This window comes from Ovis aries, chromosome 11, assembly GCF_016772045.2.
Source record: "Ovis aries strain OAR_USU_Benz2616 breed Rambouillet chromosome 11, ARS-UI_Ramb_v3.0, whole genome shotgun sequence".
NCBI lineage: Eukaryota > Metazoa > Chordata > Mammalia > Artiodactyla > Bovidae > Ovis > Ovis aries.
This window is the reverse complement of record NC_056064.1, coordinates 56,130,191-56,181,165: the sequence shown is the minus strand read 5'-3', so window position 1 is coordinate 56,181,165 and position 50,975 is coordinate 56,130,191. Positions and strand designations below refer to the sequence as shown.

Here is a 50,975-nt window from a genome sequence, read left to right as displayed (position 1 = left end):
CACAGCCCATGGCTTCCCTCCCGGTGTGTCTCCCGGATCCCCAACACGGACGGGGAGCCGCTGACCCCGACCCTCCACATTCCTCACTTTTCACTCTTCTTTTAAGAGTGGACTGCATCGTGAGCCTCAGGACAGAGAACCGAGTGTGAGCGAGGGCAGTTCAGTGGTGAAAGATGCTAAGGGGGAAGCTGGGACCCGGGGAATCTCTCTCCAGCCCTTTACCCTCCACCCAAGGGCGTGGAGGGGGCGGCTGTATAATACGGGGGCGGTCTGCCCGAATACACCGGAGCTGACCTCTCTTTGAGTTCGCTGTGACAAGCAGAGAGGCAGAGAGAGGGGTGGTCCTTCCCAGGAGGTGGGCAGGCAGGTATGGCCTCACTCAGAGTGACTCCTCGTGATGTGATGGTGTAGGGTCGGTTTCCCCCGGGATTGACAGGGAGGTCGGTCCAGGTGCAGGGTCATCTCACCCACCTTGTGCATTTCTCCCCCTTGTCCTGCACAAGCCAGGTCTACTGATTTCCTCCTACACACTCTCTTCCCAGATCTGTCCCTCTTCTAGACTGCCTTATCAAGATCAGAGGCCACAGTATTCCTGGAACACAGATCCTGTAGTCTTGGATTCCTCTAACTCTCCCTCTTGCTCCCTCCCCTCCCCCTGGCATTACAATAGCCCTCTCTCCCAACAACACTGTGATCACAGCCGTCTCCATCCCAGTCCTCCTGTGCCCTTTCTGTTTGCATGCTCCACCTCGATAAAAGAATTTAAGCACCAATTTAGAAAGAACAGAATAGTGCCTTGGGCAGCAATGTGAATGGGCCTAGAGGATGTCACACTGAGTGAAGTCAGCCAGGCAGGGAAAGGCAAATATCATGATATCATACATGGAGTCCAGTTTTTTTTTAATGATATAAATAAACTATTTACGAAACAGAATCAGACTCACAGATTTCAGAAACAAACTTGCGGTTTACCAAAGGAGAAATGTGGGTGGTGACAGGGATATGTTGGAGTTTGGTCTTAACAAACACATAATACTCTACATAAAATAGATAGCCAACAGGGATTTACTGTGTAAAACAGGGAACTCTGCTCAGTTCTCTATAATAACCTGTATGGGAAAAGGATCTGAGAAACAGTGAATGCATGTGTGTGTGTAACTGAATCACTTTGCTGTACGCCTGAAACTAACGCCACGTTGTAAATCAAATAAACTCTAATAAACCTTTTTTGAAAGAATTTTAAAACCAAAACATGGAGATTAAAAACTCAGTAATGAACACACATGCAAACTCAAAATGTGAAATTATGCTTCGGAAAGTTTGCTTGATTTTTTGGGGGGGATTGATCATTTACTGGGCTTTTCCATGCAGTAAAGAGTATATCGATAGCCTCACCTCTTCCCAACTACCTTCCCCACGAATCAAAAGGCAAACAAACCGCATGAGTGTATGTTCAGCTGCTCAATCGTATCTGACTCTGCAACCCCCTGAACTGCAGCCCACCAGGCTCCCCTTTCCATGGGATTCCCCAGGCAAGAATACTGGAGTGGGTTGCCATTTTCTTCTCCAGGGGATCTTCCTGACCCAGGGATCGAGCCCGCCTCTCCTGCATTGGCAGGCAGATTCTTTACTACTGCGGTACCTGGGAAGCCTAAACAAACTGACCAGAAGCATACCATACGTGATGGTGTCAAGACCCGAACCCAGGTGTCACTGGCACATCGGCCCAAGTATCTCCTCACCATATGGGGACTCGGAAGGGGAAAGAGCCAGGGGCCAGCAAGAGGGAGAAGCACAGTCATCAGAGCCAGGAAGCAGAATTGGGGGGGGGCGTGGTTTGTTGGTCACCATGGTAACCTCAATTGAGAAACCTGATCTGGACTGTTTCCTACACCTTCTCCCCTCACTAAGATCTCTCCCTTCTCACTAACTTCCCCAGGGTATCTTCCTTTCCAGAAAAACATTTCTTGAGCTAAAAGCAGTTTCTGCCGGCTTCTGGCTGTGCTGATTGGTGGAAGAGTCAACATGGGCAATGACAACAGTAATTCAGGAAATGCACTGGTTTTCTGTAGGGGTTCCTGTTGTGATGGTTAATGTTATGCACCAACCCGCCTGGCTGCAGAGTGCCCAGGTTAAACAATTCTGGAGGTGTGTGCCAGGACGTTTCCCGGTGAGATCAGCATGGGAAGGGGTGGACTCAGTGAAGTAGGTTGCCCCTGCCCAAAGTAGGTAGTTGTTGTTGTTCAGTCCCTAAGTTGTGTCCAGCTCTTTGCAACACCATGGACTGCAGCACGCCGGGCTCCTCTGTTTTTCGCTGTCTCCCAGAGTTTGCTCAGATTCGTGTCCACTGAGTTGGTAAGGCCATCCAACCATCTCATCCTCTGCCGCCTCCTTCTTCTTTTGCCTCCAATCTTTCCCAGCAACAGGAACTTTTCCAATGAGTAGGCTCTTCGCTTCAGATGACCAAAGTATTGGAGCTTCAGCGTCAGCCTCAGTTCTTCCAATGAATATTTAGGGTTGACTTCCTTTAGGATTGACTGGTTGGATCTCATTTGATCACCCAGTGTAGGCAGGCTTCCTTTAGTCGGTCTAATGAAGCTGAGGGAACAGGTGGAGGACCAGGTGGAGGAACAAGGTATTCAGCCCTTCCTGCCTGGTTGCTTCCTATTCTTGGCACTTCAGCTTCTCAAACTTTGGAACTTGGCGTGAATTATACAGACAGCAGATGGTGGTGTTCCCAGGTGAGCCAATTCCTTACAATACATCTCTTCACATGCAAACATCTCCTATTGTTCTGTTTCTCTAGAGTGTTGACCAACACAGGTGTGTGTCTGGCCCTGTGGGAATTTCCTTCTTCAACTCTCAAGTCTGCACATGAAGATCTAACTCAGGAAGATTTCCTTCGAGGACTTGACACAGGGATCCCACACCGCTGTGAGGGAAATAAAGCTGATACTCCTGATCCACTCCCCTTCAAAGAGCAATTACTTGGCTTTAAGCTCAGGCGGTAAAGAATCTGCCTGCAATGTGGGAGACCTGGGTTCGATCCCTGGGTTGGGAAGATCCCCTGGAGGAGGGTATGGCAACCCTCCTACAGAGTGACATCCCCACCCCCTCCACAGACACTCCCCGGAGCTGATGAACTGTTTGTGTTTCAGTGGGCTCCTATGGAGTCATGTAGACCAATAAGCCTAAAATGTCAAGTGGAGCATTAAACAGCATAGGAACCAACCACAGAGTCAATTTGATAGGGACAGAGTAAAGTAGGTGATTAAATAGTTACCCCACTAGGGATTGTAAATAGAAAATAAATGGGTGGTGGGTGTGTGAAAGTGAAAGTCGCTCAGTCCTGTCCGACTCTTTGTGACCCCACGGACTATACAGTCCATGGAATTCTCCAGGTCAGAATACTGCAGTGAGTAGCCTTTCCCTTCTCCAGGGGATATTCCCAACCCCAGGGTTCGAACCTAGGTCTCCCACATTGCAGGGCGGATTCTTTACCAGCTGAGCTACCAGTCTTGTAATTTGATGATTACTCATGAAAACAGGTTTGCTCAACCACAAAACCAAGCAAGCTTGCTTAGCAACAAAACCATGCAACAGAAGCTCCCAAAAATAAAACGATGGTGGCATGAGCCCCACATCCTGTCCAGTGAGCTCAGTAATTAACGATCTCTGCACACAGAAAAAAACAATAATTTGCGCACCTAGTTTGACCACGTAGGGACAAGAAAACGCCACTACTCAACCTGGAGGAGGAGCTGATGGTGGAAGCACTACGTCTACGTGAGGAAAACAAAGTTCTCCTCCCCCTCCCTTTCCTTTGATGATAAAACTGTAGCCCAGTAAGTTCTTGGGCGTGATATCTCTCAGCCACCCTTTTGCAAACCTCACAAGCATCCTATTCTACTGAATGATTTCTTATCTACCACTTTGCCCTCACTGAATTCTTTGCACTGAGACATAAAGGACTGTGGTACCAGAGCTCTTTGGAGCCCCCTGGACGACACCCAACAGTCTCAAATCGGGTCTCCCTTTCACCAGGGAAAACTATAATTAATAAAAAGTTGTGTGCTTAGTCGCTCAGTTATGTCCGACTCTTTGAGAGCCCATGGACTGCAGCCCGCCAGGCTCCTCTGTCCATGGCGATTCTCCAGGCAAGAATACTGGAGCGGGTTGCTATGCCCTCCTCCATGGGATCTTCCCAACCCAGGGATCAAACCCAGATCTCCCACATTGCAGGCAGATTCTTTACAGACTGAGCTTAAAGCCAAGTAATTCCCTTTCTTTGAAGGGGAGTGGGTCAGGAGTATGAGCCTTATTACCCTCTGGGTTTCAGGGTCTCTCTAAGTTCCACAGAAACCTGGAAAATAATGTAGATACTTTATAAAATCAGTTGAGTTCAGTCGCTCAGTCGTGTCTGACTCTTTGCAACCCCATGAATCACAGCATGCCAGGCCTCCCTGTCCATCACCAACTCCCGGGGTTCACTCAAACTCATGTCCCTCAAGTCGGTGATGCCATCCAGCCATCTCATCCTCTGTCATCCCCCTCTCCTCCTGCCCCCAATCCCTCCCAACATCAGGGTCTTTTCCAATGAGTCAAGTCTTCGCATGAGGTGGCCAAAGTATTGGAGGTCCAGCTTCAGCGTCAATCCTTCCAGTGAACACCCAGGACTGATCTCCTTTAGGATGGACTGGTTGAATCTCCTTGCGGTCCAAGGGACTCTCAAGAGTCTTCTCCAAACCACAGTTCAAAAACATCAGTTCTTCAGTGCTCAGCTTTCTTCACAGTCCAACTCTCACATCCATACATGACCACTGGAAAAACCATAGCTTTGACTAGGCAGACCTTTGTTGGGCAAAGTAATGTCTGCTTTTTAATATGCTATCTAGGTTGGTCATAACTTTCCTTCCAAGGAGTAAGCGTCTTTTAATTTCATGGCTACAATCGCCATCTACAGTGATTTTGGAGCCCAAAAGAATAAAGTCTGACACTGTTTCCACTGTTTCCCTATCTACTTCACAGGAAGTGATGGGACCAGATGCCATGATCTTCGTTTTCTGAATGTTGAGCTTTAAGCCAACTTTTTCACTCACTTCTTTCACTTTCATCAAGAAGCTTTTTAGTTCCTCTTCACTTTCTGCCATAAGGGTGGTGTCATCTGCATATCTGAGATTATTGCTATTTCTCCCGGCAGTCTTGATTCCAGCTCGTGCTTCCTCCAGCCCAGCGTTTCTCATGATGTACTCTGCATAGAAGTTAAATAAGCAGGGTGACAATATACAGCCTTGACGTCCTCCTTTTCCTATTTGGAACCAGTCTGTTGTTCCATGTCCAGTTCTAACTGTTGCTTCCTGACCTGCATATAGCTTTCTCAAGAGGCAGGTCAGGTGGTCTGTATTCCCATCTCTCTCAGAATTTTCCACAGTTCATTGTGATCCACACAGTCAAAGGCTTTTATTCGAAGCCTTTTATTTTTTGAAGCCCTTAGTGTCTCAAAAAAAAGGGGCGATGCCAAAAGAAGATTATAAAAATTGCAGTCTATTTTACATGCACCAAGTTCACAAATTGACTTTCTGTTACACAAACAGCCATAAAGTAGAATTAATTGGGCTATAAAATGCCTACTGGATGAAAACTTAATTTGCTGATGCAAGTTCGTGTGCTCGATGCACAGTGAGGCCAAACAAACTGGAACGTCGGAGTCCAGAGGAAAGGAAGTCTCATTTGCAAGAAGAGGAGGCCTAGAAAGCCCCGAGCTCCCAGAAAGACTTCAGCAAAGCATTTTTAAAAGCCAGGTTGGGGGGTGGGGTGGTTGCCGGGTCCCCCACGATCCTCTGGTCGGCTGGTGAGGGAGCAGGGGGTGTCACAGGGTTCCGTCCACCAATCCTGAGGCTCCAGGAGGCCTGGGGCCCGGTGCTCATGGTCCTCAAGTAGTCAACATCTTCCCTTTGGGGGGAGGTTTCCACCTCTGCAAAACAGCACAGGAAATGTGCATCAAATGCTATTACCTAGGTACTTCAGAGAGGAGCTAAAGCAGGGGATAAGGGGGAAGGCCTGACCACCCCCCCCCACACCCCCACCCCGGGAAGGCCCCATAGGGTCCTGCTCACTTACACATCTACTGGTGGTTTGATGGGAATAACAGCTTCCCTCACTCTCGGGCAATACAAGGAAACTGACAGTCATCACCACTTCGAGTTCCAAGCGAGCAGACACGTCGAGGAGGGGACGCTGGGTGTCTCCACTCCTCCCAGAGAGAAAGAAATCCAGAAGAGCAGTTAGGGAGCTGCTGCTCAGGGGAGCTGAAGTCCCGGACTGGAATCGGACGTGTCCTTATCTTTCTTACCTGGGTCTAGCCCCTCCCTGGGGAACGGGTCTTTAGGACCTTGATCAACTGCAGTCCAAACTACCCACTGGGCCCCAGACCCCTGGTTGCACCTTGAGCCCTGGCCCTGGAACCCCTGGATGTCTGGGTCCGTGTTTGGTCTGTCCCAGGGTGGGAGGGTGACCCTTACTCAGACAGCTCAGGCTGATGACAGGGAAGGGGCTGTAGGACTCAGCCTGGAGAGGAATGGCTGTCAGGATGCAACGGGTCTTGTTCCGATACTCACGGTGACCAGGATCAGATTCAGCAGCTGAGAGGCAGTCCCCTTAGAGTAGAATTGTTCATCTGTCCTTGAAGGAGTGAAGCTCTGCAAGAGGCCACTAGCACCATCTGGTGGTGGACCGGAGAACTGCCACAAGTGTGCCCTGGGGTGTGCCGACTTGCCTCAGTCATCCGACTATTTGAGACCCCATGGACTATAGCCCACCAGGCTCCTCTGTCCATGGGATTCTCCAGACAACAATACTGGACTGGATTGCCGTGCCCTCCTCCAGGAGATCCTCCCGACCCAGGGATCGAACCTGTATCTCGTATGTCTCCTGCATTGCCGGCGGGTTCTTTACCACTAGCAGCACCTGGGAAGCCCGAGTGGTTACCTTCTTTTTTGCCCTTGAGGTCAGGAAATAGAGGTGCCACATCCACCCAGCAAGGCTTCCGACTGACCTGGGGCTCGGACACGGGGGATGGGTCCCGATGAGGTACACTGCTCCTCTACCCGAGCTCCCACCTCCCAGAGAACAAGAGGCTCTATTGTTTGGAGACTGTTTTTGATGCTGGCTGAGTTAGAGATCACCCGGCTGGAGAGAGAGGGTTGTCACAGCCCCTGCTCCTTCTTGACCAGGCCTTTGCCTTTGTCCAGCCCGTCCCCCTGCCCCCGCCACCCCCTCGCAGCCAGCCGGAAGTCCTTATCCCAGAGGTTGTCTCTGCCCTCCTGTCACCCCACCCTCTGAATTCTGGTCTGTTTTTTTCACTATAAGGCTTATTTTTTTCTATGTGAACCACTGGACCGCCAGAGAAGTCCCCACAATGCTTATTATAAACCAGTGTTATATCTTTATTTTTTAAAAACTCCCTTTAGAATATAAACCCATGTTTTAATGATTGGTCTCTCCCCGACACCTAGAAACATGCCCGTCTCTTTGTATTTGGTGAGTGAATGAAGAAATGAAGAGTCGAGAATCCAGGCCTGGGGGAAAGGAACGCAGGTGGGCGAGATGGCAGAAAATCAGGCCCTGGCGTCCCCTGACGAGCGGTGTGGTGCCTGGGACTCCCTCTTGGGGAATGAGGGGTTCTGGGTGCCCTTGTGAAACGCTCTTCCCGGTTCTCCCCAGCCAAGCACCAGGCAGGTAAACATCATAGAGACACTTGTACATGTGATATATTTCATTAAACTTTTTACAGTTTTCTTTTTTCAATCGAGTCTCTTTTTATAACGTGAAAAGCGACATGAAGTTCTAGGTCAGACGTTTTCTCTAGTCTGAGCGGCTGTGTCTCTGGACAGGATATTGATGGCGGTGGGGCGGGGCTGCAGGTTGTCTTGGTCAGACTGGTTCTGTCTCCCCACAAACTGCCCGCTGAGGCCTGTTGACCCAGAGGACAGCACCGAGCATGCCCAGGAGCAGAGGCACCTTCAGGAAGACCAGGAGCAGGAAGTGGGTGCTGCCCAGCAGGGGCCTGTGGGAGGATGCGGTGACCGGTGGTGAGTTTCTGCTTCCACAGGAGGCCCAGGCCCCTCCCCCATCTTCCTCTGTGCTCAGGTCCCATGGCCTCAAAACTCAAAATCAAGGTCAAGTCGGGTTGGTATTGAGGCTGCACTGGGTCTTAGTAGCGGTATGAGGGATCTTTAGTTGTGGCAAGTAGAATCGCTAGTTCCCTGACCAGGGACTGGATCTGGGCCAACTGCATTGGGAGCGTGGAGTCTTAGCCACTGGACCACCTAGGAATCCCTACTCACCCTTGATGTGGTCTGCGTGGGAGAGGATCTGTTCTGTTTAAATGGCTCCACAGTCTCAGCCACAACGATCTCAACTCCTCGCTCAGCTCATGGCCCATTCTCTCACCTCCGGGTCCCGGGACCTGCCCTCACTCCAGCTCCTCACAAATGCCACGTCCTCTCCCCATCCTGAGCCTCTGCCTAATCGCCCCGCCTCCCCGACCCTGCGCCTGGCTCCCAGCCTAAGGCGGCCCTCCAGGGTCACCTCCAAGATTGCACTGGGCTCCCGTGGCCAACCCTGTTGGTACCCCGCCCTCCTTGCCCACATGACCTCCTGGCCGCTTGGACAGTACTCAGCCCACCAGTGGTCTCCCACATGCTTGGCTTGAGGGCGATCTCTGGTGTTTGGGGTGTGCGTGGCTTCCTGCACCAGGCAGGCCAGACGTGCTATAGAATCCTCTGCCTGGACACTCCTCCAGGCTCCGTCTTGGTGGGCTCTCCCGCTTCTTCAGGTTTCTGCTCAAAGGTCACTTTTTCTGAGAGGCCGTCCCTCACCACTCTGTATGAAAACCGCCAGCCTCTCCTTCTTCTCCCACCATGAGGACCAGTGTGTGTGGACCACCACCCTGGCTTCCTCGCCACGCTGTGGGGCCATCCCGGGGGATGCCCCACAGAGTCTCTCTGAGGGGGAGTGAGCCCCGTTGCTATGGTGACACCTCTCTCACTGGTGTCTGCTTCACTGGCGTTCCCAGCTTCACCGTTCCCTCACCATTATTCCTGGGATCAACTCACCAAAATGTGTCTTAGGATCGAGTTTGAACAAACCTAAACTAAGACAATCTCCTGGTTATTTGTTTTCACTGAGCATCTTGGTAGCCTTCATCATGCCCCGCCTTCTTCCCACACCTCTCTCACCCTACTCTTACACTCCTGCTTCACTTTCCTCACAGTGATTGCTGTTTACTGATATTTCCTCTATTATTTATCTATCATCTATCCAAGTATCTACCTCTATTGTCTATCATATATCTATCCATCCTGTCACATATGTCCGTCTCTACCAACTATCCTCTGTATGTATCAATCATCCATCCATATCTATCTATATTCATCTATGTGTGTATCATCCATCCATCCATTCATCTACCCATCTATTTGTCCACCCGTCCATCCATTCATCCATACATCTGTCCGTCCATCTGTCCATCCATCCACCCATCCATCCATCCATCCATCCATCCATCTGTCCACCCATCTATCCATCTGTCCACCCATCCATCCATCCGTCCATCTGTCCATCTGTCCATCCATCCATCCGTCCATCCATCTGTCCACCCATCCATCCATCTGTCCACCCATCCATCCATCTGTCCACCCATCCATCCATCCATCCACTCATCCATCCATCCGTCCATCTGTCCATCCATCCATCTGTCCATCCGTCCATCCATCCATCCGTCCATCTGTCCATCCATCCATCCGTCCATCCATCCATCCATCCGTCCATCCATCCAACCATCTGTCCACCCATCCATCCATCCAACCACCCATCTATCAATCCATCCATCCAGCTGTTCGTCTGTCCATCCATCAATCTGTCCATCAGTCTGTCCATCCCTCCATCCATCCATCCATCTGTCCACCCATCCATCCATCTGTCCGCCCATCCATCCATCCAACCAGCCATCCATCAATCCATCCATCCACCTGTTTGTCTGTCCATTCATCCATCCATCCATCCGTCCATTCATCCGTCCGTCCATCCATCTATCCATCCATCTGTCCATCCGTCCATCCATCCATCCGTCCAACCATCCATCTAGCCACATCTAGCTATCCTTCCTTTCACACATCTCTATCAACTGTCCTCTACCTACTCCTATGTGTGTGTGTATCTTTGTGTCTATCGATCATCCATGTCTACCTACCTATCTATCTATCATCTATCTATCTTCTTATCCATCTTGCCATTGTCTAAAATCTACCCATTTGAAAGAAACTTCCAGGAAAGCACAGCCTTGCCCATTAGGTCACAGCCATATTCCTAGCCTTTGGATCAGTTCCTGGCACACAGCAAGTAAATTAAAAGTTTGTTGGGTGGTGACTCATTAAGGAGACCCGCATCCAGGAAGCCCCACCCTAGGGGAGAAGCAGTGAAGGTGACAGAAGTCACCAGGGGGCGCGCACCTTACCCCTGCTGCTGGCTGGGCCATCCGGAGGTCCACGCAGAGCTGTTGCTACTGGAGGCTGCGATGGAGGCTAGAGTGAAGAACTGTGGCGGGTGAAGAACTGTGTCCTGCCCATGACTCTTCCCAGCCAGTTGCCTGTCCCCTGCATGGTTCCCAGTCCACAGAGGAGAGGGAACTCACAGAAGGGACTGGACAGGTGCTCTGGGACCATCACCTCCTCATGCTCAGACCCAGGCCTGACCAGCATATAGGAGTATCTGCAACCCAACTCCACCCTCACCTACTCTGCACCCAGGTGGACACAACCAGGACTGGCGTCACTGCCTCTAGCATGAAGCATTTTCCTTCTCCTCACCTCGTTGAAAACAGGAGTGCATGAAGGTCAGCACAAGCGTTGGACCTCAGGTCCCACCCCCTAGCCAGCGCATCCACATTCCACCCCTCCCTCACCCTGTCCACCCTGACGGAAGACAGTAGAGTGGAAGCTACTGAAGCCTGAGCACCCTAGAGCCTGTGCTCAGCAAGCAGAGAAGCCACTGCGAGGAGAAGCCTGTGCGCCAGAGCTGGAGGGTTGCCTGGGGAAAGCCCGTGAGCAGCAATGAAGATGCAGCACACCCATAAATAAGTAAATATTTTAAAAATGTTCTGTTAGTGGTCCCCCAGCCCACTTCCACCTTGTCCGGTCCAGGGGTCTGTGGGCTCCCTCCTGCCCACCACTCTGAACCTGGTTCAGAGTCCAGAAGGGAAAGGAGCAGAAGCAGAGGGAAGCTGAGGAGACAGAGAGGATGCCAGACAGACAGAGACACAGCACTTGCACAGCACAGACAGTCTGCACGGCATATTGAGTGCAGCACTTTCACAGCATCATCTTTTAGGATTTGAAATAGCTCCACTGGAATTCCATCACCTCCACTAGCTTCGTTTGTAGTGATGCTTCCTAAGGCCCAGACAGGGGCCAGAGGCTTGGGGGCTCCCTCTAGGGCTTTCCCTTGCCTACAAACCAATCCCCTTGGCCCCCAGCCCAGTTGCTGGTGCCTCTGGGAAACGGGTTTTCCCTGGGTCAGCACAGTGGTCAGAGGCCGAGGAAAGGCCCAGGGGAGGAGCTGGGGCTGGGGCTTGCCCTTCGGGATCACACAGTCAGAGGGGTGAGCCTAGCAGGCTTGGCCATCTCTGAGCCTGGACCACTCAGGGCTCCTGGATGAGGATCTGGGTTGTTGAGAGGCCCCAGTTCTGACAGCAGAAGCCAGGGGAGAGTGAGAAGAGAGTCTTCTGGAGTGGATCCCCCCCCAACCCCACACACACACCCTGTGCCCCATGCACAAGGGAGATGGCAAGAACCCCTTAGTCCTGATGGATCCAGGATAACAGCGGGCCCTTCCCCCTCTACAGCCTCAGAATCCCCGAGGCCCACAGACATTGTCAGGGCCCAGGCCATGGCAGGAACCCGGGTGTCGCCCCCTCACTCTCACAGCTGCTTACACACTCACACTCTCACACACCAGACACACACTCACATGCACACAATGCACTTGGCCCTGAAGTTCTGACACACAAACACCAGCCCCAGTTCCTCTCCCCGAGGCTGAAAATTCCTGGGATGCCCCGCAGAGCTGAGCTCAGATACCTTCACCACCAGTACCAGAGAAAAAGAGGGTCTTACCTGGGGAGACAATCACTTGAACCTGGAAAAAAGGATCAGGCAGGAAGCTGAGGAGTCCTTCTTCCTTTAGAATCGTTGCAACCCCACACCTGTATTTCCCTGCATCGTCTGCAGTGAGGTTTTCCAAGGTCACTGTGAAGGCGAGATCCTCCGGATGGTCTGTGATGGACACCCGGCCGCTCTTCACCTCCACCTCGGGCCCGCTGGTCTGCACAGTCCGCTGCCAAAGCGGGAAGCACGGCTGTCTGCACCAGTATTTGTGAAATGCCCTGTATTCCTCTTCGTAGCGACACTCCACACTCAGGGATTCCCCCACAGCGCCCGTCACGGTGCTGGGGCCACTCAGGGACAAAGAGCCTGGAAGACACTGGAAGTCAGTCTCGTCTTCATCCTAAAGAGCCTGGGCCAGAGGAGCCTGGGGGGTCAGGTCCTCTGGGAGCCTGGAAGACACCCTGAGGCCAGAGGAAGGAGGGCTCAGAAGCCAAGGAGGCAGGGGGGTTAACCCGGTGTAAAGTTCGGGTGAGAAACAGTTGTGGCAAAGTACCAAACTTCTGAAAAAGAACTGCGTATGTAATATACTTGTGTGTTTGAGTGTGTGTGTGTGTTAGTCACTTCAGTTGTGTCTGACTCTTTGCAACTAACAAGCTAACAAACTGACTAACAAATGTGTGAAAGAGGCCAGAACTCTGTGACGATTGTTGTTTAGTCGCTAAATTGTGTCCAGCTCTTTGCACCCCCATGGACCATATAGCCTGCAAGGCTCCTCTGTTCATGGGATTCTTTAGGCAAGAATACTGGAGTGGGTTGCCATTTCCTTCTCAAGGGGATCTTTCTGATCCAGGGATCAAACCCAGGTCTCTGTCATTGCAAGCAGGTTTTTTACCATTTGAGCCATCAGGGAAGCCCAAATAATCTACTTACTGATAACCTATCTGTCTGTCCATCCAGCCATCCTTCCCTCCCTCCCTTTCTCCTTCCTTCTCTCTCCTCATCCACCCATCCAACCAACTATTCAGGCAATATACTGTCACCCACAGGTTAGGAGCCTTTTGCTTTTGTTTAATGTTCGAATTAACATTAAAAATACATTTTTCGCTTCTTCATTAAAAAAAAATTGGGGGCTGAGCTGCCCAGCTTGCAGCATCTTAGTCCCCCACCCCACCCCAGGGATTGAAACCAGGGCCCTCAGCAGGAAAAATGCTGAGTCCTAACTACTGGATCACAAAGGAATTCCCACTTCTTCACTTTTAATATCTTGAATTTGGACCCTTTATTTCCCAGCAAGTCCAAGGCCATTGACCTATATTCCACAACAGAATGCTGTCCACTCCTCCCACCAACATCCCCTAGTGCAGCGGTTCCCAAGCAGCAGCGATAGTCCCCACAGGAGATACCCGGCAATGTTTGAAGACATTTTCTTTTTTAATTTATTTATTTTAATTGGAGGCTAATTACTTTACAATATTGTATTGGTTTTGCCATACATCAACATGAATCTGCCATGGGTGTACACATGTTCCCCATCCTGAACCCCCCTCCCACCTCCTTCCCCGAACCATCCCTCTGGGTCATCCCAGTGCACCAGCCCTAAGCATTCTGTATCCTGCATCGAACCTGGACTGGTGATTCATTTCCTATATGATATTATACATGTTTCAATGCCATTTTCCCAAATCATCCCACCCTCTCCCTCTCCCACAGAGTCCAAAAGACTGTTCCATACATCTGTGTCTCTTTTGCTCTGTCACATACAGGGTTATCTTTACCATCTTTCTAAATTCTGTATATATGCGTCACTATGCTGTATTGGTGTTTTTCTTTCTGGCTTACTTCACTCTGTATAATAGGCTCCAGTTTAATCCACCTCATTAGAACTGATTCGATTGTATTCTTTTTAATGGCTAAGTAATACTCCATTGTGTACAGGTTTCTTATCCATTCATCTGCTGATGGACATTTAGAGCTAATCAATGAATATAGTAAAGTTGCAGGATATAAAATCAACACACAGAAATCCCTTGCATTCCTATACACTAATAATGAGAAAATAGAAAGAGAAATTAAGGAAACAATTCCATTCACCATTGCAACAAAAAGAATAAAATACTTTGGAATATATCTAAAGAAACTAAAGAAACTAAAGACCTATATATAGAAAACTATAAAACACTGGTGAAAGAAATAAAAGAGAACACTAATAGATGGAGAAATATACCATGTTCATGGATCAGAAGAATCAGCATAGTGAAAATGAGTCGACTACCCAAAGCAATCTATAGATTTAATGCAATCCCTATCAAGCTGCCAACAGTATTTTTCACAGAGCTAGAGCAAATAATTTCAGAATTTGTATGGAAATGCAAAAACCCTCAAATAGCCAAAGCAAGCTTGAGAAAGAAGAATGGAACTGTTTGAAGACATTTTTGAGGGTCACCATTCCAGGGCGGGAAGACGGGGGAGAGGGAGGGTGTGAACTGCTTCTGCCATCCAGTGGGCAGAGGCCAGGGATGCTGCTAAACATCTCTCAGTGCACAAGGCACCCTCACCACACAGAACGAGTGCTCCCATGTCAGCAATGCTGAGGTCCTGCAACCTTGCTGGAAGGGGCGAAATGCCCCAGCTAGAAGACCTCCACACTGAGGCTTGGGACTCAAGGCAAGCGGGGACAGCCTCGCTGAGCCGCCTCTGTGCATCTGCTGCTGTTCTGGGCTCAGGCTCTGGGGGCACTGTTCTGTCCGATTCTGACCACGAGGATAGGAGGGAGGGGAAGGGAAGAGGGGAGGAGCAGAGGGACGGGGCGCGGGAGGAGGGCGACTTCTGGCCTGGACTCTTGACATTCGACTCTTTCAGTTGCCTGGGACCCACCCTTCAAGATCTGGGGCTGCGCTTCCTCAGATGCGGACAGGAAACATGAGGGAACGTTCCAGAACCTCCCTGCCCTCTGATACTCCACCAAGACCCTGACCCCAAGCCAGCGTGAGCGGCACCCCCAGCACCCCCTAGAGCAAGCTCCCTGCGCCCCAGGGCCTCAAAAAGAAACCTTGCATTTTTCTCTCAGACCAGGACTGACCACATTCCCAGCAATCTTACTTTCCAGGGGTCCACAGAGCAGGAACACCCCTGCCCTGCCCCACGCATCCCCCAACCTGGGGCCAGCCCAGACCCCCAGAGAGGCACCGGACCCCCAGTGCATCAGATCCTCCATACATAAAGGGATATTCACTAGGGGACTTAGAAGTAACTGACATTGTACTATTAAAAAGACTGATGCCCTTGGATATAAAAATATTTGGTTTGAATCTTGACTATGTCTTTTATATATGTATGTATATATATAGATACATACATATTTATCTACTTGTTTTGCTGTGCTGGGTCTTTCTTGAAGCACGCAGGATCTTTAGTTGCATCATGTGAGATCTAGTTCCCTGACCGGGGATGGAACCTGGGCTCCCTTCATTGAGAGGGCACAGTCTTAGCCACTGGACCTCTGGAGAAGTCCATTGGCTTTGTGTGTCTTTATGAACTGATTTAGAATAAATTATCTGCGCCTTTCTGAGTTTGCCTCTCTTTTTCTAAATGTATTTATTATTTTTATTATTTATTTAATACAATAAATATTTATTAACTAATGCATAAATAATATAATCAATTTTATATAGTTATTTATTATTTAAAAATTTTTTTACAATGTTGTGTTAGTTTCTGCTGTACAGCAACATGAATCCATTATATGTCTACATATATCTCCTCCTTTTCAGCCTCCCTTCCAGGGAATGTTGAGTCATTCCCTTCCACCCTACAGTCACTTGTTTTAATAAGAATCACTCATTGGAAAAGACTGATGCTGGGAGGGATTCAGGGCAAGAGAAGAAGGGGACGACAGAGGATGAGATGGCTGGATAGCATCACTGACTTGATGCATGTGAGTCTGAGTGAACTCCGGGAGTTGGTGATGGACAAGGAGGCCTGGTGTGCTGCGATTCATGGGGTCGCAAAGAGTCGGACATGACTGAGCAACTGAACTGAACTGAAGGACTGGACTAAGTAACAGGAGGAAATCTTGTCTAACTGATTTGTCCAATTAGTATTAGTTCTCTGCTCCCCCTGCCCTTCTCTCTGGTGTATCAAGACAACACTCCTGATTTTAATCATGTTGGGGATAACAACTCAAGTGGCCAGATATAAACTTAAGGCTCAGTACGTACTGTCTGTGTGGGAAGCAAGCTTTTCATCTCATACTCTTCCTTTCCCAGGGAGCAAATACGTTGAACTGGGGTTTTTACAGGCACATCGCACCCTCTGTTTCCTTATGCTTCTTCTTCCCATCAGCACCCTTTGCTCACACCGTGCTCGCCCTGACTCACCTGCATGAACTTCCCCACATCAGGCCCAGCCCCACTCACCTGGGATGCAGAGAAGCAGCAGAACCACCAGCAGCTGCATGGCCCAGGCCCTGGTGATCTCTGCAGGCTCCTGCAGAGCCTGGCGCCTCCTCACCAGTTCCACTCACTGTTTCCCTTTTCTGCTTTTCTTGGCACTTTTCTGCTTCCTCTCTCAGCCTCCTAGAGCTGTTCTAGAGTTGATCAGAAAATGAGGGAAGCTGGGGCCTTGGGACATCAGATAATGATGCTGAGAGTTTGTCGAAAGTCATTCTCATGTAGCACATTTGAATTTGCAGTTCCAGTTTCTGTTCCTTGTGAAGATGATGCCCTTCCCATTCCTTGCCTGTGGTTGATGGGCCCATCCCCCCTTCTCTAAATCAGTATTGCCCAGACAGCCATACCAGTCTTGGTTAAATTCCATCTAGATTTTCTGAGCAAGTCCTCCTCTTTGTAAAGAAAGCCCATTTTCTGTGGCTGGCGCGGGCAGTCCTGTGTGATCAAGCATTGACTAAGCCTTGTCTGGACACAGTCAGCTGTTTGCAGGGCCCAGTGCAAGATGAAAACATCCTCAATCTGGAAATATTAAGAATTTCAGGAGTGGTCTAGAGGCTAAGTCTCTGTGCTCCCAATGCAGGGAGTCCAGGTTTGATCCCTGGTCAGAGAACTAGATCCCACATGCCACAACTAAGACTGATGCAATGAAGATCAAAGATACTGAGTGCCACAACTATGACCCAGTGCAGTCAAACAAATAAAGAAATTCTAACATGTATACTATCATGTAAGAATCGAATCGCCAGTCTATGTCTGATGCAGGATACAGCATGCTTGGGGCGGGTGCATGGGGATGACCCAGAGAGATGTTATGGGGAGGGAGGTGGGAGGGGGGTTCATGTTTAGGAATGCATGTAAGAATTAAAGATTCTAAAATTTAAAAAAAATATATAAATAAAAGAAATACTAAAAAAAAAAAAAAAAGGAATTTCAAGATGGCGGCAATGGAGTATCAGCCAAGCATGTGGCCCTTCTAAGTGTGAAGCCTGATGATGCTACACCAGCTGTACCCCTGTGAGGCTGGTTCTGTCTTGGCCCTTGATGGTACAGATCAAGGGCACCGTAGAGGCCAGTGAGGCTGCCAAGGATGGAATGGAGGGAGATTAGTTGGACATGATGTCAGAGAGAAACTCAAGAATGAAGTGGGGACCTTGGAGGGTTTTGAGCAGAGGAGTGGCATGATCCCATGCTTGTTTTCAAAGCATCATTCTTGCTGTTAAATGGGGAATGGGGACTTCCCTGATGGTCCAGTGGTTAAGATTTCACCTTCCAATGCAGGTGGGTAGGTTCAATCTCTGGTTGGGGAGCTGAGACACCACCTGTCTTGTGGCCAAAAACCCAAAACACAGAACAGAAACAATATTGTAACAAATTCAGTAGAGACTTTAAAAATGGTCCAGATCGAAAAAAATATTTTTAATAAATAGAGAGTAGACCATCCCCTCCCCAAGAAAAATAAATGCAAAAAGGCAAAATGGTTGTCTGAGGAGGCCTTACAGATAGCTGAGAAAAGAAGAGAAGCTAAAGGCAAAGGAGAAAAAGAAAGATAGACTCATTTGAATGCAGAGTTCTAAAGAATAGTTAGGAGACATAAGAAGCCCTTCCTCAGTGATCAACGAAAAGAAGCAGAGGAAAACAATAGAATGGGAAAGACTAGAGATCTCTTCAAGAAAATTAGAGATACCAAGGGAACATTTCATGCAAGGATGAGCACAATAAAGGTCAGAAATTGTGTGGACCTAACAGAAGCAGAAGATATTAAGAAGAGGTGGCAAGAATACACAGAAGAATCTTATACCAAAAAGATCTTCATGACCCAGATAACTATAATAGTATGATTACTCACCTAGAGCCAGACATCCTGGAATGTGAAGTCAAGTGGGCCTTAGGAAGCATCACTACGAACAAAGCTAGTGGAGGTGATAGAATTCCAGTGGAGCTATTTCAAATCCTAAAAGATGATACTGTTAAAGTGCTGCACTCAATATGCAAGCAAGTCTGGAAAACTCAGCAGTGGCCACAGGACTGGAAAAGGTCAGTTTTCATTCCAACCCCAAAGAAAGGCAACACTAAAGGATGCTCAAACTATCACACAATTGCACTCACCTCACACACTAGTAAAGTAATGCTCAAAATTCTCCAAGCCAGGCTTCATGAACCATGAACTTCCACATGTTCAAGCTGGATTTAGAAAAGGCAGAGGAACCACAGATCAAATTGCCAACATCTGCTGGATCATCAAAAAAGCAAGAGAGTTCCAGAAAAACATCTATTTCTGCTTTATTGACTATGCTAAAGCCTTTGACTGTGTGGATCACAACAAACTGTGGAAAATTCTGAAAGAGATGGGAATACCAGACCACCTGAGCTGTCTCCTGAGAAATCTGTATGCAGGTCAGGAGGCAACAGTTAGAACATGGACATGGAATGACAAACTGGTTCCAAATCAGGAAAGGAGTATTTCAAGGTTGTATATTGTCACCCTGCTTATTTAACTTATATGCAGAAAACATCATGCAAAATGCCAGGCTGGATGAAGTACAAGCTGGAATCAAGATTGCTGGCAGAAATATTAGTAACCTCAGATACACAGATGACACCACCCTTATGGCAGAAAGTGAAGAAGAACTAAAGAGCCTCTTGATGAAAATGAAAGAGGAGGGTGAAAAAGTTGACTTAAAACTCAACATTCAGAAAACTAAGATCATGGCATCCAGTCCCATTACTTCATGGCAAATAGATGGGGAAATAATGGAAACAGTGAGAGATTTTATTTTGGGGGGCTCCAAAACCACTGCAGATGGTGACTGCAGCCATGAAATTAAAAGACACTTGCTCCTTGGGAAAAAAGTTATGACCAACCTAGACAGCATATTAAAAAGCAGAGACATTACTTTGCCAACAAAGGTCTGTCTAGTCCAAGCTATGGTTTTTCCAGTGGTCATGTATGTATGTGAGAGTTGGACTATAAAGAAAGCTGAGCGCTCTTGAACTGTGGTGTTGGAGAAGACTCTTGAGAGTCCCTTGGACTGCCTGGAGATCCAACCAGTAAATCCTAAAGGAAATCAGTCCTGAATATTCATTGAAAGGGCTCATGTTGAAGCTGAAACTCCAATATTTTGGCCACCTGATGCAAAGAGCCGACTAATTGGAAAAGACCCTGATACTGGGAAAAAGATTGAAGGTGGGAGAAGGGGACAACAGAGGCTAGGATGACTTATGGCATCACTGACACAATGGACATGAGTTTGAGTAGGCTCCAGGAATTGGTGATGGATAGGGAGGCCTGGCGTGCTTCGGTCCATGGGATTGGCATGCTGCAAAGAGCCGGACATGACTGAGTGACTGAACTGAACCAAGTAGACTGTTCAGATGAGGAAGGGGGTCTAATGTGAGAATTGGGAGACCAGTTAGTCTGCAAAAGTCCAAGAGTTGATGATGACTGGCTCTCAAATTAAGAGCAGGGGAGGGAGTGGTTAGATCCTGGAAATCGGCATTTTGAAGGAAAGATATTTTAACAGATCAGATATGGTGTATGAGCAAAAGAGAGGGGTCAAGAGTATCGCTCCAGTTTGGGGAGCAATGGGAGGAATGGAATCCAAATAAACTGAAGTGGGAAAAGCTGGTTTGGGGATGAAGATCCTAGTCTGACTTGTTTGGTTGTTACTGTTGTCTAAAATTTTTGGCTGGGTTGCACAGCATGTGAGATCCTAGTTCCTCAGCCAGTCATTGAACCCAGCCCCCCCCCCCCCCCGCATTGGAAGCACGGAGTCTTTACCATTGGACCACCAGGGAAGTCCCTGATTTATGTTTTAAGATGTCTGTCAGTCATCCATCATGGACCAAACATCTGTGTCTTCTTCCAACCCCAGTTTATATGTTGAAGGCCTGACCCTCTAAGTGACCTGACCCTCCTGGGGGAGGTAACGAGGTTAGATGAGGTCATGAGGGTGGGGCCCTGTTCTGATAGGATGGTGGCCTTATTACAAGAGGAAGACTTCTCTCCCTCTACCTCCATCTCTGTCTCTATCTTTATTTCTCTCTCTCTCTCTCTCAAAAAGATAAAAGCAGAATTTAGTGAATTTTAAAATAGAAAAGCAGTAAAACCATGAACAAACCCAAGGGCTGACCTTTTGTGGAGTGGAGGAAAATGCGAGGAAAAAGAGACAATACAACAGAGGAACTCAAAAAGAGAATATTTCCAGATAAAGAGAAAATTAAAAGACTCTCACGAGAGCATTTTGAAAAAAGTACTTACATGTATGCTCATAAGCTGAGATTAGACCAGCAATTTTCTATGGAAATAGATATTACCTAAGCTTACTGCAGATGAAATAGAAATCTTCAAAATACTGTAGAAAGGGCTTCCCTGATAGTTCAGTGGTAAAGAATCCTCCTGGCAATTCAGGAGACACAGGTTCGATCCCTGGTCCTGGAAGATCCTGCGTGTCCCATGGGCCACGACTACTGAGCCTGTGCTCTAGAGCAGCACTTACAACAAGAGAAGCCACGGCAATGAGGAGCTCGCACACTGCCGCTGGAGTGTAGCCCCCACTCTTTGCAACTAAAGAAAAGCCCATGTGGCAAGGAGAACAGCCAAATAAATAAATAAAGTTATTTTCTTAAAAATGCTATGGAAAAATCTGAGAATGTTACCAAGAAACTATTTATTCCCTCCAGTCCCCACTCCAACCCTCAAAATGATGGACAAACCCCAGTGATTTGTCCTTCCAAAGCTTCAAGGAACAGATACTTCCAACACTATGGAGACCATTCCAGGCCGTCCAGAAAGAAGGAACATTTTGGGATGAAGTCAGCGTAATATTGATATGACAACCTGACCAAGAGAACATTTATGAGAGAGAAAATATAGTCCAATCTCATTGATAAGCACTGATGAGAAGGTTCTTATATTAAAAAATTGAAGATAAATTTGGGGAAGTACTTTAAAAGAATGATACAATATGATCAAGTTTGATTCATTCTAGGAATCTCAGGAGTCTAGGAATCACAGGGTGATTCATACAGGAAATATGTTTGTATTATTAATCACTTTAAAATTCTATTGAGAGATAGAAATATAAGCAAGTGGAAAGCTATATCTCTTTCATTTCATTGCCCAGAGAATCCCAGGGACGGGGGAGCCTGGTGGGCTGCCGTCTATGGGGTCGCACAGAGTTGGACACGACTGAAGCGACTTAGCAGCAGCATATCTCTTTCAACCCCATGGACAGAGGGACCTGGTGGGTTACAGCCCATGGGGTCGCAAAGGGTCAGACACGACTGACTGATCACACACACACACACACACACACACACACACACACCTCTTTCAATACTGTGAATGTGTGTGCATGCCATGTGCCCTTCTGTTCCCTCTTTCAGTCCCATCTTGGTTCTGGCCTAGAGCCGGTCACAGAGTCAGGAGGCTGGGGGGCACATCAAGCCTAGAGATGGTTCCACCTCATCCTACTAACCCTGTTTAGATGCCAGTCCTCATGCTGCTCTCGCCCTCAGTAAATATCTGCGCCCCTCCTTCTTAGCAGTTAGAGGGACCCTCATTTCCTTTACCAAGAAGAACGGTTGTGCTATAGATCAGGCCAGGACCAAATTTTTTTAAATGGTTCTTTCAATTTTATTTTTTAATTGAAGTATAGTTGATTTATGATGTTGTGCCAATCTCTGCCATACAGCAAAGTGACTCAGTTATACACATGTAGAATTTATATGTATATATATATAAATATATAAATATAAATATAAATATAAATAAATAAATAAATATATATATATACACACTCTTTTCCCCTTATGGTTTATCACAGGATATTGAATACAGTTCCTTGTGCTATACAGTAGAATATACTTGCTGTTTATCCATTCTACAAAAAAAAAGCTTACATATGCTAAACCCACACTCCCACTCCTTCCCTCCCGAACCACCCTCCCCCTTGGCAACCACAAGTCTAACCTCTGTATCTGTGAGTCTGTTTCTGTTTTGTAGATATGTTTATTTGTCCCATATTTTAGATTCCACATATAAGTGATTGTTGTTGTTGTTCAGTTGGTAAGTCGTGTCCAACTCTTTATGACCCCATGAACTGCAGCATGCCAGGCTCTCCTATCCTTCACTATGTTCCTGAGTTTGCCCAAATTCATGTCCATGGAGTTGGTGATGCCATCCAACCATCTCATCCTCTATTACCCGCTTCTCCTCCTGCCTTCAATCTTTCCCAGCATCAGTGTCTTTTCCAATGAGTCGGTTCTTTGCATCAGGTGGCCAGAGTTTTGGAGCTGCAGCATCAGTCCTCCCAATAAATATTCAGGGTTGAATTCCTTTATGTATGAAATCATATGTTGTTTGTCTTTGTCTTTCTGGACACAGCTCCCATCACCTGCTGCAATTCATCTTCTCAAAGAGTGACACTCTTTTCTCCTAATATATAAAATGTAGAATAGGTGCTGACAATGGGAAATGAATCAAAGACAAGTGCAAATAAGATTCAAACAGCTTCACTTAAACCTTAAGGACATCCAGGGTGTCCACTCTTGACCTTGGCTTTGCATCCTTGAAGGCTATTAAGCATGTGTTACCACCGAGGATGGGAGGCTGGGCCACGTGGCTGCTCCTGGCTCTGCTCTTATAGTCGTCCGAGGTGAGTGGGGCTGGTGCTTCAGACACTGGAGTGACTGAAGTTGGGCAGGAGATCATGAGGGTCTGTCCTGGCTTAGAGATAGGCAACTTTTTACTGTGACCCTGTCTCTGTGTCTATGCATAGAGAGAGAGTGTGGACCTCCAGGGAATTCTCTCTAACAGACTCTTGAGGAAATCCACATTGGAACTTTTGACTGAGCACAGTAAGTATCAACTTCCCTGGTCATTCAGTGGACTGTTAGGACCTGTCTAGATCCCCATGCAGCCTCATTCCTCTGGCCATCTTCCCCCTCAGGCAGAGTTAGCAACCATGTCCACTCACAGAACAAAGGATTGAATGAACACCAGAAGAGAGCTAGCCAGCTGCAAACCGGCCCATCCCCTTCCAGAGGCAAAGAGGCAGGTGGGTGACATCCACGGCCAGAAGGCAAGGGGCAATCTTGGCACCAGAAACAGCATCCTCCACCAACCTGCAAGCAGGCTCCCAGTTGCTAACCAAGACTTCCTGGGGTCCTGGATGGTTGACATCCTCCAGGAGGGTCACAGTCAGAGATCAGCTCCCCAGAGGAGACACATGGCACACCTGAGACAGCATTCTTGCAGTGCACCCAGGAAACCAGGTTGGGACCAGGGAGATGATAAGATGCATTGCCCACCTGGGGAGAGTGTGCTCACCAAGCACCTGGGCGTCTGAGCTGCTCGGACCTGGGAAGGACACAAAACGCAGGCCCAACCAAGTCTGTGTCTTTGTGGAGTACCCAAGAAGTTGAACCTGAGTGGCTTAGACCTGGGAAGTGCACACAACCCAGGGCCGGCCTCAGACAGTTCCCCTGCAGAGCAACCTGGAGCCTGAGCAGTGTAGACTGGGAAAGCACACACACCATGAGTGGGGGCAAACCCAGTGTGGCCCAGACACTGCGAGCACTCCCCACACATGCCAGTGATATTTGTTTGCAGTGTTCCTCCCTTCCCACAGCACAGTTGAAAAAGTGAGCCTAAATAAATGACCACCTTCACCCCCTTGTGTCAGGATGGAAATTAGACCCTGAACAGACTTGCAAACAGAGGGAGCCAAAATAAAGAAATGGGAACTGCTTTGGAAGTAATAGGTGCAACATATTAAAACCTGTAGTTAGCATTGACTACATTGGAAGGGGCCTATAGACCTTGAGAAAAAATATAAGCTGGAACAAGGAACTATCTGAAACTGAACTGACCCCACATTGCCCTCAACAGCTCCAGAGAAATTCCTAAATATATTTTACTATTATCATTTTTTATTTTTTTTTAATTTTTAAGTTCTTTATTACTCCATTAATTTTCATTTTTAAAACCTACTATTATGTTGCAAAAAAGACCCTATTTTAAAAGCAAATTTCATATATATATATATTTTATAATTTTTGCAATTTTGTTTTGTTTTATAAATACCGTATTTTTGAGAATCTAACCTCTACTCTAGATTTTTAATTTTCTTTTTTGTATTTGTCATCAATTTTGTACCTTTAAGAATCCAATCTTCAGTACCCATTTTTAGTTAAGAGTGTGATTACTGGTTTGATTGCTCTCTCCCCTTTTGACTCTCCTTTTTCTCCCCCAGGTCACTTCTATCTCCTCCCTGCCCCTTCTCTTCTCTGCTTAACTCTGTGAATCTCTTTGGGTGTTCCGGGCTATGGAGAACACTTAGGGAACTGATTATTGGCTAGATTGGTCTCTCTCCTTTTGACTCCCCCTCCTCTCCTCCTGGTTACCTCTATCTCTCTCCTCCCTCTTCTCTTCTCCATGTAACTCTGTGAACCTCTCTCGGTGTCCATCACTGTGGAGAATCTTTTCTCCATTAACCTAGGTGTTTTATCACCAGTGCTGTATGGGTGGAGAAGTCTTGAGGCTACTGTAAGAATAAGACTGAAAGCCAGAGGCAGGAGTCTGAAATCCAAAACTTGAGAACACCAGAAAACTCCTGACTCCAGGGAACATTAATTGACAAGAGCTCATCCAAAAGCCTCCATACCTACACTGAAACCAAGCTCCACCCAAGAGCCAAAAAGTTTCAGAGCAAGACATACCAAGCTAGTTATCCATCAATGCAGGAACATAACCTTGAGCATTAAAATGCGGTGGCCAAAAGTCACACCAAACCCAGAGACACCTCAAACTCACTACTGGACACTTCATTGCGCTCCAGAGAGAAGAGATCCAGTTCCACCCACCAGAACACTGACACAAGCTTCCCTAACCAGGAAACCTGACAAGACACTTTTCCAACCCCACCCACAGGGAGGAACCTCCACAATAAAGAGGAACCACAAACTTCCAGCATACAGAAAGGCCACCCCAAACACAGCAATCTAGACAAGATGGAAAAGCAGAGAAATATTCAGCAGGTAAAGGAACATGATAAATGCCCACCAAACCAAACAAAAGAGGAGGAGATAGGGAGTTTACCTGAAAAAGAATTCAGAATAATGATAGTAAAGATGATCCAAAATCTTGAAAACAAAATAGAGTTACAGATAAATAGTCTGGAGACAAGGATTGAGAAGATCCAACAAAAGTTTAACAAGGACCTATAAGAAATAAAAAAAGAGTCAGTCAGTAATGAATAATGCAATAACTGAGATCAAAAGCACTCTAGAGGGAACCAACAGTAGAATAACTGAGGCAGAAGATAGGATAAGTGAGGTGGAAGATAGAATGGTGGAAATGAATGAAGCAGAGAGGAAAAAAGAAAATGAGGACAACCTCAGAGACCTCTGGGACAATGTTAAATGCCCCAACATTCGAATCACAGGAGTCCCAGAAGAATAAGACAAAAAGAAAGGCCATGAGAAAATACTTGAGGAGATAATAGTTGAAAACTTCCCTAAAATGGGGAAGGAAATAGCCACCCAAGTCCATGAAACCGAGAGAGTCCCAAACAGGATAACCCAAGGCGAAACAGCCCAAGGCACGTATTAATCAAATTAATGAAGATCAAACACAAAGAACAAATATTAAAAGCAGCAAGGGAAAAACAACAAATAACACACAAAGGAATTCCCGTAAGGATAACAGCTGATCTTTCAATAGAAATTCTTTAGGCCAGGAGGGAATGGCAAGACATACTTAAAGTGATGAAAGAAAATAACCTACAGCCCAGATTACTGTATCCAGCAAGGATCTCATTCAAATACGAAGGAGAAATCAAAAGCTTTACAGACAAGCAAAATCTGAGAGAATTCAGCACCATGAAACCAGCTCTTCAACAAATGCTAAAAGATCTTCTCTAGACAAAAAACACTCCAATACTCTTGCCTGGAAAATCCCATGGATGGAGGAGCCTGGTGGCCTGCAGTCCATGGGGTCGCTAAGAGTCAGATATGACTGAGTGACTTCACTTTCACTTTTCACTTGCATGCATTGGAGAAGGAAATGGCAACCCACTCCAGTGTTCTTGCTTGGAGAATCCCAGGGACAGGGGAGCCTGGTGGGCTGCCGTCCATGGGGTCGCACAGAGTCGGACACGACTGAAGTGACTTAGCAGTAGCAGTAGCAGACAGGAAACACAGAAAGGTTTATAAACTGAAACCCAAAACAACAAAGTAAATGGCAATGGGATCATACTTATTGATAATTAGCTTAAGCGTAACTGGGTTGAATGCCCCAACCAAAAGACAAAGACTGGCTGAATGGATACAAAAACAAGACCCCTGTATATGCTCTCTACAAGACACCCACCTCAAAACAAGGGACACATACAGACTGAAAGTGAAGGGCTGGAAAAAGATATCTCAGGCAAATGGAGACCAAAAGAAAGCAGAAGTAGCAGTACTCATATAAAATAAAATAGATTTTGAAATAAAGGCCATGAAAAGAGACAAAGAAGGACAGTACATAATGATCAAAGGATCAGTCCAAGAAGGAGATATAACAATTATAAATATATACACACCCAACATAGGAGCACCACAATATGTAAGGCAAATGAAAGCAAGTATGAAAGAGGAAATTAACAGTAACACAATAATAGTGGGAGACTTTAACACCCCACTCATACCTATGGATAGATCAACTAAACAGAAAATGAGCAAGGAAATACAAACTTTAAATGATACAATGGACCAGTTAGACCTAATTGATATCTATAGGACATTTCACCCCAAAACAATGAATTTCACCTTTTTCTCAAGTGCACATGAACCTTCTCCAGGATAGACCATATCCTGGGCCATAAATATAGCCTTGGTAATTTCAAAAAAATTGAAATCATCTCAAGCATCTTTTCTGATCACAATGTGGTAAGATTAGATGTCAACTACAGGGAAAAACCTATTAAAAATACAAACATATAGAGGCTAAGCACCATGCTTCTGAATAACCAAGAAATCACAGAAGAAATCAAAATATGCATAGAAATGAATGAAAAAGAAGACACAACAACCCAACACCTATGGGGTTCAGTAAAAGCAGTGCTAAGGGGAAGGTTCATAGCAATACAAGCTTACCTCAAGAAACAGGAGAAAAATCAAATAAATAACCTAATTCTACACCTAAAGCAACTAGAAAAAGAAGAAATTAAGAACTCCAGGGTTAGTAGAAGGAAAGAAATCATAAAAATTAGGGCAGAAATAAATGAAAAAGAAACAAAGGAGACCACTGCAAAAATCAACAAAGCTAAAAGCTGGTTCTTTGAGAAGATAAATAAAATAGGCAAACCATTAGCCAGATTCATCAAGAAAAAAAGGGAGAAGAATCAAATCAACAAAATTAGAAATGGAAGTGGAGAAATCATAACAGGCAACATAGAAATACAAAGGATCATAAGAGACTACCATCAACAATTATATGCCAATAAAATGGACAACTTGGAAGAAATGGAAAAATTCTCAAAAAAGTATACCTTTCCAAAACTGAACCAGGAAGAAATAGGAAATCTTAACAGACCCATCACAAGCATAGAAATCAAAACTGGAATCAGAAATCTCCCAACAAATAAAATCCCAGGACCAGATGGCTTCACAGCTGAATTCTATCAAAAATTTAGGGAAGAGCTAACACCTATCTTACTCAAACTCTTCCAGAAAATTGCAGAGGAAGGTAAACTTCCAAACTGATTCTATGAGGCCATCATCACCCCAATACCAAAACCAGACAAAGATGCCACAGAAAAAGAAAACTATAGGCCAATATCATTGATGAACATAGATATAAAAATCCTTAACAAAATTCTAGCAAACAGAATCCAACAACATATTAAAAAGATCATACATCATGACCAAGTGGGCTTTATCTCAGGGATGCAAGGATTCTTCAATATTCACAAATCAATCAATGTAATATACCACATTAACCAATTGAAAGATAAAACCATATGATTATCTCAGTAGATGCAGAGAAAGTTTTTGACAAAATTCAACATCCATTTATGATAAAAGCCCTCCAGAAAGCAGGCATAGAAGGAACGTACCTCAACATAATAAAAGCCATATATGATAAGCCCACAGCAAACATTATCCTCAATGGTGAAAAATTGAAAGCATTTCCCCTAAAGTCTGGAGAAGGAAATGGCAACCCACTCCAGTATTCTTGCCTGGAGAATCCCAGGGACAGAGGAGCCTGGTGGGCTGCCATCTATGGGGTCACACAGAGTAGGACACAACTGAAGTGACTTAGCAACAGCAGCAGCGCCGAAAGTCAGGAACAAGACAAGGGTGCCCACTCTCACCACTACTATTCAACATAGTTTTGGAAGTTCTAGCCACAGCAATCAGAGAAGAAAAGGAAATAAAAGGAATCCAGATTGGAAAAGAAGAAACAATACTCTCATTGCTTGCAGATGACATGATTCTCTACATAGAAAACCTTAAAGACTCCACCATAAAATTACTAGAGCTAATCAATGAATACAATAAAGCTGAAGGATATAAAATCAACACACAGAAATCCCTTGCATTCCTATACACTAAGAATGAGAAAACAGAAAGAGAAATTACGGAAACAATTCCATTCACCATTGCAACAAAAAGAATAAAATACTTAGGAATAAATCTACCTAAGAAAACAAAAGACCTATATACAGAAAACTATAAAACACTGAGGAAAGAAATCAACGATGACACAATTAGATGGAGAAATACACCATGTTCATGGATCAGAAGAATCAATATAGTGAAAATGAGTATACTACCCAAAGCAATCTATAGATTCAATGCAATCCCTATCAAGCTACCAACAGTATTTTTCACAGAACTAGAACAAATAATTTCACAGTTTGTATGGAAATACAAAAAACCTCAAATAGCCAAAGCAATCTTGAGAAACAAGAATGGAACTGGAGAAATCAACCTGCTTGACTTCAGGCTATACTACAAAGCCACAGTCATCAAGACAGTATGGTACTGGCACAAAGACAGAAATATAGATCAATGGAACAAAATAGAAAGCCCAGAGACAAATCCACGCACCTATGGACACCTTATCTTTGACAAAGGAGGCAAGAATATACAATGAAGAAAAGACAATCTCTTTAACAAGTGTTGCTGGGAGAACTTGTCAACCACTTGTAAAAGAATGAAACTAGAACTCTTTCTAACACCATAAACAGAAATAAACTCAAAATGGATTAAAGATCTAAATGTAAGACCAGAAACTATAAACCTCCTAAAGGAAAACATAGGCAAAACACTCTTTGACATAAATCATAGCAGGATCCTCTATGACCCACCTCCCAGAGTAATGGAAATAAAAGCAAAAATGAACAAATGGGACTTAATTAAACTTAAAAGCTTTTGCAGAACAAAGGAGAAAGGTGCAAAGCAAGGTGAAAAGACAGCCTTCAGAATGGGAGAAAATAATAGCAAATGAAGCAACTGACAATTAATTTCAAAAATATACAAGCAGCTCCTGCAGTTCAATTCCAGAAAAATAAACGACCCAATCAAAAAATGGGCCAAAGAACTAAACAGACATTTCTCCAAAGAAGACATACAGATAGCTAACAAACACATGAAAAGATGCTCAACATCACTCATTATTAGAGAAATGCAAATCAAAATCACAATGAGGTACTATCTCACGCCAGTCAGAATGGCTGCTATCAAAGAGTCTACAAACAAATGCTGGAGAGGGTGCAGAGAAAAAAGAACCCTCTTACACTGTTGATGGGAATGCAAACTAGTACAGCCACTATGGAGAACAGTGGCACAATTCCTTAAAAAATGAAATAGAAGTACCATACTACTCAGCAACCCCACTGCTGGGTATACACACCAAGGAAACCAGAACTGAAAGAGACACATGTACCCCAATGTTCATCGCAGCACTGTTTATAATAGCCAGGACATGGAAGCAACCTAGATGTCCATTGGCAGATGAATGGATAAGAAAGCTGTGCTACATATACACAGTGGAATATTGCTCAGCTATTAAAAAGAATGCATTTGAATCACTTCTAATGAGGTGGATGAAACTGGAGCCTATTATACAGAGTGAAGTAAGCCAGAAAGAAAAAACACCAATACAATATATTAATGCATATATATGGAATTTAGAAAGATGGCAATGATGACCCTATATGTGAGACAGCAAAAGGGACACAGATGTAAAGAACAGACTTTTGGACTCAATGGGAAAAGGCGAGGGTGGGATGATTTGAGAGAATAGCATTGAAATATGTATATTATCATAAGTGAAACAGATCGCCAGTCCAGGTTTGATGCATGAGACAGGGTGCCCAGGGTTGGTGCACTGGGATGACCCTGAGGGATGGGATGGGGAGGGAGGTGGGAGAGGGGTTCAGGATGGGGAACACAGGTACACCCATGGCTGATTCATGTGAATGCACAGCAAAAACCACCACAATATTGTAAAGTAATTAGCCTCCAATTAAAATAAATCAATTAATTTTAAAAAATAACAAATGGATAACCAACAAGGACCTACTGTCTAGCACAGGAAACTCTGCTCAATCTTATGTGGCAGCCTGGATGGGAGGGGAGTTTGGGGGAGAATGGATACATGAATATGCATGGCTGAGTCACTTAGCTGCTTACCTGACGCTATCACAACATTGTTAATCAGCTATACTCCAATACAAAATAAGTCTTTTAAAAATGAAAAAGAGACTACTTTCCCATCTGCTCCTGGTGCAGCCCCCTCCCCCAAGTACAGAGTGGCAACATGAGCAGCCTCCCTCTCTGTTCTTAAGGCAACCCAGAAGTAAAAGTCCCAGAGGAACTTGAGAAGAAGGAAACAGTTGACCTTTTCTAGACTAGCTCCCTGAGGCCCTGCCCCCTTCCTTCACAATGAACCACAGGAAGAACTTAATTTATATCCCAGGACTCTTAGTCTATCGGTCTTTTTAAGGAAAGAGTCCTGTCCAAGCCCCACCCTCCCCAGCCTACACTAGCTCATAGCCACTGATCTGTTCTAACTCCAGGGTCTGACTGATGAATTACTTCACAGTCCCCAAAATGCATGGAGGATCTCCTCACAGACCCCAAGTGAGAGTCACAGAGAGACTGAATACATTCAAGACGAGGAAGAAAATGGAAATATTACTGGGGTGGGGACTTATAGTAACAAGGAGAGGCTGTGAGGTCGTTCTCATCTTCAGGTGTGCCCAGGACGTGAGGAATGGCGCTGGTATTAGAATCTCATTTCAAACACACAAAATATATCAAGGCAGGGATGCCAGAGTCTTCTGACCACTTTTTAAGAAAATATGTATGTATTTATCCGGCTGCATCGTGCCCCACCACCACCCCCCACCCCAGGATATTCATGAGTCACGCAGAATTTTTTGTTGCACTGCACAGTCATGGTTCCCCAACCAGGGATCAAACCCACAGCCCCTGCATTGCAAGGCAGATTCTTACCCACTGGACCACCAGCAAAGTCCCTCTGTCCACTTATACTTGCATATCTTCACATGCAGTTGGCATATTATCATCGTTTTGCACATTTTTCTACTTTCATGGGGGCTAGAATTTCCCAGGTGGCTCAGTGGTCCACCTGCAAATGCAGGAGATGCAGGAGACATGGAATCAACACCTGGGTTGGGAAGATCCTCTTGGGGAGGAAATGGCAACTCACTCCAGTATTCTTGTCTGGGAAATCCCATGGACAGAGGAGCCTCGTAGGCTACAGTCCATGGGGTCACAAAGAGTCAGACACGATCAAGCACACACAGAGAATCTCAAACCCACGGTTAGCTGACCCCTGCCCCTCACACAATGCAAAAACAAGTGCATTACGTTGTGTGTGACACAGACTTGAGATCATATATGTCCTCCAAGGAACTGGGCCCAGAAGAAGGCATCCGCTCTTCCATTCCTTCCTGTAGTTTCTCCTGTGATGGAGGCCTCAGGACGATGAAGGCCAGAGGCTGTGCAGGGAAGGGCGAAACTAGAGCCAGACTGGAGCCTCAAGCAGCAGGTTTCCAGGGACTAGAGGACTGATTCTTGAAGTGGGGAGCCACGGTGCTTGAGAACCACAGTCGCCACTGACCACCATCATCGCCTGAGAAAAATGCCTTTTTCTTCTGTTTGAGGGTCTTTCTCTCTGGACAATGTTGAAGAGCATGGGGGCTGCTGGTTTTCCTGGGGCTTCCCCCTGGAGCTCCTCAGAGGCCTGTTGACCCAAAGGACAGCACCAAGCATGCCCAGGAGCAGGGGCACCTTCAGGAAGACCAGGAGCAGGAAGTGGACGCTGCCCAGCAGGGACCTGTGGGGGACACAGGGACAGGAAGTGAGATGCCCCCAAGCCCTCTCCTCCCAGCTCTCCTGGAGCCTGGGTTCCAATAACCTACATGAGGGCCAGCCTGGGACCCCAGGATACAACGACCTTCACACCCCAGACTCTCCTTCTTCATGTCTCCCTGTTCTGACCCTTGCTGCTCTCCTGGGCAGGAAAGGACGTGTCCTCATCAGAAGGAGAAGAGCTTAGAACATAGACACACACAAAGGGGAAACCACGAGATGCACAGCGAGGAAGACGGCTGTCTACACAGCCAAGGAGGGAGCCCTTGGGAGAAAGGAGATACGCTGACACCTTGACCGCAGACCCTGGCCTCCAGAGTTGTGAAAAATGAACATTGTCTAAGCTGCCTGGCTTGTGTTACTTTGCCATGCCAGCCAAGCTAACACAAGAATCATCCCTTATTCTTCACCTTCACAGAAATTTGTCAAATGAAGTCAGCAATCAATCACTTAACTCTGTTTGGTACGTAGATTATGTGATATAAGTACCCGGAAGGCAGAGAGCTGGATAGTTGGATAATCCTCATATCCCCTCATATTTCTAAAACAGGGATGGGCAGGCTTCCCTGGTGGTCCAGTGATAGGGGTCACGGGTCGGATCCCTGTTCTGGGAAGATCCCACATGCTGCAGAGCATCTAAGCCCGTGTGCTACATCTTCTGAAGCCCATGCACCCCAGAGCCCACGCTCCATAAGAAGAGAAGCCACTGCAGAGAGAAGTCCACCAACCACAACTAGAGAGAGCCTGCATTCAGTGATGAAGACCCAGAGCAGCCAAAAATAAATAAATGAATTAATTGGAAAAACAGGAATAGGTAAGAACGGGTGCTCAATGCTTAATTTTTGGATAAATGAGTGGATCAGCCATCTCATGTGTATCAAAGGCCCTGCCTGATACTTAACGGGTGCCTTTGATCCATTCAATGAAGATATTCCTTAGTGATCCTTAGTGATTCCTTATTCACAGCAGTTTGGTAGAAAGAAACTTTCCAAACACAGAGCAAAAGTGACAGGGGAAGGCAAGTGTTCCTGGAGGAAGAAGGTGGGGGTGGCCCACAGATATTCTGTGTGAAGGCCCAGCAATAGGAAATAGGGCAGATCTAGAAGCAGAGAGGGCCAGGGAGAGAGAAGGAGGAAGTGAAAGGGATCTCACAGCATACAGAAACCCCTTTGGCTGCAACGGCTGGGCAGGGCACTAAGGAGCATGGGTGAGACCCAGTTTGTTCCTCTGTAAATGGGGAACGTGCCTATCTGTCCATTTCTTCTCATGAATGGTGTAGGCAGGGGTGAAGAATTAACAGGATAATGACAGGAAAGCCTCTGTGAGCTGCCAGGAGATATGAGTGTCACTGCTGTTGCCATAGCAGAAGTTAGGGAAAACAGCACTTATCAGGCCTTTCCTGCTCTCCCAGAATCTGGACCAGGAGACTCGCTGAGGCCCACACATACCAGCCGTGCCATCCACACTGGCTGCCATCCCAACCAAGTCCCAGACTCAGAGTCTCCATCTCTGAGCTCCGCAGGAGATGCTCCTTGTCTGTGTCCCCGGAGCCCCGCACAGTGCAGGCCATGCAGAAGTTCACTCCATAAAAATGGGACAGATGAACGTTGGAAGCAACAGGCCTGCAAAAGGCACTGAGCCCAGGACAAAGGGTCTGGGGACTCCAAGGACACTTGCAGCCCAGGAGCAAGTGGGAAGAGAGCCCTGAGTCCTTGCCCTCTTGACAGAGTCTGAGAGTTGGGAGACAAGCTCTGGCCAGACTCTAAAGGGTGACTCCACTGAAGGGCTGGGCCACAGGGAACAGTAGCAACAGGGCTGGATGACTTGCTGTCGGAGCGGGGTTTGGTCACAGTCGGGGACCAGAAGGGCCACAACTAGAAAACGCCCATGCACAGCCATGAAGACGGAGCTTATCCAAAAAACTAAAATACTTAAAAAAAAAAAAAAAAAAGCGGGGGTGGGGGATGGGCAGGAGTGGGTACGCAGTGCTTATCTGTTGGTTAAATGAGACAATCAGATATCTCATGCATATCAAAAGCCCTAACTGATACTTACAGTTGCCATTGATTCTCTTCTGGGGCAACTGGTGCTGTGAACATGTTGGCATTGGAGGTGGCGCGGGTGGAGATCGACACTGCTTCTGTAGGTGCTGCAAGACATACAGACCAGGTTACACAGCACCCTGCCTGCTCACCCGCCCGCCACCCTAAACATGGCTCTGAGTCTGTCAGATGGGGATTTGGGAAGCATGGGCCTCCCTATCCTGAGTGTCTGGAGCAGTGCCAAGGGAGGGGCCGAGAGCCTGGACTGCTCATATCTCTCTGGCCTCCAGGAGACTCAGAGCCTCAGAGGCAGTGGGGCTGGCACAGGTCCGGAGGTTAGAGGGGCCCAGGGTGGTCTCAGGCCAAGGGCAGCTGGAGGGAGTGGGATTCAAATGCTCCAGCTGCTTGTGATGGGGCCACAGCTAGTGCCTCCCCCATCTACTTATCCACAAGGACAGGAGTAGAATGGGGGCTACCAGGCAGCTGACACAGCCAAGATCTGCAACTTCAAAGGCCAGGACCAGCCCTGAGCAAAATCCCGAGGCTCAGGAAGAGCCTGCACTTGGAGGACGTTATTAAGCTCTGGTGATGGGGAGAGTCCCTTTCAGGAGTGTTGTCAGGGTTGACTGAGATGAACCTGCTCTGCTTTGCAAGTATAATGAGCCTCACAGGTTCAGGGTGTATGTGTAGGGAGCTATTAACTGTGTGCCCACCCCTCTCTGCCAGAGGTGCCCCGTGAGCTGGTATTGCCCGGTCTGAGGGTCAGCAGAAGCAGAGCCCAACAGACAAAACTGGTCAAACCAAGGTGCCTCTGTTAACATGCCCAGGGGTGCTTGCCTTCTAGATGGATTGAGGAAGAGTGTCATTCAACACAAACATATAAATGGCTTCTGACAGGGTTTCATGCATCAGAAATGCAGCCTTCTGACTGTGGAGCCCTGTTCAGACCCTGACATTAAGCACAGCATTCCCCACTGGGCTAGGATTTCCCCCTGAGATGGGATATGGAACAGGGGGTGGGCATGGAAGCTCTGAAGACCCAACCCCAAATTCCAGAAAGAGCAAGAACACCCCCAGCAGAGCAGGGGTCCCAGGGAAGCACTGGCAGGAGTCGGGGTCTCCAGGTCCCACAGAGGAGGGTCCCTTGGTCCACAGACTGACACGGGGACCACCACCTTCATCCGCTCTGGAGCAGACTCGGGCACTGACTGCGCAGGGAAACAGGCTGCTGGGAAAGCCTGATCCCACCCGGAGGCGGCCCTGGAGCCAGGAGAGGGTCGAGGGGAAGCCCGGCCCCTCCCAGCCCAGGTGGTCAGCAGGGGCTCCGTGAGCCCTCAGGACTCCCCCACCCCTGGGACATTCCCTCTGAGGGACAGTTGGGTCCCTGGACAGAGTAGGCCCTGAAGAGACACGTCCACACACACACATAGTCTTACCTGGGTCAATGGTCACATCAACATCGTCCCCCAGGTCAGCTCCAACTCTCTCAATCCCACACCAGTAAGTGTCTGAATCATCTACCCTGAGCTTCTCCACGGTCATGGTGAACGAGCGGTTTTCCCAATTGTCCTTGATGGACACGCGGCCCTTCTTCACCTCCTTCTCTGATCCATGGATCGTTTTAACAACGAAGCAACAGCTGCTCCAGTCAGCCCCCCGGCACCACCACTTCACATAGGGCTCATACCCAGGGTCGTATTGACACCACACAGTCAGTGAGCCCTGCTCCACACCTCTCACTGCTCCGGGACCCGAGATGGCAGATGAGCCTGGAAACACAAATCCATGTACGTGTCACCTCCCATCCTGGGTGTAGGGCCACAGCCTCCTGCATTGTGAATCGTTCAACCAGACCCAAGGGCCCCCTGAGCTGAGTAACAGTCAAGGAAGGAATACACCTTCCACAAGATGGACCTTTTGCCCTTCAAAATTCTAGCCAAAGCCACCAGGAAAATCCCATAAAAGCACAACTGCAGATCTCGAAGAAACCCAAACACTGACACAGAGCAAGAGCAGTTTCCTGTAATTATCCCCTCTTCCCCTGTCTGCGGCCAGTAAGTCTTTCCATTTCCAGTCATGTCCATTTGCAGCCAGCCCTGTGTTATTCTGCTCTGATGGGGAGGAAAGACCAGAGGACCCGTTTCCACAGAAGGTGACTCTGCACTGACGACCTCAGGAGGTCCAGCTGAAACGCCCCTTTAACATGTCTGTGGGGAGGCTGTTCCTACTGGTTATGATGTAGTAAACCGGTAAGCTGTGGTAAACTGGGAATGGTGTAGTAAATGCACTGGCAGGGGCCTCCTTGAAGCTGACCAAAACAGTGGTTGCCACTGGGGCTCCATGTGCTATGGACTCCATACAGGACACATCCCATTATGTTCACTGAACTGTAAATTCCACTCCCAAATTCCTGGGAGAAGTGCTTTTGTAAGATAAGAGCGAGGACAGGACAGCACTCACTTGCTCATTATCTTCAGTCTAGGTCCATCTAGTCAAGGCTGTGGTTTTTCCACTAGTCGTGTATGGATGTGAGAGTTGGACTATAAAGAAAGTTCAGTGCTGAACAGTTGATACTTTTGAACTGTGGTGCTGAAGAAGACTCTTGAGAGTCCCTTGGACTGCAAGGAGATCCAACCATTCCATCCTAAAAGAAGTCAGCCTGAATATTCATTGGAAGGACTGATGCTGAAGCTGAAACTCCAATATTTTGGCCACCTGATGAGAAGTACTGACTCATTGGAAAAGACCCTGATGCTGGGAAAGATTGAAGGTGGGAGGAGAATGGGATGACAGAGGATGAGATGGTTGGATGGCATCACTGACTCAATGGGCCCGAGTTTAAGTAAACTCCAGGAGTTGATGATGGACAGGGAGGCCTGGCGTGTTGCAGTCCATGAGGTCACAACAAATCGGACAGGACTGAGAGACTGAACTGAACTAAACTGAACTGAAACTTGCATAAAGGCACTCAGAGCCTTGTAAATCACTTCAATCAGACCTCCATTAAAAATTATTTAAATTTACTGAAGTCAACGCAAACCTGGAGCTCCCCAGTGGCTCAGGGGTAAAGAATCTGCCTGCAATTCAGGAGCCGGAGGAGACAAGTTCCATCCCTGGGTCAGGAAGATCCGCCGGAGGAGGGCTTGGAAACCCTCTCCAGTATTCTTGCCTGGAGAATCCAAGGGACAGAGGAGGCTGGCAGACTACGGTCCATGGGGTTACAATGACTCGGACACGACTGAAACAACTTAGCATGCATGTATGCAAATACAAGCCCATTCACAGAAACTCTGACCACTTCTTTACAGTCAATAAACATTCAGCGTGATTGTTCAGCATGAGTTTGAGATGCAACCAGAAGTATGTGGAACACGATCTAACAACTTCAAACAACTCGTTTTTTGAAAGCACGTAGAGAACAGTTACAAAAATTGACCATTAAAGAGACCGCCGCAAAATAGGTGACTGAAATTTCCCAAGGACTGAAGGCATTGAGAACGTTCTCTGAATATAATTCAACCAAGCTAGAAATTAACAATAAAACAGAAGTTAACATTTCCACATGCTCAGAAAATGTCTAAAGAGCAAAATAAAATGGAAGTGTTATCGCTAAGTCAAGTCTGACTCTTTGCCACCCCGTGGTCTGACATGGAATTTTCTAGGCAAGAATATTGGAGTAGGTTGCCATTCCTTTCTCCAGGGGATCTTCCTGTCCCAAGGGTTGAACCAGGATATCCTGCCTTACAGGTGAATGTTTTACCATCTGAGCTACCAGGGATGCCCCAAATCAACAAAACAGTGAGGAAAAAAATCACAATAAAAACTTTATGGACTTCCCCGATGGTGCAATGCAGGGGCACGGGTTACACCCTGGTCCAGGGAGATTCCCCATTCCATGGGTGGGGCGGGCAACTCCGCACCTGCACCACAGCTGTGGAGCCTGCACCCCTGGAGCCTGTGCTCTGGGACCAGAGAAGCCTCTGCTATGAGAAGCCAGCACTCCACACGTGGAGGAAGAGCTGAGCACCCCCACGACCCAGTGCAGCCAGAAATGAAGCTTTAACAAGCTCTTCAGGAGTGGGTTCCTTCATTATCCCCATTTTCATTCATTCATCTGTGTGTCTAGAATGGCCGAGGTTGGAAAACACTGTCCCATGGTGGGGGGGGGGTACACTTTGGTTTGGTTTGATTTCTTCTTTGCCAGCACCTAGAAGCTGTGAGATGATAGTAAACGTGACATTTGATTAACAAATAAGTGTCTGGATGAACGAATGGACCCTGCCGTGTTCCCTGCCATGTTCCCCCAGGATAAACCCTCAGGATCTCCTGCCTCAGTCACTCCAGGGTCAGAAGCCCCACCCCACTCACCTGGGATGACGAGAAGGAACAGAGCCGGGAGCAGACAGGTGGTCCTGCCTCCCATCCTCAGAGCTAACAAGCTCTCAGTCCCTTCAAGGAACTGGAGCCAAGGTCAGAAGTAGACACGCCAGACCTCCCTCAAGCCTCAAGAGGTCTCCTGAATCTCCTTTGCACTTGTCTCTGGCTCACTTCCCACTGTCAGCACCCACTTCTGCATTTTACAGATTAGGAGAAAGGGGTGTCACTCGTTCAGAGGATGAACTGCAGCACGTGATGAGAGCTGTGTCCAGACCTCTGTGCCTCTGGGGAGAACAAGTGGCCCGGGTCCAGGCGGGTTGCCCACAAGGAGCCGAGACATCACTGCTGGGGGGAGAGGGCAGAGCTGGTGGTGGGTGAGGAGAGAGGAGCCCAGAGCAGGGCGTTGGAGGCAGGAATGGACTCAACTGGGTCTGCACTTGGGGAGAAGGCAGAGCTCAGGGCTCAGGCCCGGCCTCGCTGCAGAAATAGCCCCACCCTCCCCTCCCTGCAGGCAGCACTCCCACCTGCATCTCAGACCACCTTCCTGCCCTGAGCCTGGCCCCTGCCCCTCCCTGGGGTCAGCTTCCTTTGAGGTCCTGGGTCACTGCAGAGCAGAGGCCGCCCTGGGGCAGGATCAGAAAGGAGAAGCCCCTTTTCCTTTCACACATTCTGTCCAGAGGCTTCCTCTCCCACGTCTGCAAGCGCCCTGGCTCCTGGCTGCTGGTCACCGCCCTGCACAGGCGCTGCTTATCTTCCATCTCCTGGGTGACCCTCCCCACTGCCCTCGGGGCCCCTGTGTCCCCTGCTCCCTCTCCCCCTCCTCTCTGGACTGATTCGTTGTCTCTCCTTCTCTCTGTCATATTTTAGGAGGCAAGTTTCTCTGAGCCTCTGACCCCTTCTTTCTCACTCTGTCCTGGCCAGTTCTGTTTATTTCATGTAATGTGTGGCTTTGTGGCTTCTGTGCTGCTAAGAGCTACCCAGAGGTGAACAGGCCCAGCTCCCCAGGCTTGGCAAGTGTGCTGAGTGCCCCCATGCTGTGTGTACATGTGTGTGTGTGTGTGTGTGTGTGTGTGCGTGTGTGTGTGTGTGTGTGCGTGTGTAAGCCCCAGGTCGAAAGACTCCTCCTCCGTCATCATGAGATTCCACCACTGGGATCTGTGTCTTGAGATCCACTCCCAGGCACGCCCTCTGGTCGTGACGAAAGGAACTCATTTTCTTCTTCACTGGTAGCCCCGCACTCCCCAGGGGCGATGCCCACACTCAACTTCAACCATTGATCTGAGGTTGGGGTGGGGGCGGATTGTGGGGGCAGGAGCATGTCCCGGCTCCCTCTCAAACACCCACATGTGCTGCAAGGGAGCCACTGTCTTCTAACAGGTCTTCAGGCCTCTTTTGCCCAACCTGAGGGTTCAGGGCACCTGGGCAGGTGGTGAGGAGCTCAAGTGCCCTGGTCTCAAGGCCTCAGTTTCCCTCCAGGAAATTGTGTTCTGAATCACTGGATGTGGCTAAAGATTTAGCCCTGGCTGAAATCCCACTTCTCTTAGAAGTAGGTCTCAGCCATTTCTCCAAAGGAGACATCCAGGGTCTACGTAGGCACATGAGAAGATGCTCAGCATCACTAATTAGTAGAGAAATGCAAATAAAAACTTCAATGAGATATCACCTCAGACTGGTCAGAGTGGACATCATTAGAAAGTCTACATTTAACAAATGCTGGAGAGAGAGTGGAGAAAAGGGGAACCGTCCTACCCTGTTAGTGAGAATATAAGCTGGTGCAGTGACTATGGAAACTGTGTGGAGGTTCCTCAGTAAACTAAAAATAGAATCATGATATGATCCAGCGCTCCTACACCTGGACAAAACTGTTTCAAAAAGATGCATGCCCCCCACGTCCATAGCAGCACTGTTCACAATAGCCGAGACATGGAAACAAGCTAAATGTCCGTGAACAGATGATGGATGAGGAAGAGGTGGTGTGTATATATCCACATACATACACATACTGGAATACTGCTCAGCCTTTAAAAAGAATGAATAATGCCACTTTCTGGAGAAGAGAATGGCAACCCACTCTAGTATTCCTGCCTGGAGAGTCCTATGGACAGAAGAACCTCGTGGGCTACAGTCCATGGGGTCACAAGACTCAGACACGACTGACTGTTTTCATCCACATGGGTGCAACTAGAGATTATCCTACCAAGTGCAGTAACTCAGAAAGTCAAAGACAAACACCATATGATATCACTTATATGTGGAATCGCAAATATGGCATAAATGAACATACCCACCAGACAGAAACAAACTCACAGACGTAGAGAACAGACTTGTCGTTACCAAGGGGGAGGGAGGAGGGAAGGAAAAGGCTCCGAGTCTGGGGTTAGCAGACGTAAGCTGTTACATGTGGATGGATAAGCAGCAAGATCCTACTGTATAGCACGGGAAACTGTCTGCAATATCCTGTGATAAATCACAATGGAAACAAATATTTTTAAAAAGAACGTCTCCATACGTGTAACTGAGTCACTCTGCTGTACAGGAGAGGTCAGCACAATATTGTCAATCACCTACTTCAATTAGAGAAATAAAATAAAAACAGCCATTATAGAAACTGGGTCCTGACCTGATCTATACACGATTGTTTCTTCCGATAAAGAAACCAAGGTTCCCTTTAAATGCTAAGAAGAAGGTATATAGATGTTCACCAAAGGCACGGGCCAGAATGTCAGGGCAACACTCCTCATAACAGTCAAAACGTGACATGACTCAGACACCCTCCAACAGAAAGGATCGGGACTTCCCTGGTGGTTCAGTGGGTAAGAATCCACCTACCCATGCAGGGGACGTGAGTTGGACCCCTGGTCCGGGAAGGTTCCGCATGCTGTGCAGCAATCAAACCTGTGTGCCAGGGCTACTGAGGCCTAGGGCCTGAGAATTGCCGCTGCCAAAGGCCGGAGGCCCCGCCTCCCGGAGGCCGGAGGCCCCGCCTCCAGGAGGCCCCGCCCACCCCGCGAGAAGCCTGCCCTCTGCCACTAGAGGAGGCCCTGCTCACAAGTAGAGAAAGCCTGAGCGCAGCAACAACGACTCAGCCACGCCAACGAATAAACAAATAAATCTTTTTTAAAAAATAGAAGAAGAAGAAACACGGAGGCGGCTGGGCAGGGAAGCCAGTGCATGTTTCTTCTCATGCTCCCTCTGCGAGGCCCTGGAGGCTGACCAAGCCTCCAGGGAAGACAAAAGCCTCAGCTTTCCAACCACAGGACCAGGAGGCAGGGGGAAGGGGTCAGGGAGTTAAAGAAGAGGAAGCAGCTCCAGAAAGGGACTCTGGGCAGTCAGCTCACCCTCCAAGCTGTGCGAGCTGGCGGACCCCTGAGACAGTACCCCAGACTCTGTGTGTGTGTGTGTTAGTCACAAAGTAGTGTCTGACACAGACTGTAGGCCACCAGGCTTCTCTGCCCGTGGAATTCTCCAGGCAAGAATACTGGAGTGGATTGCCATTCCCTTAGCCAGAGGAACTTCCCAACCCAGGGACTGAACCCTGGTCTCCTGCCTCACAGACAGATTCTTTACCATTTGAGCCAGAGGGAAGTCTTTTCCCCAGACTGAGACCTGGGGAAAGGCCAACCCTGTGTCACGGACTAGCCGCTGGGTGGCACACACGGGCCAGGTCCAAAAGCACCTCAAAGCCTCTGAAAGCTGAACTCCGTTGGAACAGCAATCCTGGGAAGCCTTCAGCACTTGAAGCTCTTGACGGCCTGACATTAAAGAGGCAAACTCCACAGTTGAAGACCCTGGAGGAAAGCGATGGAATTGTGCTGTATGTTTGTGGTGGTGTTTGCAAGAAATGATGCCTGCGTTAAAAATTCATCAGAGTATACATCACAAAAGAGTGAGTCTTACGCTATGCAAAATTTGAAAAATAATAAAGAAGAAAAACAAAAAGAAAACAGTTTTCAACTGGGCACTTTCAATGTACACAGCTTATTTTATCGCAATTATAGCGCAATGAGGGGCTTCCCAGGTGACTAGGTGGTAAGAACCGCAGGTCAGTGCAGGACACGCAGTTCCCACCCCTGGGTCAGGAAAAACCCCTGGAGAAGGAAAGGGCAACCCCCTCCAGTATTCTGTACATGGGACTCTCCAGGCAAGAATACTTACCATCTAGTCACCTGGGATGGCCACCCACTCCAGTATTCCTGCCTGGAGAATCCCATTGACGGCGGAGCCTGGCGGGCTGCGGTATACAGGGTCACAGAGTCAGGCATGAGTTAGTGACTGAACAGCAGCTCACCTTGATAAAACCAGTGAGAACTGAAGGGAGGGGGAGCTGGTGCTCCCTGCAGTCCTGCCCACCCCCACCCCTTCATGAGTTCTTGGCTGCAGGCAGAAGCACCTCCAAGCCCCCCTCCCCTGCAAGGCCCTTGGAGGGTGACAGGAGGCACGAAGAAGACTCGGGGGGCTATGTCTTTGGAAGGCTAGTCTGGAGGGGGAAGCCTTAGCCGCAAAGAGATCAGTCTGAGGACTGGAGTCACAAAGACTTTCAAGGAATTTCATTCTGAGCGTATCTGAGCACCGAATGGGGCGGGTTACTCTGCAGAAGCGCATTCGCTTTGAAAGCCAAGAGCCAAGAGAGATGGGGTGGAGATGTGCGTGTGACGGCCCTGTGCATGGAGGGGCCACTGGAGAGAGAGCTGGGGATGCTGCTCAGAGACAAGGGTGAGGGGCATGAGAGCGAGAAGAGGGACTCGGCCAATAGAGAGGAGACTTCCATGGTGGCGCAGCGGTTAAGAACCCCCCTCCCAGTGCAGGAGACACGGGTTTGATCCCTGGCCTGGGAAGATCCCACGTGCTGCAGAGCAGCTAAGCCCATGTGCCTCAACTACTGGGCCTGAGTCCTGGAGCTCGGGAGCCACAACTTCTGAGGCCTTGAGAGGCTTAGAGTCTGTGCCCTGAGACAAAGAGAAGCCACCAGGATGAGAAGCCTGTGATTAACAACCAGAGAGTAGCCCCCTAGAGGAAAGCCCGCTCGGCAGCCAAGAGCCAGCACAATCATAAATAAATAAATAAATGCATTTTTTTAGATAAAGGAGAGGGGCAGGGCACAGAGGAGCGGGGCCCCCTGCAGGGAAGTGGGGAGGGGAGTGCAGAGTCAGTGGAATAAGCAACTCAGCGGTCAGCAGCCCAGAGCCAAGGGAAGTATGCAAAGAGGTGGGAGGGGCAGCAGAATGAGGGGTGGGGAAGGCCCCTCTCCTTCCTTCCGACTCCCCCGTGGCGGCCTCTGCTTCCCAGTGACTCCGGACCTTAGGAGGCCAACCTAAAAGAGGGGCAGGCGTCGGGCTCAGGGAGGGACCCTGGCCCTGGGCAGGAAGGTGATCTGAGATGCACGGTGGGTGGGGGGCAGGGCTGCTTGCAAGGAGGATAAGATGGGGCTGTTTGTCCAGCGAGGCTGGGCCTGAACCCGGAGCGCTACATTCTTCCCGATCACAGACCAACGTCTCTCCGTCACTCGTCTCCCAGCTCTGCAGCACTCTCCTCCCAGCCCCGCCACACATGTCATGCTGTTCAACTGACGGCCACCTCCTCAGACCCTCACACACACTTGCAGGGAGATCTTGGGCAACTGGGATGCTCTGTGTCTCCCCAGCCATGGAGGACACGTTATCACACCCATCAAACGCTCTAAAGGACAATTCATGAAATGGGGAAGTAAGAGCAGAAAAACATGAGAAGTAGATGAGAAATACTAAAAACTAATGATTTCGACACATAGAGGGCGCTTTGCCTGTGGGTTCAGTTCCAGTCCCTGGAGAGCAGCTGGCATTGATGATCCACAAGGCGGGGACCGGGACAGGACCATGTGGCTGCTCCCAGTCCTCCAGGTGGGAGGAGCTGGGTTTCAGCAACTGGGACCTGCCAGGCTGGGCTGGGACACAGAGAGGGTCTGTGCTCGGGGTAAACAGCTTTCCTGAATGAAAGCTACACAGCTCAAAATAGCCTGGAGTTAAAACTCCCCTCCAGGTCCTCCCCACCATTCTATGCAGAGTAAAGAACTTTCTCCCCCCAAAGAAAGGAATGGATGCTAAGATGGATTACGTTCCGCTCCCAGCCGATCCCAGTCCCTGGCTGGTCTCAGGAATTCCTTGCCCCAGTTGTTGAAAGCTAACTAATCAAAAGTAATCTTGAGGAAACACAGACCCCCTCAAAACAATGTATCTCCGCATATATATGTTTTCTATATATACCTACTCTCTTCTTGACTTAGCACTGCAGCCCACTCATCTGACTGCTGCCCCTTCTCACCTCATTAAAGGTGATCTGTTCCTGTAAAGTGCCGGTCTCGTTCTTTTTTGAACCTCACCTTCTCTAGTTCCCTTGACTTACACTTTGGTGGCGAAACCTGGGAGGTTGAGGTTCCTTCTCATTCTCCACGGCCGGCTCTTCAGAGCGTGGAAGCCTGCCGAGCTCACTTTCCTGCCTGGGCTTTCAAGACCTCCTCGAGAGGACGCCCAGCCAAAAGGCCCTCTGGGGAGGTACTTGGGGGACGCCCCTCCCTCCTTCAGAGCCTCCCTCCCTTTGTCGGGTTGAAGGATTAGGGGATGACATTTTCCCTCAACCGGACAGTCATTAGCCATTTGCTGTGGGGTCAAGCCAATCCATTCCACGGGACTCTGTCTTGGCCTGTGTAAAACGAAACCTCAAACTTCTACTCTTGACCGCTCTTAAGGTTCGTAAACTCGAGTCACTTTGCACTCAAATTTGGCCTCAATACAAATTGGGTAACCAAAACCACTGGCCTGAGTTCAGGACTTCTGATTTCAATATTTTATCAGATCTCACTAACTTCCTCAAATGGAAGGGCAAATGGTTGGAGGTCCCCTATATTCAAGCCTTCTGGAATCTTAGAAGCCGTCCTTCTCTCTGCAAGGACTGCTCAGTTCAGTTCAGTCGCTCAGCCGTGTCCGACTCTTTGCGACTCCATGAATCACAGCACACCAGGCCTCCCTGTCCATCACCAACTCCCGTAGTTCTCTCAGACTCACGTCCATCGAGTCAGTGATGCCATCCAGCCATCTCAACCTCTATTGTCCCCTTCTCCTCCTGCCCTAATCCCTCCCAGCATCAGAGTCTTTTCCAATGAGTCAGCTCTTCGCATGAGGTGGCCAAAGTACTGAAGTTTCAGCTTCAGCATCATTCCTTCCAAAGAAATCCCAGAGCTGATCTCCTTCAGAATGGACTGGTTGGATCTCCTCGCAGTCCAAGGGACTCTCAAGAGTCTTCTCTAATACCACAGTTCAAAAGCATTAATTCTTCGGTGCTCAACCTTCTTCACAGTCCAACTCTCACATCCATACATGACCACAGGAAAAACCATAGCGTTGACTAGATGTCCTTAGTCAGCAAAGTAATGTCTCTGCTTTTGAATATGCTATCTAGGTTGGTCATAACTTTCCTTCCAAGGAGTAAGCGTCTTTTAATTTCATGGCTGCAATCACCATCTGCAGTGATTTTGGAGCCCCCCAAAATAAAGTTTGACACTGTTTCCACTGTTTCCCCATCTATTTCCCATGAAGTGATGGGACTGGATGCCATGATCTTCATTTTCTGAATGTTGAGCTTTAAGCCACCTTTTTCACTCCCCACTTTCACTTTCATCAAGAAGCTTTTTAGTTCCTCTTCACTTTCTGCCATAAGGGTGGTGTCATCTGCATATCTGAGGTTATTGATATTTCTCCCAGCAAGGACTGTTCTACCTATCAAATCCTCCTCTGCTCTCTCTCCCCCTCCACTACAAAAGAATCTGAATCTAAAGCCCCTAAAAGGCCCCTAAACCCTCAGCCCCCGATTTCGACCCGGCAGATGGGCCTCCTCCCTACCGCCCCAGAGGTGAGGCTTCCGGAGACAAGACACCACCCTCTAGCCCTTCCTCCTCCAAATCGGGAAGTGATGACCCCAAAACCCCAAAAGAGATTTCCACTCCCCCGCTCCATCGACCAGGACCCTAAGCAGACACAGATTTTCTCCCAGAGAGGAAGGGACCGGAGGGGCCTACACGGGTCTGTGTGCCTTTCTCAATTTCTGATGTGAGCCAAATTGAACAAAAATTGGGGTCTTTTTCAGAAAACCCTACTAGATATAGGAAGGAATTCCTCCATCCCACACAAGCTATCATTTAACCTGGAATGATCTCTATAACATCCTAAACGCTGCTTTAACCCCTGATGAAACGGATGTAGCGGGCAGTCCGAGCTCATGCTGATCAGCTCCATAAGCAAGACAGGGCTAATCCGGTGGCTCATGATGCAGCCCCTTTAACTGAGCCCCAGTGGACTTATCAAGCCGGCAGTGCCAGCATCTGGTACCTGCATGGTGTGATCACCTGTTTACCAGGAGGAATGCTGAAAAGCTCTCACATTCCTGTGAACTACAATAAGACTAGGGAAGTGACTCAAGAAAAGGATGAAAACCCTGCCCTTTTTCTTCCACAGCTTACTGAGGCAGTCCAGAAATACACTAACCTAGATATTTCCACCCCTCCGGACTCTTGTACCTACACATCCAGTTCATAAGTCAGTCAGTCCCCGATATTCGCTAAAGACTACATCAGTTACAAAAGGGCCCTGAAACCCCTCAGCGAGAGCTCCTAGAAATAGCCTTTAAAGTTTTCAATAATAGGGAGGAAGAAGCAAAAAAAAAGGAAAAAGAAAAGAAAAGAAAGGCTAAATATGCTTTATTCACTGCAGCTATCCAAGAAAAAACGTCAACCCGCTTGGCCCGCCAACCTCGGCCCAGCCATACGGGACCTAACCCTCCAGGACCCTGCTTCAGATGTAACCAAAAGAGACACTGGGCGAAGGCCTGCCCCAACCCCCGGCCACCCACCAAACCCTGCCCCCCTGCAAACAGTGGGGCTACTAGGAAATGGATTGTCCTCAGACACTACCCACCAAATCTCGGGGTCCACCCCAGGCCCAACAACAATGGGCTAGGAACCAGACTCTGGGGGCCCTGGCACCCCAGACCATGGCTCTTCAAATGAGAGGGGAATTGACCCACCTGTGCCTGAATTATTCCAGTGATGGACCCCAAGCTTCAGATGCCAAGTCCATCCCATACAGATGGACTCGGAGCTTCAGGTAATTGGCACGGTGGCTGGACACAAAGTCTCGTTCCTAATAGACACTGGAGCAGCCTTTTTACTTTTAACCTCCTTTCAGGGCCCTCTCCAACCTTCAGAAGTGGCCATCAAAGGGGTCACAGTCGTCCCTTGTTCTCCCAAAATAACCCCTCCTCTCCTTTGTTCTTTTGGCAAAATAATATTAACACATTCTTTCATAGTAGCTCCTCAATGCCCAATGGCATTGACAGGATGTGATCTTCTGGTTAAGCTACAAATTTCTATAAACCTCCCATTCTTAGATCCCATATCAATTCTTTGCATCCAAATGGCACCCAAACCCACCCCTCACTCCCAAAACCTGCCCTCTGATCTTCCCCCGATAGAGCCTCGGGTTTGGGACAACGAAGCCCCATCGGTAGCTTGACACCATTCCCCGGACAGGTTTTTCTTAAAAACCCCTCTCAGGTCATAACCCAAACTCAGTATACCCTGACCACAGAATCCCGATAAGGACTTAAACCAATAATCTCTCCCGACTGCTCAAAGCCGGCCTTTTGCGGCCTATCTGTTCTCCTCATGAAGTGAAGTGAAGTGAAGTCGCACAGTCGTGTCCGACTCTTTGCGACCCCATGGACTGTAGCCTACCAGGCTGCTCTGTCCATGGAATTATCCAGGCAAGAATACTGGAGGGGGTTGCCATTTCCTTCTCCAGAGGATCTTCCCAACCCAGGGATTGAACCCAGCTCTCCCGCATTGTAGACACACGCTTTACCATCTGAGCCACCAGGGAAGTTCTCCTCATAATGATACTACTACTCCTATACTGGCAGTCAAAAAGGGACCCCACTCCTGGCATCTAGTCCAAGATCTTTGCAAGATCAATGAGGCCATAGTACCTGTACACCCCGTGGTCACTAAGTGCTACCCTCTTCTCTCGCATATTCCCCTGACACACTCTACTCCATGGTACTGGACCTCAAAGATGCTTTCTTTACTAAACCTCTACACCACTCTTCACAGCCTCTATTTGCCTTCATTTGGATGGATCCAGATACATAGCAATCTCAATAATTAACTCAGACCGTTTTACCACAAGGGTTTAAAGATAACCTTCATTTTCTCGGGCAAGCCCTCCAAAGAGACCTACAAACTTCAGACCTAGGCTCTACTGCTGCTGCTGCTGCTAAGTTGCTTCAGTCATGTCCGACTCTGTGCGACCCCATAGACGGCAGCCCACTAGGCGCCTCTGTCTCTGGGATTAATACTGGAATACTGGAGTGGGTTGCCATTTCCTTCTCCAGTGCATGAAAGTGAAAAGCAAAAGTGAAGTCGCTTAGTCGTGCCTGACTCTTAGCGACCCCGTGGACTGCAGCCCACCAGGCTCCTCCGTCCATGGGATTTTCCAGGCAAGAGGCCTGGAGTGGGGTGCCATCGCCTTCTACCTTCTCCAGTGTGTAGACGATTTTTTGTTATGTAGTTTCTCTCACCGAAACTTCGTAGTCCACGCTGCAACAGTGTTAAATCCTCTAGGCAACAGGGGCTACAGCATCTCGCTCTCCAAAGCACCGGTTGCTTCCACCACTGTCAGTGACATGGGATTGCTTCTCACTCCCAAATCCAAAATGATCCCAGCTCAGAGACTTCAAGCCTTGACACAGACCCCCAGGCCCCAAACCAGGAGGGAACTTCTTTCTCTATTAGGTCTATTAAACTTCTTCCAAATGTGGGTCCCAAATTTTCCCCTCCACGCAAAACCTCTCTACCAAGCTACTCAAGGAAACTTAGATGAACCCTTATTGGTTCCCACCTCTCTCCACACCCCAACACAGACTCTTATCAAACATTTACTACATCCAGGCCCCTTCTCTTTACTTGCCTGATTACACCAGGCCTCTTCTCCTTTTTGTACATTCTCCACAAGGACATGACTTAGGGATTCGGTGCCAGAAATTGGGGGACATATGGGGCCCTCTAGCTTACTTATCCAAACAACTCAATCTCATCACGTCGGATGGCCTCCTTGTTTCCAGGCCTTAGCTGCAACTACCCTCTTAATACCTGAAGCCCCCAAACTAACCTGAAACGCTCCTCTAAATGTATGCTCACCTCATTCCTTCAAAGATTTACTCTCTCATCAGGCTTTCCTTTCTCTGCCCGCTGCTCAACTACAGATCCTCCACACACACCTCCTCGACCCATCCGTCTCTCTCGTGCCTTAAACCTCTTAATCCTGCTAGCTTACTCCCCATACCAGATCCAGAAGCAGAACACCTATCTCATGACTATGACACTTAATCCCTTTGAACATATAACTGGTCAGCCCCTTACTGGTTCCAAAGTCCCAGAATACTGGTTCATAGACGGCAGTGCCCAGACATAAGCCCCATCTGGGGCTGGATGCACTATAGTCAAGGGACAGCTTGACAAAGTGATCCCC

The 50,975-nt window shown here is 48.0% G+C and overlaps 2 protein-coding genes across 4 annotated transcripts; both read right to left on the bottom strand.

Moving 5' to 3' along the window:
* Nucleotides 1-7,751: 7,751 nt before the first annotated feature.
* LOC101104164 (protein CD300H) lies at nt 7,752-16,703 on the bottom strand. 2 transcript variants are annotated; one of them, XM_042256417.1, is made up of 4 exons: nt 16,580-16,703; nt 12,174-12,530; nt 10,517-10,655; nt 7,752-8,065 (listed from the first exon to the last, which is right to left on the bottom strand). In XM_042256417.1, the coding sequence occupies exons 1-4, from the start codon at nt 16,617-16,619 to the stop codon at nt 7,933-7,935; spliced, it is 669 nt and encodes a 222-aa protein (XP_042112351.1). In that variant the 5' UTR covers nt 16,620-16,703; the 3' UTR covers nt 7,752-7,932. The 2 variants fall into 2 exon arrangements, with proteins under 2 accessions (XP_042112351.1, XP_012041966.2); XM_012186576.4 differs by having other exon boundaries at nt 10,517-10,571.
* A 15,252-nt stretch (nt 16,704-31,955) lies between these two features.
* On the bottom strand, nt 31,956-39,564 carry CD300LD (CD300 molecule like family member d). Of its 2 annotated transcripts, XM_012186573.5 has the most exons (4): nt 39,415-39,564; nt 36,483-36,815; nt 35,060-35,153; nt 31,956-32,969 (listed from the first exon to the last, which is right to left on the bottom strand). In XM_012186573.5, exons 1-4 carry the CDS (start codon nt 39,467-39,469, stop codon nt 32,759-32,761), a joined length of 693 nt encoding a protein of 230 aa, XP_012041963.3. In that variant the 5' UTR covers nt 39,470-39,564; the 3' UTR covers nt 31,956-32,758. The 2 variants fall into 2 exon arrangements, with proteins under 2 accessions (XP_012041963.3, XP_042112350.1); XM_042256416.2 differs by having other exon boundaries at nt 31,956-36,815.
* Between the last annotated feature and the right edge of the window lie 11,411 nt (nt 39,565-50,975).

Excerpts from the sequence above, each read along its gene's own strand:
- LOC101104164 (XM_042256417.1), bottom strand. The coding sequence starts at position 16,619 with ATGCAGCTGCTGGTGGTTCTGCTGCTTCTCTGCATCCCAG. Across the intron at positions 10,656-12,173 it reads TCAAGTGATTGTCTCCCCAG|GGGACAGGCAACTGGCTGGG; the intron begins GTAAGACCCTCT and ends GGAACCATGCAG. Across the intron at positions 8,066-10,516 it reads TGGCCCAGCCAGCAGCAGGG|GCCCCTGCTGGGCAGCACCC; the intron begins GTAAGGTGCGCG and ends ATCCTCCCACAG.
- CD300LD (XM_042256416.2), bottom strand. The coding sequence starts at position 39,469 with ATGGGAGGCAGGACCACCTGTCTGCTCCCGGCTCTGTTCCTTCTCGTC. Across the intron at positions 36,816-39,414 it reads GTTCCTTCTCGTCATCCCAG|GCTCATCTGCCATCTCGGGT; the intron begins GTGAGTGGGGTG and ends TTGTGTTTCCAG.